The following is a 72,089-nucleotide window of genomic DNA, read 5'->3' on the forward strand; positions in this document are numbered from 1 at the left end:
TTATTTATGCTGTTCCGAATTTACACAAAAATTCCAAATAGCAAACTGCCTTTAAAGCCGGTATAAATGAAACATATGCATACAGGTTGAAATTCAAGAGCAGAAAGGAAAGGAAAGACAGAGATTCTACATAGTTCCCTGTTGAACTTCCAAGAGCTCAAGACTGAACTGAAACTGCTCAGCTCGACAGCTAAGCAGTGACCTTTCATTGTGTAGGTAACTTCTGAAAGAAGGACCACTTTGGACTGAAGTCTCATCTGGTAGCATATTTAAAAAATCCTCTCAAAATACTTTTCATCTCTGTAGAAAGCCAGACTGATCAGACCCCGGCCAGGTTTACTGGCCCTCTGGAAAAACATCAAGGGCAGAGTCTCCTTGAGGCAAGGAACAGCTTTTAGAAATAAAGAAGTACTAGCTTTGTTACAGAGGAGGCAAGACATATTTTGAGGGGTAATAGATGTAGGACAGATTACATAGTAAGTTGCTTTTAATAGAGAGCAGTGGGGCCGTGGAACGCACTGCCTGCATCAGTAGTAGACTCGCCAGATTTCAGGGTTTTTAGATTGCATTTGGATAGACATAGAGTCATAGAGTCACGGGGATATACAGCATAGAAACAGACTCTTCGGTCCAACCCGACCCTCCCGACCGGATATCCCAACCCAATCTAACCCACCTGCCAGCACCTGGCCCATATCTCTGCAAACCCTTCATATTCATATACCCATCCAAATGCCTTTTTAAATGATCCAATTGGACAAGCCTCCACCACATCCTCTGGAAGCTCATTCCGTACACGTACCACCCTCTGTGTGAGAAAGGTGCCCCCAGGTCTCTTTTATATCTTTCCTCTCTCACCCTAAACCTATGCCCTCTTGTCTGCACTCCGGACATCAGAGAAAAGACTTTTTCTATTTATCCTCTCCATACCCCTTATAAATTTGATTTGTAAACCTCTTTCAGGTCACTCCTTAGCCTCCGACTCTTCCAGGGAAAACAGACTTAGCCTGTTCAGCCTCTTCCTATAGCTCAAATCCTCCAACAGTGTCAACGTCATTGTAAATCTTTTCTGAACCCTTTCAAGATTCACAACATCTTTCTGATAGGAAGGAGACCATAATTGCGCGCAATATGCGAACAGTGGCCTAACCAATGTCATGTACAGCCACAACATGACGTTCCAACTCCTGTACTCAATATTCTGACCAATAAACAAAGAAAGCCGAGCAAACGCCTTTCTCACTGTCCTATCCACCTGCGACTCCACTTTTAAAGAGCTATGAAACTGCGCTTCAAAATTTCTTTATTCAGCAACACTCCCTCGGAACTTACCAGTTACTGTATACGTCCTGCTAAGATTTACATTCCCAAAATGCAGCCCCTCGCATTTATCTGAATTAGACATGATCTGCCACATCTCTGCACATTGGCCCATGTGGTCAAGCTCCTGTTGTAATCTGAGGGAACCCACTTCGCCGTCCACCACACCTTCCAATTTTGGTGTCATCTGCAAACTTACTCACTGTACCTCTGACGCTTGCATCCAAATCATTTACATAAATGATGAAACGTAGAGGACCCAGCACTGATCCTTGTCGCATTCCACTGGTCACAGACGTACAGACTCGAAAACAATCCTCCCCAAACACACTCTGTGTTCTACCTTTGAGCCAGTTCTGTATCCAAGTGGCAGGTTCTCCCCGTATTCCATGAGATCTAAACTTGCCTATCAGTCTCCCGTGCCGAATTTTGTCGAACGCCTTATTGAAGTCATTTTCGATCTCATCTACCGCTCTGACCTCATCAATCCTCTTTATTAGTTTCTCTCAACGAAAATTGAGTAGTTTAGTTTAGATGGGCTTCAGATTAATTTCACAGACCATTGCAACATCGAGAAAAGAAGGGCCTGTACTGCTCTGTAATGTTCTATGTTCTATCTGAGTTTTCCTACCTTTCCGAAACTATCCTACTTCACTCACCCTGGTTCCTCTAAGTTCGTAATTGCACCTTCCAGCCAATTTTCAAGCGCACATACTTCCTGCAGTCATAATAATCGGTTACGGGATTTTTTCCTACTATCCCACTTCCTACAGGAATAGCACAAAGCTCTACTGAGGCCATCTGTGCAAATTTAACAATCTACCAACCCTGAAAATAGAACACCCATATTGTTCTAAACAAACCTCTTCCGGGTTAATTGATAGCTGTTTTACATGTTCAAAAATAGAATGTAACGCGTAGACGAATCGCAAAGAGCATATTTAATACGAATACTCTACTCAGTAATTTAGATTTAGATTTGGAGGATAATTGGTATTAATAAACCACTTTCCGGTTCCCCTGCTGTGATAAGCTCCTTAATGACTTGCTTCAAGGTGAGCTGTGAACTTCACTGTTTATTTTTCTGAGACAGAACGCGGATGTCCAGATACTTGAAATTAACCGAAGAGGTAGACAGCTCTGAAACTTCGAAGCTTGGCCAGTCACTTGTGCAGGTTCTCAGTTACACTTGCAGAGATGGTGATGAGCTAGAATCACGACAGTATAAGTGCTGGAAATAAATGCAGAAAGTTCTCACGGAGTGTACTCCACGAATTTGACTCAGTGACACGAAGGGCATTTGTTTTTCATCTGTCACATTCTCCCTGCTCCCACTATTTCTTTAAGTATATTGTTTAATTCTTTTTCAGAGTTCTAGTTTTCTGAGGAAAGGTCAAGGATCCCGAAATGAAAACTCGGATTGCTGCCAGATCTGTGGAGATTTTCCAGCAACTTGTGTTTCTGTTTTGATCCCCTTGTGCCAATGTTCACAAACAAGCCAACACATTATAAATGAGTGAGTACTACTTCAAAAAAAGAAGCAATCAAATCTAACCCTGAAACAAAGCTCAATAAAGGAGCAGCTCTTAGAGCCACAATTTTATCCCGGCCTACACCTTTAATTACCCAGAAACCTCAGATGATACATTGGAAATTTTGGTTTCTGTATTCCATCTGATTTAACTTGTTGGCAACTTGGATTCAAATCCCAAATCGTAACAAGGCGATTTCAATTCAAATATTCATCAGTCTATTCTGAACCCATGAGGAATCAAAAGCCAGTCTCATTCATAGTCATCATAAATGCACCCTTTATTGTCATAAAGATGCATCTGCGAATGAAAGTAAACGGGCCGTTTCCCCTGTTATGGCTATAATTGACTTCAGGTTCAACGCAACAACTCTTTGTTGCCCTCTGAAAGCAAACAATCAGTCGGAGCTATTAGGGATAGACAACAAAGACGGGCATTGCCAGTGATGTCCATGGCATAGAAAGAGTTGAACTGTTTCGAACGTAATTTCTGCTTCAGTACAAATTAAGTCTGCGTTGGCCTCCCTCAGAAAGACAACACAGGGAGAGCTCATGCTTATCCAAATGTAAAGCATACAACATAAAATACAAGGGGGATTAGTTCGATACACACTGGTTTGGAAAAAGTGAACAAAAATATAGTTCCTTTGTTCATCACTTTAGTTTGAAAATTTATATGCGAAAACACAAGATAATTTTGAGAACTGAAATAGAAAGTGAGTGGCAAAGATTGGAAAATAGAATTCCAATTTGGTTTTATTGACATGCGTGCTCAAGTACGGAAGACCGGAGTAAACTGAACAGTTTGAAACGTCCACGTTTCACACTGACATTTTAGGTACAAGATACGAAAGTACAAACTTTTAGATAAAGAGTCATGAAGTTAACAAGATAAAAGTGCCAGCTGCATGGTTCTTGTCCCTAATAGAAATGAGAATCAACGAATAAAAAGCAAACAATCCAATTTTATTGTGAAATCTGTAAAACATCGCTTCGAGGATAAATGAAATAGGAATTACAAGTGTATAAGTTAGGATTTGAATCCATGTTTCCAACAGTTTAGATCAGGTGGAGTGCAGTCGCCACAATTTCCAATGCTTCAACTGAGGAGTTTTCTGGATAATCAAAGATGGAGGACGGAGGAAAACTTTGGCTGTAAGAGCTTTTCCTTTATTGAGGTTTATTTCATTGTTAGAGTTCATTTCTTCGTTTTTTGATGCAATAATCACTGATTTATAAGTTGCTGGCTGGAAGAAACTAATTATGAATGAAAGAAACTAATATTGTACATAGTTCACACGACTGGGTTTAGTGAAATACACCATCCTGATTAGTTGTCTGTTGCCGAATTTTATGTTGCATGCACTCAGAGATCTGTTGCTCTACCCGCCATCATACCTTCATCCATTAACATTTCCATTTCTCTCCCTTTCCCATCCTCATGCAACTCCCCTGCCCCCTGGTACCTCCAGGATACAACTCCAATGTGTAATTGTCCAGAATTGTAGTTGACAGATTGTTCGAATTTATGGCTCATTCGGAAGAAAATATTCTTTTAACTTGACACCTGTAATGTCAAGGCTTACACGACCGTGGGCCAAGTTTAAGCAAGTTGGGATCAGAATAGTTAGGTGGTTGTTTTCTCGACTGGCAATAATGGAACGGCAACAATTGGTTGTCTTGCCAACATTGCCCTCAAATTTGGAGTATATTTTGGAAATTTCGTCTAGCTATTTATGGTTCAGTATAAACCAGTTCGAACACACTTGTTATGCTAAGGACATGACCCCATCCATTAATTAAACTGAACATTTGGAAAAGCTTACCGCTCCTCGAAATCTGTAAAAATATGAGTGATAGATAACTTCCAATTTCCACTATTTAAAGAAAGCAAAGTCAATTTGTCAATAAATTACAACTATTTAAACCTTAATGCATCTTTTCCCTAAACTGCTTTTATCTACTTCCAACTCGATGACAATATATTGTTCCAATTTAAAAAAAACGCACCAACTTATTTTCAAACCCAAACAACGGTTGCTGTCAGGAGTAACTTTCTTCATTTGGCTGGAGGATCTTCCTGGGTCGTCTTCCTTCTTTTTTTACAGGGAAGATATTTCATGTCAAACAAATGCCTCTAATACTTAGTGCTTTTGATTGACAGTCTTCCGCGACAGCAGTTACTCTCTTGATGAAAGTTAATCTGTCTAACTTCGAACATTTCTTTTCGTTTTATGTAATCAAGAGTGTGGTGCTGGAAAAGTATAGCCGATCAGGCAGTATTCAAGAAGCAGGTGAATTGACGATTCGGGCATAGGCCCTTCATGAGAAATGAGGCTTGTGGGCTGGGTGACTTAGAGATAAATGGGAGGAGGTGGGGCTGGGACGAAGGTGGGACACTGCTAGAGGCACAGGGCAATTTCTGTCGAATGTGGATGGATACTTTGGAGCTTTGGACGAAGATGAGAGAGTAGTATGGGTGTAGATTTTGCAATTCCTGTGGGGGCAAGGGAATGTACCAGGAGTGGGGAGTGGGGTGTTTGGGGGCGTGGACATGACGAGGAAGTTGTGAAGGACATGGTCACTCCAGAACACTCACAGGGGTGGGGAGCGAAATATATCTCTGGTGCCGGGGTCCGTTTGGAGATGAAAGAAGTGGTGGAGAATGCTGCGATATATGGGACGTTGGTGGAGAGCAAGGAGAGGACCGGATGGTGTTCTGTCCTTGTTGCAATGGGAGGGGTGGGGTACAAGGGCGATGGGGTGGAAAATGGAGGACATGTGCAAGATGCAAAGCCAACCAGATGGGAAGGGGAATTGCGAACTTGGAAGAGGAAGGTCTTCTGGGATTTTCGAAAGTGGAATTGGTCACCCTGGACACAGATTTTGTCTAGGTAGCTGTGGAAGTTGGTTGGAATTTAGGAGATGTCCATGGTTAGTCAGTCTCTGAAGGCAATAATACAGAGGTCCAGGAAGGGGAGGAAGATGTTTGAGATGTGCCGGGTGAATTTGCAGTCTGCATAAAAGGTGTTAGTAATATTGATGAACTGTCGATCCTCCTCGTTCGAATGGGCGCTGCTACAGTCATCGATATAGCGGAGGAACAGGTGGTGGATGGTGGCGATGTAACTGCAGATGCTTCCAGCCCTGCTATGGTTTCCAGCAACACGCTCTTGACTCTGATCTCCAGCATCTGCAGTTCTCGCTTTCTCCTCATATCAAGTCTCAATCCCGTTGCTATTTCTTCATTACTCATTCACAGGATTTAGGTCGTATTTTTTTTGGCTGTTACGAGTTACACTTGAGGAGGTGGTGATGACCTTAAATCACTGAGGTCTCTGTGCAGTAGGAAAACGCACAGTGCTGTTCAGGTGTGTAACGCAGGTTTTGGAATCGGTGATACTGAAGGAACCACAATACATTTCCATGTCCGGATGCACAATGGTTTGAAGGGGAATGTGCAGGTGGTTGTGATCCTATGTATCTGATGTCCACTTGCTTCCAGTTGGAAGTGGTCACGGAGTTTGGAATGTATTGTCTCAGGAACTTTGGAGAATTGCTGCAGTGCATCATGTTGTGACAGAGCATTGGTGGCGGATGGCATACATATTGATGGATGTGAGGCCAAACAAGAGGCTGCTTTATCATAGATGGCATCAAATTGTCCATTATCCGAGCGTTCTGAGGAATTGTCACTGGACCCAAACACTACACACAGATGCTGCTAGACCCTCGTGTTTCCACCATTTTTTGATTTTATTTCTCGCGTGTCTTTGAAGCTGCACCGATGTAGGCAAATGTGGAACGGTCCATCATAGATGTTGGGCAGGTTTTTGGAAGGCTGGAGGTGGGTTATTCATTGGGAAATTAGCAGCTATGTACTGCTCTTGTAGTCATAGTGTTTATATGCTTTTTGTTGAATGTGGATTTGATAGAGAAAACAGTTCCCGATGGATTAGGAAAACCAACTGAATAAAACTTGTTAAATCAACAAATATTCCATCTGCAGATTAGGTATTCTGAATGGATGAAGTTATTTTATCTTGAAAGGGTTTCCACACTAACGATGATTACCTTTTCTTTTAAAAGCTTGTCCTTATATTTAATATCAAGAATGACATTGGCACTGTACAACTCAGATAATCACGCAGCGTCTGGTGACACTCAGTATACCAACTGGATAAATTAATATGTTTTCGGGTTGAATTAAAAAAAACTTGACTTTCGCAAGGTAAACTTGAGCGAATGTTTGCATTGGAGTCCCAGAGTGCAATGGTAAACCCAGAATAGAATCGTTCGCTTTCATTGCTGTGTGAGTAACTGTAGCATTGCACAGCAGATCAATCTTGGGCTTTGAAAAACCAAGATTATTTTTGAACGAATTTCCATTGAATGAGAAATGCAAAGGATGTTTCTCATTCTTCGTTTATATTTTTCTTGTCTGTTGTGAAAGGTATCTTTTACTTCAAATTTTATTTAACTCTGGTCTGGAACAAAAATAATAAGTCTTTTGCTCAATCCTGGTTCTGGTAGTTATTTCTCAAAATGAATCTTAGGCTTTTTTTTTACTCGAAGTGACTTTGATATCGAAAAAATAAATATAGAGTGCAGTGGGAAACGCAAACAGGAATTGCTGCAAACACTCAGGATGTCTGCCACCATTTTTGGAGAGTAAGCAGAGTTAGTTTTTTTGGGTCCAGTGACACTTCTTTTAACATTTGTGTTATGGGTAGTTTTGACATAAAAGACCTAAGAAGTTTCATGAATACAGTAACAGTTATAATAGTCTCAGATCCACCTCGGAGGGATACTATCATCAAGCCTTTTATTCTATTACACTACTTCATGAGGACTTTCTTGCATTGTTCATTTATACCGTAATCTTCGTTCTTTAGTTTGGTTTATTGGCTGGTTGACAGCTGCTGGTATCCCCACAGAGTGATGCAGATCTGCTGGCTTTCATGAATGAAACTTTGGTGTTTTGGAAAATCTCTGGTGACGGGGTCCTCTTATCTCCTTTTCTCCTGCTACTTGTGTGAAGTTGTTCGTGAAGGAAAATGAATTTTTAAATGGAAAACGTTATATAACAGGTCGAGCCAGAGTCATTGTGAGGAGATTTAATGTCGAAATATAATGTGAATATCTTAATTAGTTCGTTGTTACTCCGACGCAAATTTTGCATAGATTGAGCAAACAAACCAATGCAGGTTGGAATGACCTCATACATCTCTTTGCTGTCACGCAGTTGTAATTTGTAGTGCTCAGGTGCAGTTTTGTAGTATATCTGAAATAGTGTACAATCGAGAGATTTCGGTGAGTAAGGGATTTTAGACGCTAGATTCCTTTAATAATTTGTCACTGTACAGCTGAGCAGAAGTTGAAAGGAAATTGATGTGTGCAATTCTCCATCCTAAAAAAGAAGATGTAGATGAGATAAATAGCAGAGCATCTCAGAAAAATTGTGATATTTAAACTTTTTTCAATCTCAGATATCTTTTGGCAACTTTATGGCTTTGTATATATTGGTTAATTTTAAGAGATTTAATCATTCTCACTGATACTAGTAAGGTCTATTAGTTGTCAATTAAGTAACAAAATTAAAGGTGGATTCAAAGATAATGGCAGTGCAGTTAATGGGTGTGATTGTTGGGTGTGAGATGTCTTTAATACAGAGCAAAAGCATCTTGCAATATTCACCTTAAAGTTTATGAGCTCTTGGTCAATCGGAAGGCAGTGTGGTGCACCAATGTAATATTACTTGGATACGTTATTTGAATTGGCATTCAGAGAATTTAGAACAGGGTCTTCAGAACAGGGAGAGTGTAGCTGTGGTCGGTCTGTGAACGCAAGTGGTGGAGCAGACGCCGCTTTTGCTGGTGTCCAGCAGATCTTTGGTATTGCAGCATATTTAGATGAAGGCGAGGACTGCAGAATTGTTCAGCGAACTGCCCAGTGCGCCGTAATATAGGGAGGCTTTCACATCTGGTGCAGAATGAAGTGCAGTAGCATTCGGATATAACATGGTGAAGGTTATTGAGAATGTATTTTGAAGGAATTAACAAGAGTCCAGAACACACTCTTGCCTTCTCGTTGTGAGAAGTATGGCACGAAATTAAATAGCTGGACTTCACAGGTAACAGTTGTTTGCAAAATTGAAATCTGAAAAGACATGGAAGAAAAAATGGGTAATAGTACAAAATAAAGTTAAGAAAACTAATAAAAAAAAGGTAACAGACAACGGTGAAGACTTTGTGCGAGTTGTGGTGAACATTTATAATCAGTGAGATTAATTAGCAATTCAGTGCAGTCGAAAGGCCTCCCAACGCCGGATGGATAAAGAGAAAATAAAGGATTCTGGATGCTGGAAATCTGAAACAAAATCAGAAATCGTTGGAGGAACTTAGCAGGCATGGTTGTATCTGAGGAGAGGACAGAGATTAAAGTTTTTTGAGTTCAGAGATGCCAACAATGGTTTTCATCCACAGATGCCGACAGAACCTTTGATTTTCTCCAGGTATTTTATGATTTTGTTCGTTCGATTTTGTGCTTTCATTAAAACTTGAGAAAGAAAATATATAATTGCATTGTTCAGTGCGATCTAACGACCACCGAATAGTGGGAAGGATATAGACGAAGAATATGTCGGAGATGGTAGATATAATTTAATATTATCGGTTGGTAAAATGGAGCACTTCAATAACTCAAACATTTCCTTGGATAGTAATAGTTAATTTCCTTTGTGAGCTGCACAATCACCCTGAGCTTCCACACACAACGGACATTGTATTGACATAACAACCACCGGTCTCGGGAAGTGAACGCCATGCATGATTGTGAGGATCCACGCATCAAATAAAAGATTAGAGGGAGTATCAGTGACATAATCAAAGGAAATGCGGGTTTAATTTTCCAAGTATGTATTCAACAGAATTGCCTATCGTCGGTAAAGTAAGCTTTACAAAATGATTTGTGCTAAATGGATTAAATAGGAGAAAGTGAGGACTGCAGATGCTGAAGACCAGAGCTGAAAAATGTGTTGCTGGAAAAGCGCAGCAGGTCAGACAGCATCCAAGGAGCAGGAGAATCGACGTTTCTGGCATAAGACATTCTTCAGCCCTTTCCTGAAGGTGAACAGACATCATTGTCTCAAGAACGGTATTGTGATGGTTAGAATGGAATGTGTAGTTAGCAGAAAATAAAACAACAGTTTAGCAAAGGGCTCCCTTCAAAGTTGAGATGAATTTGTTACCTTCACGGTATAATCTCTCAAAAGGGAAAAATAATGAAAAGGAATCCACACACCAGATGATGAAGAAGCTACAAATCAATTTAGAGAAGGAAAGGTTATAATCACGACCAATGAAGACTACATTTCATCTGTTAGACTTTGTCTCCAATATTCAATTAATTTTCCAGATGTGTTTGGATTGGGTTGTGCAATGACAATGTCAATGCGAACATACTTTGCATGCAAACCTCAGAAACACTGAATGGAGACAAATACTCTATTCTGGCTTATTTCTACCAGTTCTGGACAGTGGTCATCCTGACCCAGTGACTGCCATTTTTTTATACCCACCCTCACTTCATCATGCCCTATTTTGGAAGAAATTATGTGGAAAATATAAACGCACTTCCGGTGACTTTGTCTTCCAATGATCAGCAAAATCAAGCAATAGACATCCTGATACCTGTAATTACGAGATCCGATCAATTTCTTTTTAATTTGGTAACGGCAATGTTAACGTCATTGCACCTTTCGGGATCCTACTTTTGGCTTTCTGCTCAATTAAGTTACCCATCCTTGATTAGAGATTATGATAATTTCCCTTCAAAGATGTTAAGTGAACTCGTCTGTAATTCCACGATTTTCATCTTTTAGCCTCCTTTAAAAGCAGAGTGATATTTGCAATTTTCCATTCCAGAAAGACAACTCATGCCTCTCGGCAATTGGAGTGTCGAGTTACCTCCTCTTCCTGTTTATTTTTTATTTAGAAACTCAACGTACCATTTCATGGATATGCAGCTTCCATCGTGGTTTCCTTGTCCGAAAATATAACCACCCGAACATTCACAACCATGAGTTTATAGTGCTCCTCACTGACCAGAAGATGGACTGGAGAACCGAGACTAACTCAATGATTGTCGACACAGGACAGAAGCTGGGGATCTGAGACAATTGTCACAACTCGTGACTTTTCAGAAACTGCGCAAAATCAAAAATCGTCATGTCAGCACCATGGTGGAATAAACCACACCCGTGCTGATGTCGAAGCCACAACAACATAACAACGTCCAACACAGAGCAGTTCACTTGATTGAGGTTCCCGCTCCGCGATTATGTTCCTCCTGCAATATCTCCTACCCTGCAGCTGCAGCATGTACTGTCTACAGGATGATTTGCAGTGAGTCACCGAGCTTGCTCCTTCCATTACAAACTCCATCACTGAGGAGGCGAGAGCAGCACTGACTTATGTACAATCCCACATTCATATTTCCCTCCATTCTCTACACCATCCTGGAAATATATTGCTGCCCTTCTGTCAGTGTCATTGTCTCCAGAAGCCGTAAGACCATTGTGGGAGCACTGTCCCCATCAGTAAAGCAGCAATTTGCATTGATGATTCGAGACCAATTTCTCAAGCTAGTATGTGGTGGCTGATGTACATTGAAAATACAGCATCTTCGACATCTAATGGCAAATAGTAAAACAAACAGGAAAAAAGAGCTCATTTAGCTGGAGATGTACAATAAGTTTTATCATTTCTCGAAAATGCTGACACTGAAGATTTTATGCCCTGTTAAGTCTGAACATGCCACAGCGAATGAGTATTGATCTGTCCCTTGCCTTCCAACTAATCAATGAAGACTGGAAGGTGAGTGAGCGAGTGAATGAGTGAGTGCGTGAGTGAGTGAGTGAGTGAGTGCAGCTCCAGCAAATAAAATTTGGACTCCCACATTATGTGGACACAGTCTTCCAGGAGGGTCCACATATTCAGACCTGTAATTGGCAATGTAATACACGTGCCAAGAGCGTTTACTTTAGTTTACGTCTGACATATCCAATTTCTCCGAAAACCAAGCATGACCAGCAGAACTTTTTGTAATGTTAAAGATTATTACATTCGCTTCCTTTTAGTTTCTGAATTATATGTCATCTCAGTTAAGGGCAAGGCACAATTTCACAGGAACACAGATCTAACATGCAATTGTTACATTAGGTACTTGCTTTCGTCACGATTTTGATTCGTTTCCATATCTGTAGAGATAGTATCAGCACTCGGAAGATTGTGTAGAGAGGTTACACTTGAGTGTCAGCATTCAACAAGTCCATCATAGTCCTACTGTTGAGTAACGATCCACTGGCCTGTTGCAACATTCGCAAACAACTCCGTTTAGTAACACAGGTGTAGAAGGAGGCCGTTCACCACATCTCGACTGTTCTAACGTTGCTGAGATTAATTCTTATTGGTTAGTGTAGTTTGCAAGAGACGTCAGAAAGATAATCAAATGTCATTGGTCACACTTTCAACCTGAAATTTGAAACACAAAAGGAACTTACCATTCCATTCTGATACAGAATTTATCTTATTTTCATAACATGATCACCAAGCTGCAACATCCTCTGCGTTGCATGCTCGCATCTGCGCATATCATGGGGTTCCGAACAGGTTTGACCCTTTCACTGATGTTTATAGATTTGGTTGACTAAGTTTTTCCCTAAAAACAATGCTCATGGAAAAGGATCTGACTTCATCATTCACAACATTAACGAAGTTTCAGAGAGTCATACAACAAGGAAACAGACTCTTCAGTACAACTCTGCTGATTGTAATCGCAAACTAAATTAGTCTCATTTGGCTGGCCCATACCCCTCCAAAAAGTTGTATTCATGTTCTTATCAATGGAACAACTGGATAGAATCCAGAAGTTACCCTGAACTTAAACCTGGATATCACAGTATACTGCAGAATCCAGACTACTCTCAGTTTATCATTTTAGCTTGTCAAGTGCATCCTGTCTTGGGCAGAAAAAAACATCTTTTCCAAAAATTAGAACTCTGTTTTATCAATAAAAGGTCAAAAGGGATGAATTTGATTATGTATGCGGTGTAGTCACCACGGACTCGATCAGACCCATGCTGTTTCCTCTCTCTCATATATTGTGCCGAATTGCTCACAGAAACCAGAAGTTTACAGATCCTGATATAATGGGGATGAAGCAACCGAAAGCAATGTCGCTGAATTTATAGATGGCACAAAGATAGGTGGAAGGATATGTCGTCTTCAGGAGGCGGGAAGTCTGCAAGTAGACTCGGACAACCGAGGAGAGTGTGCAAAAAGTGGCAGATACAAATTAATGTGGGAACTCGTGAGGCTGTGGACTTCGGTAGGAAGAGTAGATGTGTAGGATACGAGTGAATACTCTCGTCAGCTTAACATTCACGTTGACGTCACAATTCGGAAAGCAAATGCAACGTGAGCATTCATTTGGAGATGGCTGGAATAGAACATAGAACATCGAACTGAAGAGGCTTTTTGGCCTTCATTGCGCAGAACTGTTGAGCGAACCTGAAGCTGATCTGTCGTATACTATTTCATTTTCATCCACAAGTCAATCCATTGTCAGTTAAATGACCGTTAAGTTGGCGAGTCGACTGTTGTCACAGGCAGTGCTTTCAGTGCCGAACTTCACTCTGAGGAAAGAAACCACCTCTGACATTTGTCCTATATCTGTCACCCATCAATTTAAAGCTATGTCCAATCTTGCGAGCCATCAGAAACAGAGGGAAAAGGCTCTCACTGTCTACCCTAACTAAATCTCTGATTATCTTGTATATCCCTAATAAGTGACCTCTCAATCTTCTTCCCTCTAGCAGTGCCACATCCCTCACACGATCTTCCCTCCATACCAGGCAACATCCAAGTAAATCTCCTCTGAATCCTTCCTAAATTGTCAACATCCTCTGCATAATGCGACGACCAGAACTGGACTCAATACTCCATGTGGGGCGATACCAGAGTATTGTACGGTTGAAGCATAAACTCTTGGCACCGAAACGGTATCCCTCTCCCACCAAAAGCTAACTCATCAACCCTATCCATCTGGATGGTAACTTTCGGGGATCTATGTACAGGCACACTGACATCTCTCTGCTTATCTCCACCACAAAGACTCTTACATTTAGCCCAGTATTCTTTATTCGACTTGCTCCTTTCAGTGTGAATCACCTCACACATTTCCGTGCTCACCTCCATTTTCCAAAAGTCGGAACAGCTCTGCAGCTTATTTATGTGCCTGTGAAATCTATAACATCCTTCAATACTATTCACAACTCCACCGACCATAGTGTATTATCAAAATTACTAACCCTTTCCTTTATGCCCTCATTCGGAATCATTCATAAAAATAAAAACAACATTGGGCTCAAAACTGATCCTTGAGGCAAGGTCCAAGACTTGTAACTGAACTTTCGGATGATCAATTTTCATCAACTACCACCCACTGTCTTCTTTTAGCGAGACAAACCCAACCTCATAATCAACGGCAATCCCTTGCCTTCATATAGTGTACAATAGCCTACCGTAGAGAAACATATTAAGCATTTTGATGAAATCCATATACACCTTAACAATCGCTTTACTGTCATTCGCCTGTTTTGTCCCCATCTCAAAGAACTCAATAAGGTTTGTGTGGCACGAACTAACCTTCATGAAATCGTTTTGACTCACGCTAATCAACTTATTCAGCTGTAGTTGATTAGAAATACAACCTTTCAATTTCGAATTTTTTTTCCTAACACTTTACCCAGAACCGCAGTAGGGCTCACTCATCTATAATTACCTAGCTTGTCTCTACTCTCCTTCTTAAACAAGGGGACAACATCTGCCGTCCTCCAATATTCTGGCACTATTCCTCCAGGCAATAATAAATATAAGAGCAGGGGTTCATTTCTGAGGCTCTTTGAGCCAAGGTCTGACTTCATTGGAAATGTCGTGAGTAATTTTAATTCTCTATCTAAGGAAAGATATGTTGAGCTTGTAGGGCGTTCCCAGGGGATTCACAGGAATAATCAAAAGAATGAAGGGCTTGTCATTTAAGAAGGGATTAGAGTCTCTGAGACTGTGCACAATTGCTTTTATCAGGATGATAGAGAATCTCATTGTAAGTTACAGAAAACCGAGAGACAGAGATACAGTTGGCATGGTGAATAATTTTCGGCGCGTTGGCGAGATGAACATTCGAACGCACAGCCTCAGCATGAAGGGATGTCATTTTAGAACAGAGAGTAGGATTTTCTGCTGGAAGAGTGTGGTGAATCTATGGAACCTATTTCCACCGAAGTCTGTTGAGGTAACGCCATTGAGTGGAGTGAAGACAAAAGTAGATTGGTCTGTGAATCGCAAGGCCATCAAGGGTAAAGGGATGGAGTCAGGACATCAGGGTCGAGACTCTCTCAGCAATGACTGAATGGTGCAGCAGACTTGATGGGCTGAATGACCTACTTATGTTCCTACAGCGAACGGACTTGTGGTCTAATGCGATAATGAGGCAATACACACGTGCCCAATTGCAAATATAATTTAAGAAGTCACCCTACTGGGAAACTTTCTTTAAGATATAACCTTGGCCCTTACAGTTCGGGCGAATCATTGTTCCAATTCCAGCATTGGACGAAGGACTTCCTTTTTTAAAAAAAAACTACTCAATAGTTTACAAGCAAACAGAGAATGATGAGAGAAAATAACCACTTCGCAGTTTCCGTTCTGCGAGGAACTCCCCATCACGAATTTTCTGAAGGCCAACTGTTAATTTGATTTTATATCCATCTTCGACTGAAATGGGCTGTCCTGTGATACATGGAACTAATAGCAGAGGTAGGCAGCTCTGAAAATTCACTGCCTGGTTCATCAGATGTGCACGGTCCTAGTTACACTAGAGGAGTTGGCAATGAGCTTAAATCACGGCAGTCCATGTAATGTTGGGAAGCCCGTCATGTTGTTCGGCAGTGTACTCCATGATCTTGACTGAGCAACACGAAATGATCCTTTATTTTTCACCTCTCATATGGCCCCTGCTCCCTCTTTTGCTTTAAAGTAAATTGCTTTGATCTTCTTTGGAGGTTTGGAATTCTGAGGAATGATCACCCGTTTTGAAAAATTAACTCTGATGCTGTGATATTTGCTGAAAGTTTTAAGCAATGTCTGTTTATCTAATGATATTCTTTTGCCAACCTAATAGAGCATGCAAAAAAATATAAAACAGTGATTACTCTTCCGAAGAAAACCGAGGAAATCAAATCTAACATTGAAAAACGTCTCAAAGCTGCAGCACTGACAATCACAAATTCTCTCGCCCTCCATCTTTGATTACCCAAAAACCTCAGGAGGTACCTTGAAAATCGTGACCACTGCAATCCATCTCTTTCAGTTTGGAATATGGATTCAAAACCCACTTCTTTCACCGATGGATTTTCAATTCAATCAGTTCTAAGAATACGTATGAAATTATTTCTCCAATGCGAGTCTCATTCGTGGTGATCATAAAAGGAATTAATTCCTCTCGTGTAAGTTTCCAGAAATGTACTCTGAATGTTGGTCAGTTTCAGGGGAAGTTTCAGGGCTCAGTTGAATGCCAACCTTATTTCCACTTGGAAATTATCATATCAAGGCTGTCAAGACTATGGATGAAATGTTAGAAAATGGAATCAGAATAGCTAGGTGGTTGTTGTTGTTTTTTACTGACAGTTTGGAAACAGCAACAATTGGTTGTCTTGCCGATAGTGCCGCTAGAATTTGAAGATTATTTTGCAAAACATGGCAAGTTCTTTACTGTTCATTATGAACTTGGTCTGTCCTTATAATAGCGGCATGGCGATGTCACGCTGCCCCTGGTAACACCATCCTTATCCACAGGGGGATCTAATTGAAGGTTGATGCTGGGTAGAAGGAGATTTAGTCCACTTTTGGATAAATAAAATAACATGTTTGATGCTGACAGTTAGGTGACACTTCGATCAATCTCCCCTTTGCAATGCTGACGATCCTCCCTCATCAGCAGTGGTTTTTGAGATGGCCTGGTGGCTCAGTGGTTAGCAAGGTGTCTCCAAGCGTCAGTGATCCTTATTCGATTACAGCCAGGGGAGTTTTCACGTTCTGCCCGCATTGGTCTGGTTTCTCCCGCGTGCTTCAGTTTCCTTCCACATTCCAAAAATTTGCAGGTCCATTAAATCGGCTATGCTAAATTGGCAATAGAGTTTAGCGATGTGTCAGTTAATTGCATTCGTAAGGGACAAAATTATGTGTGGTCGGGGAATTGGTTTGGGTGAGCTCCTCTTTATATCGTCGTTGTGGATTTCCTGGGCCAAACGGCCTGTTTCCACAATCTGGGAGTTAAACCATTTGTGGAAATTAAAGATGTTAATAAAAAAAGTGGATGTATCATATGATCACATTGGGACACAGTGTTCTTTGAAAGCTTGCAATGTTGGAAAATTCTTACGTACCTCTCCCAATGACTTGCACTAACTGATTTGAGCATACTTAGAAAGCACATAACGCCAGTTTATAGAAATCTAATCTGTCAGACGTTAACCTGATGTGTAATTTTTAACTTGGTCCACCCCAGTTCAATATCAACTGCTCCACATCATCATTTGAGTTCATTAATAAGAGAATTGGTCCTATTTGTCAATCAGAGAATTGAAGGATGGATTAATATTGGAAGCTGGGTCGATATAAAGTCGCACCACTGACACAAGTTCACAACTCAACTAGATTGAGGGACAGCTGTACTTAGATGGACAAGATCACTCAAAGATGAGTTTACTCATGCAAGGTATTATTTTCCTTTTGGACTTCAGTGATGGGTAGACAGATGGAACAGGACAGACAGGAATAGAATATGGTGTTTCAAATGAAACATGTGATGGTGCCTTTGAGATTTGTGATTTGAAGTGTATCCAGCCACGATAGAGAGGAGTTGTGAGGCTTCCTCACCCGAACTAACCCCGATTCGTTGAGGGGTTTTTCTGATTTTTGCCTCGGTCTGCTCTGTCATTTCCCCTGATCTGGGAGGTGATGGAGTTCCAAATCCTGCATTCCTGCTCTGTACTAACTGACAGTAGCTAACCGGTCGCAAAACTGCGCAGATTCATACTGCACAGATTTAACCTGGAAGTTTCAATCTGGATCCTACAACATACGTAGCCTCATGATTACATGTCGATATTTTCCATGAAAGTTGTCTACTTTTAACAATAGTAATTATTATCTTGTTTTTGACACTTTTCCTGTTTTGAATCTTTGTTTTCAAGAACGATTTGTTTGGATCAGGGTGGATATTTATGTCTAAGGGATGTTACGTCTCTGGTTGAATCACCTTCAGCTGTGTTCAACTGCAGCATTATGAGATGTTCTGGGATACGGTGATCATTCAGTGAGGGAGTACAGGAGGAAAGAGTTCTGTTTAATGTCACGGTAAGCAACATTTGCAGGTCCTGTGAATATCGGGTCTCAGTCCAGTTGTTATTTCCTTAATACTCATTCACAGGATTGAGCGCTTATTGATTTGGTTGATGTTTATTGTCCTCTCCTCTTTTAAACATGAGGAGGTGGTGATGACCTTGTTAATCGCACAATGCTATGAGGAAGTGTAATGCAGGTTTTGAACTCAGTGACCCTGAAGGAGCAATGATTATTTCCAAGTCAGGTTGTTGTGTGCTTTGGACGTGAATTGCAATTGGTTGTATCCATCTACATCTCCTGCCCATTCCTTCTATGTGGAAGTGGTTGTCCATTTTGGAATATGTTGTGCCAGGATCTCAGGCAAATTTCTGCAGTGCATTTTGCAGACAGTACATGTTGCTGCTGCAGACTATCGGTGGTGGAAGGCATGCATATTTGTGGAAATGTTGCCAACTGAGTAGGCTGCTTTTGCATGAATGGTTGCAAATTGTCAAATATCCGTGGATTCTAAAAATGTGTTACGGCGCACAAAAAACATAACATGGATTTCACTGTACAGATGCAGCCAGATCTACGTTTTTCATGCAACTTCTGCTTCTTTTTTTGTTTACAGATTAGATGTTACGCAGTGTGGAAACAGGCCCTACGGCCAAACAAGCCAACACCAACCCTCCAAAGAGCAACCCTAAAGTTATCCCTTCACCCAACACTTTCGGTCATTTTGCATGGCCAATTCAGCTAACCTGCACATCGGAGGACTGTGGGAGGAAACCGGAGAACCCGTAGGAAACCCACGGAGACACGGGAAAAATGCGCAAACTCCACACGGGCCCTTTCCCGAGGCAGGAATGTGAAGCCGGGCCCCTAGCGCTGTGAGGTAGCAGTGCTAACCATTGTTCCATCGTGCTGCTGAGTGGATTTGGAACTGCTCCTGTCTGGACAAGTGGGGAATCATACGTCATTAAGGCTCACTTGTCCCTATTATATCGTGGACAGGTTTTGGGGACACAGGGGGTGCATTCATAGTTTTAACATTACCAATCTCTGTTCTGCTCTTACAGCGACAGTATTTATGCGCGTTTTTTGAATGATGATTTGTAAATTGAAATTGAAATTTGTAAGTAAGAAATGACTTTGATTAAACCTAGAAAACAAAACAACAATTATTCATTCAGCAGTGTACGCATTTTGAATAAATGAAGACATTGTATAATGACAGTGCCTCCGCACAAATAATGATCACTGTCCTTTTTCAAACTTATTCACATTCATAATCTCGGCGGTGACATCCGCACGCTGCAACCCATGCGATTATACAGCTTCTAGTGGCATTCATTTGCCCTGAGTGGATGTATTGATAAGTTTTCGGGTTGTAATAAAAAAAGTTGACTTTCTTAAGGTGAGCTTGAATGAACTCGAGACGCACAGCGCAATGACAGACTCAGAATAGAAACTTTCGGACTCTGCTCTATGTGTAAGTGTAGCACTGCACAACAGATCAGTCTTTGGCGTTTAATGTCCTAAGCGTGTTCACGTTTTTGTCTGTATCAAAATTATCTTTTGTGATCGGCAATTTTTGCTGAAAAGTTTATTTTACGCTGTCTGAATCAGAAATATCAAGTCAGCTCAAAGTCAACCTTACACTTTTCAAAGGCCTGTGGCATTACACGAAGAGATTCTGTTAAAGGGGAAAGTGAACACAGTTTTCAGTGGAAACACAAACAGAAATTTCTGGAAAACATCAGGAAGTCTGAGAGAATCTATGGAGAGAAACGCGAGATAATATTTTGGGGTCGGTGACCCTTCTTCCGAACATGTGGTTCTTGGTTGGCTTTATTCACAAATTGAAAAGATCTCACAAGTAATATTGATTAAATCGAAGATACAATATTTTCACATTCACGCCAGAGGAATACTGTCATCAAATCACTTTTATCGCTCTGTTTACTTCATGTGGAATATTTGCATTGTTGAGTTTTTCATTAATCTTAGTTAATTGACTCAGTTGCTTTGTCACACTGCCAGCTTGTCAGGCCAGACAGAGAACATTCCTTTCACCTTTTAATTTAGAAACCATTCATCTGGCCACACTGAGTATTGGAGAGCTGCTGGCTTTCAAGGATGGCACTTTGGTCTGTGGAAAAAAATCCCTGGTGACACAGTCATCTTATGTTCTAAAATGCTGCTATCTCTCTGCAGTTGTCTGTGCAGGATGTGGAATTTAAAAAATGCTGCTTATCGGCTACAGTCAGTGACTTTTGTGGGCATATGTACTGTAAAAACTTAATGTGAATATATTAACTAGTTACTTATCACTTCTGCTCAACCATGGTGTCAATTCAGCAAACATACCAATGGAATTTGGAATGAACTCATAGATCTCTTTTTATCTCCCTACATATGTAATCTGTAGTCCTCCAAAGAAGTTGTGTAGTACATCTGAAACCGAGTGCACATTGGAGACTTCGGTGAGTGAGGGATTTTTGACAATCCTTTCTTTTATTAATTTGTCACTCTGCAGCTGAACAGGAGCTGAAAGTTGACTTTCAGAAAGCCATCAAAAAGTCAGCTCTGTGAACACTTCCAAACCCCAAAAGCATGAAGTTATGAAAAAATAACATGGAATCTCAGAGAAATGGGTTAGTGATTGAATGGCGATTGTTCACTTGCTTTTTCTTTCAAAAATCCAGGATATATTTTCATACTTTTCCCCTTATGTTTTCTTATGATTCAGAGCATTAATAATTTTGAGTGAGAGTACATAGTTTTTTCGTTATCAATTACTTTAAAAAATTGAAGTTTCATGAAATGGGAATGGCAGAACAGGTGATGTGTTGTGACTGTCGGGTGTGGGATTTATGCGGGCTATTGGATAAAGGATACGTTAATCTTGAAGATATTCTCCTTAGGGTTCATAAGTTACTGACCAAGATGAAGACAATGCGGTGCACCAGTGAGGTTTCAATGTACATTTGATACTTTCTTTGAGGTGGCAGCAACAGTGTTAAGGTTATGGTCTTCCAATTTGATCAATAATGATGTAAGGTAGGGTGCAGGTGGCATAGCTCTGGGGACCGAAGAGGTGGAGGAGACAACGCCTTCCTGTTATTCAGCGGATGTTTGGTTCTTCCACATTCTTTGGAGGAGTTTGATGATTGAGGGATGGATGACCTCACGGACCACTGCACCATAATTGAGAAAGACATTACCTTCTGGAGAAGAATAATGAAACATAGGATGAGGAAACAGTATAGTGAAGGGTATTGAATGTTGTTTTTTTCTGCAGTATTGAGCAAGAGTCCAGACTCTTGTCCAGCCATTGAAAGGATTAGGAAAGCTGTTCAGGTAAGAAAAGGAACATAGAATGGAAGGGGGGAGGGGTCATTATTTTGAAGTTGACATTTCAATACCAAACATGACAAAGTGAGGACTGTAGATGCTGGCTTCCAGAGTCGAGAGTGTGGTGCTGAACATTTCCTGATTGGGGATTTGTGTCCGACACGACGATTCTCCTGCTCCTCGACAGCAGTCTGCGCGGCTGTACTTTTTCAGCAGTACACTCTCGTTGTACGTACCAATGACTCATTCAGAACGAGGAATTGGTCCTCTACATATAATTGTGAGGAACGTCGTGCAAAACTAAGAAACCAAATTTCAAATGTAACAGTTGTCCACGAAAGTGGAAAACTGAAAATGCATGGGGTACCAAAAGCAGCCAACGTAAAGCTAAGCAGATGAAAAACATTGAAAATACAAGTGCGAAGACTTTGTGTTTATTGTGATGAGCATTTGCAGTAAAGTAAATTAAGCAGTTGTGTAAATACATATACACGGTTATGGTGTAGTTATGCTTACATAGATATGACTGCAGAGTGACCAAATATAGGAGCTGACTATCTCATGAGTCGTCAAACAAAAGTGGAAAGGAGGTAGGGTGGCACAGTTCGGAAAAGATTCATATAAATCCAACACTGAAGAAGGATATTGGTCAGGGAAATCATGATACTGAGTTGACATAGATGAAGATAACAAAGATATGAAATTTTAATGGACAGAAATTATTTTGTGGGAGGGTTGTTAAACGACTGTAAGAGAGTATTGCGTATGTGAGAGAAGGCATGAACACAAATACCAGTGGTAGAGTTTGGTGCAATGAGAATACTTAGAAGATATCTGGATGGGTGTGTTAATAGGAAGGGTTTAGAAGGATATGCATCAGTGCTGGCAAATGGGACTAGATTAATTGACGCTCCCTGCTCAGCATGGACATGTTGACCGACGGGCCAGTTTCCATGCTGTACATGTTGGTGATTCATTGACCATGCTGTCTGCTTGTGACTCCTCTTTCAAGGAACTCTGCATCTGCACCCATAGGTCTCTTGGTTCAACAACGCTCCCCAGGGTATATTATTTAGTGTGTAAGCCTTGCCCTCGATTGCCTGAATAAAATGCAACACTTCACATTTACCGAAATTAAAATCCATCTGTCATTTTCGGCTCATTGATTCATCTGATCAACGTCCCATTTACTGTGGGATAGTCTTCACTCTCCACTGCACTCCTAAATTTGTGTCATCTACCAAATTGGAAAACCACCCATCCAAAAGAACTATCCTTCCCGCATCTTATCACAGCACCACCCGCCCCATCTCTCACACTGACACAACGCTCTGACTCGCTGTGAAACAAATGATCCCCTGAAGTCAGAATCCTAAACACTCAATTACCATCAAATGTTGCAGTTCGCAGCATTCCTCGTCATTTTCAGTCTGACTTACGGACCCTTAACACTGTATACTCTTCGCCATCACCCACCAATCTTTAACCCATCAACGAGCCAATCCCTCAAACCCAGCTTCCAACTGACGTGCCTCTCTCGCCACGCGTCATATGTGAACTGAAGACTTCACGCCCACATTATATATTCCCCTGCTGTCTATATCTCTGACAATACGAGAAATCAGAAACAGTGAGGCAGAATTGGGCATGAATAAGACTTCCACCACAGTCTTGTACTCTGATTGAAAATATATTCTACAGAATGATTGATTCAGAGATCTCTGCGTGAAATGAAGATCTCATCGAACATAGAACATAGAGCAATACACCGCAGTGGAGGACCTTTGGCCCTCGATGTTGCGCCGATCCAAGTCCACCTAATCTACACTAGTCTTCAGGTCATGCGAATTAAAGAATAGGATGATGGCCATTTTACTCAAGTTTTGGTTGAACAGATTGTTGCTGAAAAATATATTGCTGGAAAAGCGCAGCAGGTCAGTCAGCATCCAAGGAGAATCTCCTGCTCTTGACTGCTGCCTGACCTGCATCGCATTTCCAGCAACACATTTTTCAGCTCTGATCTCCAGCATCTACAGTCCTCACTTTCTCCTAGTTGATTTTAATAGATTGTTCTTTGTAATTAAAAGCACAATTTCTAAATTTGAGGAAAATTTCGAAGTAGGCAACAGTAAATTATGGGAACTGTTCAAATAAAATGGACAAAATGGACTAACAATTGTCAAATTAATTTCGATACACATAATTTTGTGACTACATGTTTTGTTGCACGGCATGGAGACCTAGCCCTTTTCAATTCTGAAAATGTCAAACTAGACTTAAAACATTCACTCTGTTTCTCACTCCATAGATTTTGTAGACTTTCTGAGTTTCCCCAGAATTTATTTGAGGCTGTCCTGCATCCCTGAGTCGAACTACATTCTACTCTCCATTTAATAACATTCTGCTTTCCTGCTTACTCAACGAAATGGAGAATCGACCACTTTGCGATATTTTATTCCATCTCCCAAATATCTGTCTCCCGAGAAATTCTCTCCGTGACTTTGCACGCAGTTTGTGTCCTCTTCCCAATTTACATTGCAGATTTCTTAAGATTTGGCTGTTAAAGACTATGTTCATTCATTATGTTACCATTATAGCTAATAGACAGATGATGTTCCATATTCAATTGCTGCGGCATTCCACGCATTGCAACTTGTCAAATTAGAAGTTATCTGTTCATCCCAACTTTCTGTCTGCTATTTGTTCGCTAACTCTCTATTTCCGCTGATATACAACTCTATCAGTGTGAGCTCTTGCGTCTTTCATCTCTAACAATTTTGAACATTTTAAGCTACTGAAACACAATACTATCCTGCGTCCTATGATTTCCAACCTGCAGTTATATCCTCAAAATCGTTTGAACAAATGGAATTTCCTTTCAGAAAACGACGTTGATTGACCTTGCTGAAAGTGTGATATTTAAAGGTGCTGTTATTCTTTACTTTCCATATCGCATACGGTTACCTTGAAAGTCCCACATTCTTGAGCTAAGCCCTTTCCTGAGATATGGTGACCCCTATGTTTAACTATGACATGCCATCTGCGTCCACTGAGAGAGTGGAAACCCATGGTCCTTATCCATGTTGTGACTTTACTTAATATTTATGTTGTCATGCATTCCACCAGGGGAAGCCACAGGTGAGAATCCAATGGAGTTGAGAGTAGCCATTGTTATCCCACTGTTTAAGGAAGGTCATAGTGATATGTATGGAAATTACAGACCTGTGAGCCTCACATTGTTTGCAGAGAAACGATGGGAAAAGATTCTCAGAGGTAGGATCTGTAGGCATTTAGAAGCAAATGGACTTATGAAGGATAGACTCAATATATTTATGTTGGGAAGGTCACACTTCACGAACGTGGTCGATTTTTTTTAGGGTTTGAGAAAGTTAATTGATGAGGGAATAATAGTTGATGCTGTCGACAAAAACTTTTGTAAAAGTTTTGATAAGGTCCCTCATGGCAGATTGGTATAAAAGGTGAAGTCACATTGTCTCAGGGGTGAGCTGGCAAGATATAAACAGACCTTGCTTACCCGAACAAGGAAGAGTATAGCTGTGGAATTAATCAGAATTCATTTCAAAATTGTGGCTTCTGACAAGTGAAATTCCACAGTATTCAGTGGTTTGACACCTGTCGTTTGTGATCTACATAAATGATTTGGAGGAAAACATGGCTGGCCAAATTAGTTAGTTTATGGACGACAAGGATTGGTGGTTTTGTGGACAGTGAGGATGACCTTCGGAGTAGACAGCAGGATATAAATCAGTCAGTGCATGGGCAGAAAAATGGCAGGTGGAGTTGAGTTCGAAAAAGGTCAGTTGATGCATTAGGGAAGGTCAAGTACAGATGAAAAATATATAGTGAATGGAAGAATCATTAGGAGAGTTAGTATGGAGAGAGATCTGGGTTTCTCGGTCCGCAGATCATGGAAGGCAGCAGCGTATATCGATAGGTATTTAGAGAAATGCATATCGCATGCTTGGCTTCATTGAAAGGGCAGTAAATGTAAGGGTGGAGAGATTATGCTTCAGCTTTACAGAACTTTACTTCAGGCCGCACTCAGCATAATGTTCACACTTCTGTACACCACACTACCAGAAGGATGTCAATGCTATGGAGCGTGTACAGAAAATGTTTACTAACATGTTGCCTGGTATGGGGGACATTTTGGCTATGGCGAAAGGCTGTCGAGAATACGGAAATGCAAGTTAAGAGACTAGATAGGACTGAGGTTCACAAGTAGGTGGTGTCGCAATTCTGGAAGTGTGAAAATAAATACGTCCCCTGGATTGGATAGGATTTATCCTCGGATCCTGGGAAACAAGGAGGAGGTTTCATTGGCGACGGGAATAGTGCCAGAAGACTGGAGGATGGCAAATGTTCTCCCCTTGGTCAAGAAGGCTAGTAGAGACGACTCTTATAATTATAGACGAGTGAGCCTTTCATTTCCTGTGAGTGAAATGTTAGGACAGTTTATAAACGACAGGATTTATAATCATCTGGAGACGAATCCGTTGATTGGGGATAGTCAACATGGTTTTGTGCAGGGGAGATCCATTCCGCACAAAACTTATTGAGTTCTATAAGATGGTGACCAACGAGTTGGATGAGGGTAAAGAGATGATGTGGTGTAAATGGAATTCAGTAAGTCTTTTGATAAGGTTCCCCACGCCTGGCTATTCCAGAAAGTACTGAGGCATGGGATTCAGCGTGATTTCGTGGTTTCGATCAGAGATTGGCTCGTTAAGAGAAGATAGAGGGAGGCGGTTGTTGGGAAATGTGCTTACTGGGATTCCGTTAGTAGTGGTGTAATTCAAGGATCTGTTTTGGGGACACTGCTGTTTGTTATTTTTGGACATAATCTGGATGAGGGCGGACAAGCATATGATAGTAAATTTGCGAGTGACATTAAGGTCGCTGGAGTTGTGGATAGTGCTCATGTATATTACAAGGTACGGAGGGAGAAAGATAATCTGCAGAGATGGGCTGCGGAGCCAAATGTTAGTCAACGCACAAAAGTATGAGGGGTAACAGGAATAAATTTACTCGGCGAATGATAAGATTCCTGCAAGTGTAGATGAGCAGAGAGATCTCGGTGTCCATGTACAGAGATCCGTTAAAATAGCTATGCAGGTTAAGAAATTTGTTGATAAGGCATACGGGCTGTGTTCAAATTTATTGGCAGAGGAATTGAGTTTCGTAGCCACGAGGAAATGTTGCAGCTGTACAAAATTGTGGTGTGTCCTCATTTCGAATATTGCGTACAGTTCTTCTCACTGAATTTTAGGAAAAGTGTTTAAGCTTTGGAGAGGCTTTCGACGAGATTTACGTGAGTGTTGCCTGGTCTGGATGGAAGGTCTTATGATGAAAGGTTGAGGCAACTGAGGCTGTTTTGTCAGAAAAAAGAATGTTGAGAGGTGACTTAATTGAGACATAAGAGATAGTCAGAGAGGTAGGCAGAGTGGAGACTGACAGCCTTTATTCCTCAAATGGCTAGCACGACGGGACATCTTTAAATTGTGGGGCTGTACCTTAGAGAGAGGACGAATGAGAGAGGTAGTTTCTTTTCTGAGACAGTAGGAAAGGTGGGGAATGTACTGCTTGCGACAGCAGCTGACCCGCCAGCGTTAAGGGCATTTGAATGGTCATTTGAAAAACGCACGGATGAATGCATTATTGTGTAGGGTAGATGTGTTTTACTTTTATTCCACAGTTCGCTGCAACGAGGGCCGAAGGGTCCGTGCTGTGCTGTAATTTTCTATGTGTTATGTCCATTATCACGGAGACTGGGTTTGCTTTTTGGGGTGACCTGTCAGATAATAGGACATGGATGGCATGGATCGAATGGTGAGTCGGAGACCTTTTTCCCAGGGGGGAGGGGTCAGTTACTCAGGGAAACATGCGGAGCGGGCGTGCATTTTAAAAGAGGCAAGTATTTCACACAAAGTGATGAGTGCTGAGAGCGCATTCCGAAAGAGTTGCTGGAAGCAGACACAATGGCAGTACCTGGTAGAAAACAAGAATAGGAACGGAGGTTGTCTGTCATGGGTCCTCTAAGTGAAGACAGTTCATTGGTGACGGGCAATATGTGTCAACATAAGCTTGTAGGGCCGATAGGCCTGTTGGTGTGCTGTAACAGTCGTTACTTTTTGTTCGATTTTAGCCTATGACATCATATTTCCTAACTTGCATAAATCTTCCAATTTGCTATTCTCTTCCTTTTTGTGGGTTGCCCTATTTGCAGATTTCCCGTAGCGAAAACAATTCCTGAACCGCAGTAATATTGCCACTATCGTAGCCATTATCACTGCAATAACTATATTTATAACGTTTAGGTCTAAATCATTCAGATCCAAGTGAATGTCAGACTTTAATCTCATTTGCTTTCTGACTAATTGTTCCTTCAGCGATCAAGGTAGTTCCCTCCCTTTACCTCTTGATTCTGAATCTTTTTGTTTCGGTCTTTTTAACATGAAACTGCATATTTGTTCAAACTCTCTTGCAACTTTCTCCTTTCCCGTTATCCATACGCAAATCTCACCATGGAAATAATCAATATTTCAGCTAGCTTCTTCATTTGAATAAGGATAAAAGTCCTTGCTTTCAGTTTCTTTTCTCTATTTGTATTAACATTCATATTCGTGTTCTCTTCATCTCTGTTTGTCATCTGTCAGTTTCTACTTTTTTTAATGTCCTAATCGATGATGATCAATATCTTTAGACTCGCCTTGAACTTGGTAGTTATCCATAAATGGTACATTCTTCTCTTACATTCTGCATTATCGAATAGTTCCTTGATAAGAACACCGAAATATTACCTTAACTGTATCCCGCTGTTAATCCAGTCTTTTCCCTCTCAACATTTTTTCCGTTTCCCACTCAGGTAAACGCTGTCATCATCTCCTTGTGCTTGATCTTCCTTCAGTTTAAGGCACTACCTTGATATCCAAGATTTTCAATTTTACATTACATATGAAATTCTGGAAAGCTGTGTCCACTTTTGTTGAACGAATCATTTACGATATTATTATTGATGATCCTGTCGCGTTTCATACAAACAAGGACGAAAATAGCTTGTTCTCCAGTTGATTCTAGAACGTATTCTTCGAAAAAACTCTTATAGTTACACCCCATGAATTCAACCGCAAGGCTGTATTTTTCAATTTGATTCATCCAATCAACGTGAAATTTATTATTGTAATGACTAATTCGGTACCTTTCTTACAAAGTCCCACTGTTCCTTGGTGTGTGTGCTCTCCATCTACACTCTTAAAAAACACATGAATGAGACCCAACAGAGACTTATTTTCCTTTCTCATCACCTCACATAAACATCCACAAAACCATTTCTCACTATTTCACTAATATCCGATGTTTTAAACTTGAAACAGTACAGCAAATAAACTGGCCTTTCAGACCACCATGCATGCGCCTACCATGATGATTTTCTAATTTAACCTCATCTGATTTCACATGTTATGTGACCCTCCATATCCTGCCTGTTCATGTGTCTGTCAAAATGTCTCTTAACTTCGACATTGCATCTACTTCTAGCACATCAACTGACAGCATTTTCCAGGCATGTACCAGACTCTGTGTAAAAAACAAACAAACGCTTGCCTCTCGTTTCAATTTCCCCTTTTCACATTGAAGATTATCAAACTAGCTGGCAAAATTCCCTCCGCTATGTTCGTTGACTTCATAAAGATGAAGGATTCTTGAATACTCAATTGAATGTTCCCTGCCGTGATCATTTTGGAACCACATCTCTGAAACAACTTTCATGTCATATCAATTTCTTTGTGACTTTTTACATCAACATTTTAAAAATGCTGCACACATTCAATTTGGGAACTATTAATTCTATCTTTTTACTGAGGACATACGAGCTTTTTCGGTTTGATTTGTTTTACCTGTATCTTTCATTTTGATTGAATTTGTTTCAATTTCTTCCTTCGCTTTCAACTCGCGGTTTACATGTAGTCTTCGGATGCTTTTTGCATTGTCTAAAGTGACAGTAGATACTGATACATTTACATCTTTTCCTGTTGCTAATCCCACAGTCAAACCTTCTAAGAACTTATTGCAATATAATTATCACGACATGAACTGTGGACCGTGACTCAAATAACGTTCATCACACGGAGGCAGTTTATGGAAAAGTACAATTTCATCATACTGTGTTGTTTCCAATATTTGGTTTTCAATTTGGTACGTCATTAATTTGATCAATCTAGTGCTGGAAGATTCCAGTCCACAGACGATGTCTCGTGAAGGTGAATTACATTAAACTTTCAGCATTGGATGAAATGTTTTTTGATTGTTTGTATTATTTGTACAATGTGTATTGTTTCTTCTCAGAATAAGGAAACAGCTAACTTGATAGTTGCCCACTCCCTATCTAAAACCTACTGGTCCTGCGTATGAGGTTGTGCATCATGAACGTCTGGCTGTTGCTGTGCAGTGTGGAGGTATCTATTCTGGCTGCAGCCTCAACAGACACATTTGATTCAAAATTGGACGAAGACTGGAAAAACTGGAAATCACAACGTGGGAACCAGTACACCAAGGTAAAAGGAGAGTCTGTACTGTTCAGCTCATTCAGAATAAGAATGGACTGCACACAATTGACAGAGATTGAGAATATGTAGTTGCAGTCAATGAGAGGCATCTGCTGAGTGAAGTGACATTGAGAAAATATTGATCTTGAAATTCAATGGTATTCTACAAGTTTCTATCTTCATTAATGAACTGACCAAATACAAAGTGAATCAGCAGCGACTTGGTTTATCTTAATTTACTAGGATCCCGCTGCAGTCCTGTTGGATTTACGACAAAAAACACAAATCTGACTCTAGAAGATTAAGATCCATTCTTGGTGTTGAAGAGGCATTTGTAAGTGGGCATCTTGGAGACTGAGGGATGGGGGAGCCGTCTGATCATTCCAAGCGGCCCATTCAATGAAGCATCTCTTTGCCGAAACCCAGTTTACTATGCTGGCAGCTTAACGCAGTTCTCTCACACAACAGGTTAAGAAGATACATACATGGACAGTAATTGCCCATGTAGTGGCCACAGTTGTTTTGCAAGGAATTCCATGCTTGCCACTGGCCTAATCTTGCTTCAGGCATGGACTCTTGTTCAGCTATTTAATTTTAATTCACTTTCAGCATGAATCTCTCAGACTGGCAGCTCGACAGGTTTTGCTGTGGGTGCGTTATGTTGAGTTGGGTCTGGGGAACCTGAGTAATCATTTTCACATCTGGGTGGGACGATGAATCCTGACAGGAAAATGTTATTTCAGATTTCACAAACCGTTTTCTAATGCTTCTGTATTATTTTATGAATGAAAGAAGCTGGAGTCTAATTATATTAACCTGTTTATTCAGGATGAGGAGAGCTACAGGAGAATGATATGGGAGGACAATATGAGATACATCGAACAACACAACCTCGAGCACTCATTGGGGAAACGCACATCTAAATTGGGAATGAACAACTTTGGAGATCTGGTGTGTACAGGATATATCGTCTACGATCAATTTGATGCCGGTCATTGTGAAATTGTGAAGCTGGTACAAGGTTATATTCAGCTACAGGAGCAGCACTTGGTCATTTCGTCCCCCAAGCTGACTCACTCATTCAGTACACTCAATGACTGATCTCACTTTACTCCAATTTGTTGATTCCTTCCTTCTCATTCCAGGCTTCCATTACCCGTTACTCATCTGGAAATCAAAATAATCTCGCTCAAGTTTGAATATATTCAATGACTCAAGTCTCCATTTCTCTTTTGGAAGACAACTCTAATGACTGGCCATCCCCTGAATTTGACAATTTCTGCTCACTTGCATGATCATATTTTGTACAACTAATTTGCATTATACAGCACCGGCTGGCTTGAGCACACTCTATGGACGGCAGTCACACCATGGATACACCTCTGTGTTGTTGAGCCTTTATCGATGCTGTCTATTATGAAGTCTGGACGCCTGAGTTGCATTCTGTACTGTGGAGGCTGCTCCCTTCGGCTATAATATTCTTCTTGAGACTGCTGGATCTCTGCCTCTGTCCTACCTATTGCTGACTAAACTTTATCCACAGCAGATAAACTAACTTGCTTTCCAAACATATTAAAGAATAATCCTGCTCTCTGTATTATTGCTCCTCAGGACAGTTGGTCATTTCCCCTGTTCTCGGCACTTCAAACAAAATGTGACTAATGACATCAGCATTACACCAGCATCCCATGAATCGAAAAGAAATGATTTGAATTGAATTGGCTTGAATTGAATTGAATTAGATTGAATTAAGCTGAATTGAAATTAATTGAATTATTTTGAGTCGAATTGAATTTAATGTGATGTGTACCAAGGCACAGTGAAAGGCTTTGTCTTGCGAACAATACAGGCAGATCACAGAGTTCAGTCACATAGATAAGTAAATAGTAGCGTCAATGTCTATGCCAGGACATTGTTCTGTACTCACCTTTACCATCAAGAAAAGCATCCTCTCACCATTAGCCCTGTCAAGCGCCTTCGAATCTTATTTGTTTCAGTAAGTTCAGCACTCCACCTTCTCATCCTTCATGAGGAGTGGGCACAGTCTGTCAAACTGTTTCTTTCGTGATAACTCTCTTCTTCGTAGGAATATTTTTGATTAACCTGCTTCAACTTTCCTTCCAAATATTCCTCCGCAAAGAGTGAAATCAATGCTAATCACAGTGCCCTCTGTGCTGTCTGACTGACTTTGTCCAATCACAACAAGACTTCCCCACTTTGATGCTGTCTTTGCTCTGCATTAATGGCAACTATATATTTTGCCTCTTTAATAACTTGCTGGACCTATGTGCACACAAATGTTAATAAGTGAACAAACAGGCAACACTTTTTTTTAACCACAGGAAAGCCAATAGATTGTGTTCACTTGCAATTTTAAAAGACATTTCATGCAGGGCCACACCAGCTGTTGCTAAACAAAATAAAAGATTATGGTGAAATGCGTAACATATTGGCATTGGTTGAGGATTTATTCGCTAAACAGAAAGCAGAGAATGGGATTATTGAAAGTGAAGACAGAAATAATCCTATTTTCCTTCTGGGATGAAGGGGAACAACTGCACCAAAGATTGTCCTGTGAGTAAAGACCAACCAGGTTGGGACTTTAGTGAATGGGGTTTAGAAGATTGACAGGTGATCCCTTTGAAATTTACATGTTCTTACTGGGTTTGACAGGGTGAGTGCACAGATGATGTTGACGCGAATGAGAGAGGCTAGGACTTGACATCATCGAATTACAATAAATGGACAGCGTTTTGAAATCGAGATGAAGAGGAATTCCTTCTCTCTGAGGCCTGAATGTCTTTGCAGGAAGATAGTTCAGTGAAGAAAGCGTTTGTTATTCTGCCCTATATTTGTCATGTTATTGAATAGAGCTGTTGGGAGGTCATGTTTCTGTTGTGGAGGACATTGGTTAGGCCACTGTTGGTATATTGCGTGCAAGTCTGGTCTCATTCCACTCGCAAAGATGTTGTGAAACTTGAAAGGGGTCAGAAAAGATTTACAAGTATTTTGGCAGGACTGCAGGATTTGAGCGATAGGGAGAGGCTGAATGTAATGATGAAGCAAGGTGGAGGGGCCAATAGTCTACTCATGTTGCTATTTGTTATGTTCTTATGGGGGAGGAAACAATTGCGCAAATTGAGTAAGACAGCTGAAATGCCTGTCAACGGCATTGAGAGGAGTCCTTAGGTTAGGAAAAGCGAAGATGTGACAAACACCCCAGTGGGTGGTGACACCGATGAACAGGTGGAGAACCTGGGAAATGGAATGGAATCTTTGCAGTTCGCAGGGTGTGAGGAGACGTAGTTCAACGTAACTGTGGGAGACAGTAGATGGTCTAGCCCTTAAATGGAAACACTAAACTCAAGAAAGGAAAGGAAGATTTTCAGAGATTCCAGGTGAAGTTGGGGGAAGGGTGGAAATTCGGAGTAAAATTGATTACTATTTCTAATTCTGGGTGAGAGTTGGAAGCAACAATCAATGGATCAGACACAGAACTTTGACAGGGGTCAGAGTAGGACTGGAACAAGGCATGCTCCATATAGCCATCAAAAAGGCAGGCGCAACTCTGACTTTTGCATGTCCCGAGGGCCACGCTTATTACTCAGAGGATGGGACATGTTCATTCCCCTTTCAAACCGACATGTATCCCTTCCTACCCATCAAAAAGAGACACCAGATGACTCACTACCAGTTTGCAAGCTGAGTTTGGTATGGAGATATCCAAAGTTCCTGATGATACGATATTTGATGATAGATAGCACCAAATTTGGTCCTTTTCTAACCATTCCAATCCAGTATCTTCTTGAAAAAGAGCAATTTCATTTTCGTACCTAAACCTAATAGTCCATGGGCAATGAGGCCAACTCAAGACCAACGTGTTATCCGGAATTCAGATCAGGCCAGTGATGGAATGTGAAATCCTCCTGATTGGGAAGGTTCATCTCAAACACCAATAAACCCCACCAATCTGAGGTGAGTTAACCTATCCTTCCATGATGAAATTGACCTGTCAGGTTTTAATGATCATAGACCATTATCGAACTGATTCTTGCAAAATGAAACACATGTACAAAGCAATTGCCATTTTGGTAATTGAACGATCGAGCAGAGATATTTGAGCTGCTCGAGCCTTCTCACACAGCTTTTTATTGGATTGGGACGAAATGGATGGCCACTTATTTGCCTGCTGCTCACTTATTCAGTTAAAGATTAAACACGAGTAATGAATGCCCTCATTGCTTTCCCCGCACTTCATGCTAAAGTCAGCGATTATGTAGAATGTAGCTCTCTTACGTTATTGACACTCTCCGACATAATCACCACTAAAAGTCAATCATTTCACCAATGTGTTTGAATTTTCAGACCAATGAAGAGTTCAATAAGCTCATGAATGGACATCGCCGAATCGAAGCTGTTAACATGACTGAAATTGAAGCTGATGAAACAGATGAAAGTAGTGCATCTAAAGAAAGTTACTTTAAACTAAGAACTGCAACTGTTGACTGGCGAAGAGAAGGTTTAGTTACTCCAGTGAAAAACCAGGTAAACAAATCATGAAAAGCTCTCAAGATTATTAAGTGCAGACATTAATTTCTCAACAGAATTGGACGTTTTGATCAGCTTGTCGGAATTGTTAGGAAAGGCTCCGTTTCAGTTGATAATTTTTAACACAAATTGCTTCTCCTGTTTTCTTGTTGCATTTGTTTCCTGGTATTCAAGGGAGCATGGTATATGTATCAATGATAATGTTCGTGCTTTTACTCATAATATCTAGAGAAATCATACTGCAAAAACAAATTCAATGGTTAGATTTAATTGTAAAATTGAAGTCTACCAGTACAATTCCGATGTAATAAATATAAGTTCAGATATAAATTGGCACAACTCAATAATGGTAATGTTGCGAGCTGCAGTGCCAAGCTTCCTTGTGATACCATGTCCAGTCTTATTCAAAGAATATTCGATCATATGCTCGACACCCCAAATTTGAAAACCACATTCACTTCTGTTGGGCCTTGTACCTCTCTCAATCATTCTCTCCAACTGGACAAGGCTGATCGACAGGAGGGCAGAGCCTGCTGGTAATTATATGAAATATTGTGTACAAATGGGAGTTGTAAACGATCGGACTATACTGTAATTCACTAAGTGTCAGTTGCATTGAATGTTTGGGTGAGAGAACACCATGAGGCTCAGTGAGATTTCTCACTATCGTTATCAAAAGCATCTCGGTAGCCACGTCAATGCAGCTATAACATCCCACATATCCACTCCGTGTCTAATCTTCCCACACATTCTTCCCGGAGCTATTCAATAGATTCATGAATAGTGCCCGATATCCTGGGAGCTCACCCATCATGAAAAAGCTGCTGTGAACCCACATGAGCACGAGCATGGTCACCTTGCCCTGCTCAGATAGGAATGTTTTTGAACAGGCCAGAGAATGGTACAGAAAAACAACCAACATTGCCATCAGAATGCTATGTGTCAGAAGCGCTGTGGCCACCCACCTTCCCCCTCCGTCTATATCCCAGCCTCAGCACCCCCTCCTACCCAGATTCATGATGTCACTGACGTCTTCCTCATCTTCAAAACCAACATCGCATTGGCATTGCCACTTCACGACCTCGGAATAACTCCCGTCATGTACCAACACCAAGGGCCATGCCAAATTTAAATCTCTCACTCAATCCTTCCTGCCCTGTCATTCCAGGAGATGAGAGAACACTGGAGGACAGAAAGCTCTTGGATTGGTGGAGAGATGTCTGACACCAGATTCCTCAGCCTGTGAGGAGTGACTCCTGTTTCTCACCAGAAAACATGATACACCCACATTCCACTGAGCGAGTAAATACCACTCATCACTGCTTTGTTAGCATTCTGTCACTCTCATTAATTCTCAGTGTGTCTTTGCATTGACCCCAGAAACTTCTGTCTCTCGTGTTCTGTCGGTTCCATCAGCATCTATTCTAGCTCCACAGGGAAAGAAGACACCTCCTCATTCTCTGAGCATGAAAGTATTGAGGCCTCAGTGGAAATATCAGTAAGGCTGCGTCCCGCACACACCACTAGCTCCCTGGGAATGTGAGCTATTGAGGGTATGGGAGCACTTTCTGGTAAGCACCTCACTGTGTCATTTCCTACAGCACTCAGAGGGCTGCCAGCGACCCGGAACGGGCAAAGGAGACCGTGGTGTCGACAAAAATCTACATGTACCATGGCGCAGCAGATGCAGCAGACAGGGATGTACACTTGAAAGATGACAGATACTCTGCGGGGACCCAGATACCCCAATCAATGAATCATCTAAAGTCCAAGGACAGTGTGCCAGTTGCCATGGAGAAGCAGGCCCAGCACCCTCAGCGTCTGCTGGCCATGGGCACAAAGCTGTACCCCATCGCCAACTGCTCCACAGGCCTGTAGTCGAGTTGCCACTTTCTAATCACAAGTAAAAGGGACAGTGCCCTGCTGGAGGAGGAGGCACACACAGGTCACTCCGAAGACCCAGACTCCAGATATCATAGAAGTGGCTGAGCCTCCACCTCCAAACTGCTGCCCAGTTCTGCTCAGCATTGTCAGTGCTCCCTCACGCCCGACAGACAAAATTGCTGCGAGACTGACTGAACAAACCATTGCAGGGCTAACAGGCTGCAACAATGTGTCCGATCCTTCCTGCCCAACCCAGAAACTGGTATTCATTAAATCTGAGACAATGAAGGAATATAAGACCATAAGACCATAAGACATAGGAGTGGAAGTAAGGCTATTCGGCCCATCGAGTCCACTCCGCCATTCAATCATGGCTGATGCGCATTTCAGCTCCACTTGCCAGCGTTCTCCCCGTAGCCCTTAATTCCTCTAGACAACAAGAACCTATCAATCTCGGCCTTGAAGACATTTAGCGTCCCGGCTTCCACTGCACTCCGTGGCAATGAATTCCACAGGCCCACCACTCTCTGGCTGAAGAAATGTCTCCGCACTTCCGTTCTGAAATGACCCCCTCTAATTCTAAGGCTGTGTCCACGGGTCCTAGTCTCCTCGCCTAACAGAAACAATTTTCTAGCATCCACCTTTTCAAAGCCATGTATTATTTTGTACGTCTCTATTAGATCTCCCCTTAATCTTCTAAACTCCAACGAATACAACCCCAGTATCCTCAGCCGTTCCTCATATGCTAGACCTGTCATTCCAGGGATCATCCGTGTGAATCTCCGCTGGACACGTTCCAGTGCCAGTATGTCCTTCCTGAGGTGTGGGGACCAAAACTGGACACAGTACTCCAAATGGGGCCTAACCAGAGCTTTATAAAGTCTTAGTAGTACATCTCTGCTTTTATATTCCAACCCTCTTGAGATAAGAGACAACATTGCATTCGCTTTCTTAATCACAGACTCAACCTGCATGTTTACCTTTAGAGAATCCTCGACTAGCACTCCCAGATCCCTTTGTGCTTTGGCTTTATTAAGTTTCTCAGCATTTAGAAAGTAGTCCATTCCTATATTCTTTTTGCCAAAGTGCAAGACCTCGCACTTGCTCACGTTAAATTCCATCAGCCATTTCCTGGACCACTCTCCCAACCTGTCTAGATCCTTCTGTAGCCTCCCCACTTCCTCAGTACTACCTGCCTGTCTACCTAACTTTGTATCATCGGCAAACTTCGCTAGAATGCCCCCGGTTCCCTCATCCAAATCATTAATATATAATGCGAACAGCTGTGGCCCCAGCACCGAACCCTGCGGGACACCGCTCGTCACCGGCTGCCATTCTGAAAAAGAACCTTTTATCCCAACTCTCTGCCTTCTGTTAGATAGCCAATCCTCAATCCATCCCAGCAGCTCACCTCGAACACCATGGGCCCTCACCTTGCTCAGCAGTCTCCCGTGTGGCACCTTATCAAAGGCCTTTTGAAAGTCCAGATAGACCACATCCACTGGGTTCCCCTGGTCTAACCTACTTGTTACCTCTTCAAAAAATTCCAACAGGTTTGTCAGGCATGACCTCCCTTTACTAAATCCATGTTGACTTGTTCTAATCAGACTCTGCTCTTCCAAGAATTTAGAAACCTCATCCTTAATGATGGATTCTAGAATTTTACCAACAACCGAGGTTAAGCTGATTGGCCTATAATTTTCCATCTTTTGCCTTGATCCTTTCTTGAACAAGGGGGTTACTACAGCCATCTTCCAATCGTCCGGGACCTTTCCTGACTCCAGTGACTCTTGAAAGATCTCAACCAATGCCTCTGCTATTTCCTCAGCAACCTCTCTCAGAACTCTAGGGTGTATCCCATCGGGGCCAGGAGATTTATCAATTTTAAGACTTTTTAACTTTTCTAGCACTATCTCTTTCGTAATGGCAACCATACTCAACTCAGCCCGGTGACACCCTTTAATTTTTGGGATATTACTCCTGTCTTCCACTGTGAAAACTGACGCAAAGTACTTGTTAAGTTCTCCTGCTATTTCCTTATCTCCCATCACTAGGCTCCCTGCATCAGTTTGAAGTGGCCCAATGTCTACTTTTGCCTGTCGTTTGTTTCTTATGTACTGAAAGAAACTTTTACTATTATTTCTAATATTACTGGCTAGCCTACCTTCATATTTGATCCTCTCATTTCTTATTACACTCTTTGTTATCCTCTGTTTGCTTTTGTATCCTTCCCAATCTTCTGATTTCCCACTGTTCTTAGCCACTTTATAGGATCTCTCTTTTTCTTTAATACATTTCCTGACTTCCTTTGTCAGCCAAGGTTGTCTAATCCCTCCCCGGTTAATCTTTCTTTTCTTGGGAATGAACCTCTGTACAGTGTCCTCAATTATACCTACAAACTCCTGCCATTTTTGCTCTAGTGTCTTCCCGGTTAGCCTCTGCTTCCAGTCTATTTTAGTCAGTTCCTCTCTCATGCCCTCATAATTACCTTTATTCAACTGTAACACCATTACATCAGATTTCGCCTTCTCCCTTTCAAACTCCAGACTGAACTCTACCATATTATGGTCGCTACTTCCTAAGGGTTCCCTTACTTTAAGATCTTTTATAGAGTCTGGTTCATTGCAAAGCACTAGGTCCAGAATAGCCTGCTCTCTTGTGGGCTCCATGACTAGCTGTTCCAAAAAGCCATCCTGTAAGCATTCCATGAATTCCCTTTCTTTAGATCCACTAGCAACATTATTTACCCAGTCCACCTGCATATTGAAGTCACCCATGATCAATGTAACCTTGCCTTTCTGACATGCCTTCTCTATTTCCCGGTACATGTTGCGTCCCTGGTCCTGACCACTGTTAGGAGGTCTGTACACAACTCCAATTATGGTTTTTTTGCCTTTGTGGTTCCTCAATTCCACCCACACAGACTCAACATCATCCGACGCTATGTCATTCAATACCATAGATTTAATTTTGTTCTTAACTAACAAGGCAACTCCACCCCCTCTGCCCACCTCTCTGTCTTTTCGATAAGTCGAAAAACCATGGAGGTTTAACTGCCAGTCCTGACCCCCCTGTAACCAAGTCTCTGTGATGCCTACTACATCATAATCATTCACTATTATCTGTGCCATTAATTCATCGGCTTTATTATGAATGCTACGAGCATTCAGGTAAAGTGCCTTAATGCTAACTTCCTTATTAGAGATGTTGTAAGTCATATGTCCTAAGTTATCCTTGCTTTTTTCTGCATTCTCAGTCTGCCTCAATTTTAAATCCGCCTGGAAACATGCTATCCTGCTGCTTATCTTTCCATTTACCTCCATACTCCCTGTTGCTTTCACTTTCCCTTCCCCCCAACTCAGAAGTTTAAAGTCCTACTGACCACCCTATTTATCCTCTTCGCCAGAACATTGGTACCTGATCGGTTCAGGTGGAGACCCTCCCAACGGTACAGATCCCCCCTGTTCCAAAACTGATGCCAGTGCCCCATGAAGTGGAATCCCTCTTTCCCACACCAATCCCTTAGCCACTAAAATATGAAGTTTAGTGGCAAGCGTGACAAACCTCGTACGTTATTTGATCCTTTTCGATATGTGGTATCAGCTTGACCTTCCACTTGGCTGTTTTTCTCTCGGTGGAGAGAAGCCTTAATAAAACTGCACCACCATGATGCCCAATGACATGGTCACATCGGACCAACGTGTGTACTGTGAGCTTGGTGTCGCATGTGGAAGGAAGAGGAGCAAGCTTTGCAGAGGTAAGGCTGTGCTGCTAACACCATCACACTTCATCCAACAACTTTATGGAATCCCTTCCCATCCAAGATTCATTTTAATCATCATTGCATATCGTGTTATCACCCAACCTCGCTCATAACTGCAATCTCCCAGACCTCTCAACGCACAGCCCTCAGAGGTGAAGAATTGCAAACTCTTCTCCCAGTGACAACAGTTCCCAATCCCCGAACTAGTCACTTTGTAGCCAAAGGACTGTTGAAACCAAGTCTCTGGATTGCAGACGCAAGGACAACTCCCCGCCCCGGCACCAGACTATGGTCGATCCCTGGACTGGGGACGAGCAAATGCCAGATGCTAAAGTTCATGGGCAAGGCCCATACAACTGGAGCCTGTGCATCTTGCCCTGAGATGATATTTGGTCTGATCGAACACCATGGTCGTTTGTAACCAATCGGAAACAGCGTTCATCCTGTCCCTCTCTGAGAGCCAATGCCATGTTCCCTTGATAGCCAATGCATTTTGCGAATTTGTCAAGAGTGGAAATTGAATAATGAGACAAGTTTTGGTATTAAGAAGACTTTTCATAATCAAATAATCCTGTTACATTTCAATGCTTCAAGTTGTTGGTCACTGCTGTAGAAATCAGATCAGTCCTCCTGGGAATAACGCTAAGGACGCTGCTTGGCCCAAACACTGTCCCCGCCAGGCGACACAGCTCCAGTGCGGAAAATTCTCCGACATCTTCAAACTCTCTCTTCTACAAGCTGAAGTCCCAACCTGCTTCAAGAAGACCACCATCATCTTCGTAAGTAAGGAAACAAAACTCATGCATTGTTCCTTAATGAGTACAGACCAGTGACCTGAGCACAATAATCATGAAGTGCTTCGAAAAGCTGGTGAGGGCCCACATCAACTCCATTCTCCCAGCCTCCCTCTGACAATTAAAATGTGCCGATTGAAGTAACAGGGACACGGTGGGTGAAATATCTCTCGCCCTGCAAGCCTTGAACATTGGGAATAGGACACTTTCGTCAGACTTCTACTCATTGACTGTGCCTCTGCCTTCAACACTCTTATCACACCTTTGCCACATTGAACTCAAAGCCCTGTGACATTGTTCATGATTCTATCGTCTGCAACTGTATCCGCAGCTGTCTGACCCACAGATACCAATCATTGAAGATCGGCAACTGTACCTTCTCCCGAATAACCTTCACCACTTGCGTCCCCCAATAATGAATGCTCATCCAGTTACTGTACTACCTTTACACACACGAATTCTGAACGAACACCATCTATATATTCACTGACGACAGCACTGCAACAGGAGGGAAATTTGTTAACGATGAATGAAAAGACACAATGGAGATAGAGGGATCATTGACGTGGTGAAATGGGAATAGCTTCTCTCTCTCTCAATTCCGGTAAAATTAAAGAACACATAATTAACTTCAGAATGAAAGGAGAACAACACGCTCCATCTACATCAATGGGAATGAGGTTGAGAGAATGGAAATGTCAAATTTCCTAGACTGAACATAATGGACAAACTTTCCAGAAAATACCATGTGTTTGTGCCGTTGGAAAATATACAACAACGCCTCTTCTTTTTCAGAGAGCTCAGGAATATTGGCATGTGAACAAGGACCATCACTAACTTCGACAGTTGCACCTTTGAGCGCATACTGTCTGGGTCCGGAAGGCCAGGTCTAGCAACTGCGAAGCTCAGGATCATAACAAACTCATGAAGGTTGTATGCGAGTCCCAGACGATCATTGAATCGAATACTCTATCTATGAACTCTACTTACACATTTCGCTGCCATGAAACGGCAGGCAACATAAATCAAGGACCTACCTCACCCCGGTAATGTACTACTTACATGTATTCCGTCAGGTAGAAGATACTAAAGCTGGAACACATCCACCAGCAGGTGCAGGAACAGCTTTTCCCCAGCTGTTTTTAGTCGGCTTTGAAACTCTCTAGCTCAAATCCTTCTGATCTTGCTGAAATTGAATTTGCCTTGTGCCCACTCTCTGCGATGTACCATTTGTCCAACTCTTTTTTGATCTCTTCATCCTCGCATACTATCATGTGCCTCTATTGGTCATAAACAAATGGTTTCACTGTTGTTCGGGACACGTGACAATACATAAATCAAATCACATCTGAACCCATGCACACCGATATTCACAGGTTCCATGTAATTCTGAGAAACCTGAACAAACCTTTAGATGAAGTTCTAAAAGTTCGTGTGAGACGGTGTTCCAAATGTATGTTGATGCAAACTGGCTATCATTTGTCGATCAATATGAGTTAATGTGGTTATATTTCTGTCAACACTAGGGTCAATGTCATTCTTCCTGGGCTTTCAGTGCAACTGGTGCCATAGAAGGACAGTGGGCAAAAAGGCATGGAAACCTGGTTTCTCTCAGTGAACAAAATCTGATTGATTGTAGTATACCAATTGATGGATGCTCTACTGGATTCGCATGGCACGGCTTTCTTCAAGTGATTGAATTTCAAGGCATCAACTCTGAGGAAACTTACCCTTACACAGGAAAGGTAAATCCACAAGACTTCTAGTAAGATGGTGGTGGAGTCGGGATTCTCATTTCGTTTTATTTCATTTCTTCGGTCCTGTCTGTGTTCACATGCAAGTTATATTGGAGTTTATTTTAATTACCTCTTGGTGAAGAGCAACGAAACCTGTGAGTGTGTCGAGCAGCATGGACTCACAACGGAAATAGCCAAGAGAGTTTGGGTTGCTTATGGCTCCTGTCCTGACGCTAATTCATGGCTGCTCAGGCGGTGATGAGTCTAGGTACCTGGCAGTGTCCGTATTGAGTACAGTTTCGTGCAGGCAGCAGATGAGCTCTGCTTTCGTTCATGGCAATGTCTGCGTCTATCAGAGATTCACAAAATTAGCTGTGCAGGTGAGTCTGGGATTTTGGCAGCATCTGCACCCTGCACAGACTCATTGAGGTAGCGTGCAAGTGGGTTAGTTTTCTGTCAGTGCCTGTATCCAGCAGGGGTTGACGGAGGCAGAGCGGAGGTGAGATTTGTTTCCTGTCAGTATCTGTATCCAGCTCAGATTCATGGAGGCAGAAAAGGTGAGTTTGGTTTCCTGTCATTACTGCATCCATCATAGATTAGTGCAGATTGGTTTTGTTTCTGTCAGTGTCGCTATCCAGCACAGATTCATGGAGGGACGGGAAAGGTGTTTTCGGGTTCCTGTCATGATCTGTATCCAGCACAGATTCATGGAGATGGGGGGAAGGTGAGTTCGGGTTCCTGTCAGTGCAGGTCGCCATCACAGATTCATGGAGGCAGCAATGGAGCTTAGGCCCAGTACAAGATCCGGCAGCAACTGCAGTGACTGCATTAGACAGCGATATCTAAAGCAGCCTCGTGGTAACAACAGAATCGTGTTTGGACCAATGTCATGCCTAGCAGCATCAGTGCCAACTACTTTGCTGAGGTCCATCAAGGCCTCCTTTTGACCAAGGCATCAGCGGAGTCAAGATGCTGCCAAAGATTTGGCGACTTTCATTCCGACGGTGATAGAGAAGGGGACACATGCCTGACCAGCATGTCCATGATGGAGCACTTAGCAATGACTATGAAGTTGGACGTTCTCTTTATATCTCCATATGTTTCTCTTTTATATTGTATGTTGTGATTTTAAATGTGTTTTGAGATGGTGCTGCAGCGTGGCAACACGAGACAACACATTTCCCGATATGTGCAAAGAATATGCACGTGACACTAAATAACTCAAATGAAAATTCTTCGGTGCTTTTCAGAAGCACGGACTTTTTCCAACATCCATGGTGTTAGACCCTGAAACGCAATGCTTTTCAAATGGGAGCTGCCATCCTGGATCTCTGTCAGTCCTTCCGTAAGAGTCTGCCCTCAGGTTTCTGAAAGTGTCACTGTATTAGCACCATTAAGGAGGCTGAGAGAATAAAATCTTTCAGCACTCCCACTCATCTCAACCTTATCTTGGAAAGCTCTCCTACATCTTGACACAACACCTCGTACCCTCAGACAATATGTCTGAGGAGTTAAGAATACTTCACTTTCTGTGAATTAATGCTCACCATTCCCACAGTTCAAAGATATGGAGGTTAGGGGGATTGTCTATGTTACCTAACCAGAGTGCGAAGGGAATTATAGGTTAGGTGTTTAAGCCATGGGAGACGCAGGGTTACAGGGATAAGGTAGGGCCGAATGGGCATTTTCTACACTCTGGGAATTCTATCATACTGTGATTTAGCATCTGGATGTGAGGTTCGGCTGAATCAACGGAACATTCAGCATATTCTGTCCTTCAGAGTGGGACGTGCGCCATCCACTATAACAGTTAACATCCTAACACAGCGATGGACAGATCTGAAGAGTCAGGAATGTCTGTCTGCTTCTCCCACATGCCCCAACGGGCTGGTCAGTCACTCTCATATAATCTGGAATTTTACATGAAAAGGAATGTAAATATGTTGATTTATTAAGAGAGGCGTTTACTCTTTAGGAATGTCATTTACCATGCGACTTGCTGGGTTGACATTTGGCATATTGTGGTGTAATTAAGAAACTTGGCTTGAATCGATACTCAGGAGACGTTTTTGCGTAAGTTGCTTTACGGTTGATGTTGTTCCTCCAGACGCCGTTGTTGTCTGTCAACACGTCACAATTGCCCCGAGTCTTGGATTTGTTTGGGATCAGCCTCTTGCGTGCAAATCCCAGCTCTTTGTCTCAGTGTTACACAGTTTCACGTTGTTCTTCGGTTCATTCTTCAAGTCCTTACCCCAGCTCTTCCACACTCTCATGTCTGGACTCATTGTAGAAGACTTGCGCGTTATTATCCAGGACAGCAATTGCTTTTGTTTTAGGTTTGTGTCAACACTGTTTAATTGTTCCTGTGGTAATCTGAGACCACAAGCAACGCAAAATTTAAGTTCATTGTCTGCCCACGCTCCCCGCTTTCCAAAATCCAGCGTTTCATTGGCCAAAGAAACAACTGAATGAAAGAAACACTCTCGTCATATGACAGGCATACATGATCTGGTGACTGGGCATCACTCTACACTAAACCTATTCTCTGGCTATGTTTTATGGAAGTGATGGCCTCTCACCCACTGGCTGGCGAGTCAACATTAAGAGAGTCTCCTCTTTTCATGAAGCTCCAGTGTAGGAATTGTCACTCAGGCACTGAGCTGGACAAGAGAAGGGCTTTGCACAAAGGACAGCGCCAAGGAGTGGTCATTACCAGCCAAAGGCCAGTGGCGCTGCTCATCAGGAAGGCAGTAACATTCAGTACAACAACCTGAGGGCTGGTATTGATCTTGGGTAACAGACCAACAGTAAGTGACTGAGTGAGAGGAGTGGAGGTGACGATCACAACACAGCTTTGAGTCGGGGTGTGTTTGGCTGGGGTGGGGTGTGGTGCAGTGAGGTCAGATAACAGCAGGGGTACCCTTCCTCAACTGGTACTTGATATTTTCCCGACCCCTAAATCTACAAATCAATGCTGAACACATTTGCATGTCGTTGTCGTCTCATGTTGATCACCTCACTCACCACTGAATGAATTATATTGGCATTGGGATCAGAACTGCTCAGTATGATAAATTGCCAATTTGGCAGCCTCAGTTTGGACTCCAGCACGAATACTCGGCTTGTGATTCATTACAACTTTAGTCCCGAATTTACACTCCATAGTTGGGGAAACGACCTGATATCAAGCGTTAAAGTGAGAATGACACCCCTTTCCATTCAGGCGTGACGTGACATCAAGGAGCCCAAGAAAATCTGGAGTGAATGGAAATTGGAAGAAAAAAATCTTTTGGTTGTAATTATATCGAACACACTGGAAGGTGTTTGCAGTTATTTGATGGCTTTCTGCTCGGGACATGTCGATCGGAGTTCCTCAGTGTAGCCTTCTTGGTACAGCCACCTTCAGCTGCTTCGTCAGTGGCCTTCTATCCAAAAGGTAAGCAGGGGGATTATCTACACGATTGTCAGCACCATTTGAATTTATCACATTTTGAAGAAATCTGTGTCCAATGCGGCAAGGTGTGGACAATATCTCCACTTGCGAAGATAAATAACAAATGACATTCTCACCAGACAAGTGCCAGGCAATGACATAATCCAACAAGTGACGTAATGTAATCATCACTGAGTCTCACATGATCAACATCTTTGAAGCCTTTCCATCAACTAAACAAAAGGCAAGGATATGGTGGAATACTTCATCATCCCTGGATGACTACAGCTCCGACAACAAAGAAAGAAACAGTTATATTATTGGTTGTCTACTATAGACATTGGACAGATTGGACAGTAGATCTTGGAAACGTGCAGATATAAGAGAATAGCTGATAAGGGTGATTTGAAATTCCCCAATATTAATTGGAACATCCGCGGTGAAGATTATCAGGATGGAGATGATTTTGTTGGGTGTTACCAGGAAGTATTCCTGATGCACTAAATAGATAGGCCGACTGAGAGAGGCCACATTGGATTTGGTTCGAGACAATTCGCCAGGCCAGGTGTTAGATATCTCGATGGAAGAGCATTTCGGTGACAGAAAGCATAAATGCCACAAATGTGCAGTCGCCGTGGGTAGGAATAGAAACGGACTGTATGAGAGGGAAGCCGAAAATGTGTTGCTGGAAAAGCGCAGCAGGTCAGGCAGCATCCAAGGAGCAGGAGAGTCGATGTTTCGTGCATGAGCCCGTCTTCAGGAAGAAGGGCTCATGCCTGAAACGTCGATTCTCCTGCTCCCTGGATGCTGCCTGACCTGCTGTGCTTTTCCAGCAACATATTTTCTGCTCTGATCTCCAGTATCTGCAGTACTCACTTTCTCCTTTATGAGAGGGAATTTAATCTGGGGACGGGATGTTTTACTACTCTTCGACAGGTCCTGTGGAGTGTAAATTAGGAATAATTGTTCTACGGGAATGCACAACAGAAATGTGGAGCATTTTTTTACTGTGTTGAATAACTTTGTCCCAATGAGACCGGTGCGGAATTGTAAAGGAAATCAGCCCTGGATGACAAGAGCAGAAGAAAGGGATCTGGCGAAATTTTTTTCGATTACAGCGTCGAAAGGAAAGAACTCAAAAATGGACGAAGGAAAACTGGTTGGGGGCATGAGAAAGCCTTGGCGAGAAGGATTTGAAAATATCCGAATGTTTTGCACACTTACATTAGGAATAAGAGAATGATCTGCGAGAGTCTAAGCTGGATCCAAGCCAATGGAGGGAACTTAAGCATCGAGCGTGGCGAGATAGAGAAGGATCAAAATGAGTTTTATTTTGCTGTAGTAGTCGTGCGAGAGAGGGAGATTGATGATAGCGAGAATACTGGGGAAGAGCTTACTAGGCTTGAACTGATTGATATTTAGAATGTGGATATGGTATAAATTGTGAAAAGCGTGAGTATGATTCAATCTCGAGGGCAGGATTAGATATATCCACATTTCCTACGAGAAGTGAGAAATGAGATTGCTGCACATCTGGCAATGATCTTTGAATCCAACCTCTTCACAGGAGTAGTTCGTTATGTTTGGAGGGAGGAATATATTGTAATTCTCTTCAAGGAATTAAATAGAGAAACAAAAATGGAAATTATTGTCTCGGTAGGTTTACGTCTGTGGTCAGCAAGGTACTGGAAAAAGTTCGCAGATATAGGATTTTGGATTGTTTAGATAATGATTTTTGATTAAGGAAAATCAATGTGGCTTTTTGAGGAGCATGTCATGCATCACAATTCGTATGCGTTCTTTGAGGATGTGTTGAGACAGGTTGATGAAGGTCGAGCAGTGGATAGGATGTATATGGATTGCAGTAAGGTATTTGATGGGTTCCCCACGGCAGGCTCATTCAGCAAGTTAGGAGGTTATAGGATCTACTGAAATTTGGCTGACTATATACGGAATTGGCTTGCCAAGAGAAGATAGGAAATGGTCGTGGATGGGATGTCATTCATTTGAAGGTCGGAGACCAGTGATCTCCTACAGGGATCTGTTCTTGGGCCTTTGCTCTTTGTTTTTTTTTATATAAATGGCTTGGATAAAGAAATGGAAGGTAACCAGAGACGTTTATCCAGGAAAAGGGCTGTCATGAGAGGTCATACAGTTATGGTCACTGGAGAAAGTAAAGGGAAGATACCAGAGGTAGGTTGTTTCCGCAGATGTTTTGATGCGTGGACTCCACTGCCAGCTTTGGAAGTAAAGTTAGAGACATTCACAGCATTTAAGCGACTGCTGGTCAAGCACATGCACGGCAGCAATTGGAGAGGTGTGTATTTAGGTTGATCTTAGATGAAGATAAATATTTGGCACAACATTGGGGTCCGAAGGGCCTGCACTGTGCTGCACTGTTCAGTGTTCTATGTTTTGACACTGAGTGGGTTTGACACCATCCAGGACATTCACTCCATTTGTCTGGCATCAAATCCACAAATATTAATTCCCTCCAATATCATCACAAAGTGACAGCAGTATATACAATTCACGAGCTACAGCTGTGAAGTTGACTGATGGACTGTCGACAGAATCTTCTAAACCGAAGGCCACTTCCGCCAAGGAGGGCTGGAGATACAATGAACACCACTCCCTGCAACATCCCCTCAAATCAGTCACCATCCGGGCTCAGAAATTTATTGTCATTCCGTCACCGACTTTGGGTCAAAAGACTTGAACTCCCTCTCGAACAGAATAGTACCAATCAAAAATTCTGGAAATGTTGTGGAAGGCAGCTCATCACAACTTCTCCAAGCCAAGTTTGAATGAACGCTGACACAGTCTGCCACAACTACATTTTAAGCCACCTTGGAATTAAACCTGGGTGAATGTGGCAATCCCTCCTGCTACACACAGACACCCATTCCAATATCACTCCCAGTATCAATCTCACCCCAGAATTGGCATCATGTTCTTCCCTGTGTCCTGAAGCTGAAGTAACTGCAACATTGATGAGAAGTAATTGAAAATTATTGACCAGAATCTTCACTCCATCAGACAGTAGCAACACTCTGAAAAGTCAACACATTTATAATTTTCCAATTTTCGTTAAAACACGGGCATAGTGGCCATACTTTAGACAATCAATATACTCCATCCTTTCCCACATGCAGGAATTTATGGAGAGGCCAAGTGTGCAGGTGCATAATTCCTTGGAAGTGGAGCCGAGGATAGATAGGATGGTGAAGGAGGCACTTGGCACAGTTACCTTCATTGTTCAAATCATTGGTACAGGTATTGCGACGTCATATTGCAGCTGTACAGGACATCGACGAGGCCACTTTTGTAAAACTCTACACAAGTTTTGTTGCTCTGTTAAAGGGACGATGTTTTTAACTTTCACAGGGTGCAGAAAATATTGATGAGGATGTTGCTGGGTTTGGGTTTCAGTTATCGGGAGAGACTGAATAGGCGGGGCTTTTCTCCCAGCGGAAGAACAGAGGCTGAGGGGTGATATTATTGATGTTTAAAAAATCATGAAGTACATGGATCGGGTGAAGAGCCGAATGTTTTAGCCATGGGATCGGCGTTCAAACCTAGAGAGCAGAGCCTTAAGGTGAAAGGGGAAATATTTGAATAAGCACTGAGACTAATACTAATTAGTTGTAATCCAATGACTCTAATGTTGCAAGTATTGACGGTTTGGGAAACATTTATTTGCATGTGAAGATTTGAGTTTACTAAAGGACGATCACAATTTTCAGATGAGTCGACCGAAAACACTGAAGAGGCTTAACTCTTTCTAGTCTAGTTTCGCTATGAGCTAACGAGGGGGTGAGCTTGATTGGGATACTGAATTGTCAAGACAAATAACAATGTTCTTCATGTACTCACATTTCAATTCATTTGCAATACCATTGCTTGGTCTCAGTGTAGAATATTTCGAATACATTGAGCAATAAATATTAAATTTGACACAAGAAAACCCTAAAAATGATCTGATTTGTAATTGTTTCGCGCCGAGGCTCATGTATGTATGGAATGACCTGCCTGAACAAGTGGTGGAGGCTGGGGCAATTATAAAATTTAAAAGGTACCCAGATGGGTATATGGATTGGAAGTGTTCAGGGCCAAATGGTCGCGAATAGGACGACAATACGTCAGGATATATGATCGGCGTGGACGAGTTGGAACAAACGGCTTGTTTTCATGCTTAGTCACTATAAATGTATTTTTTTCTAAAAAAAAGTGAACAAATATCACACAGATTTGGGAAAACAAATTGGCTGCCAAAGTAGGAATGCAGAAAAGTATCAAGAAAATAAAAAAATAGCTTTATCATGAACTTAATGAGCATTCCTTTTCAACATTTTATTTAAATTATAGGATGGAGGCTTCTGCAGATTTCAACGAGATAAAATTGCTGCTAAAATCACTGACTACAAATGGGTTTGGGGAGGCGAGGCAGCATTGGAACAAGCAGTGAGAGAGATAGGACCGATGTCTGTTGTGATTAATGCAAGTCTGAAATCCTTTCAACATTATAAAGGAGGTAAGTTGCAGAGTACTGGATGATGTCTTTGAATCCGATTATCGAGTGTTCAAGAAAAGGTATTAGAAATCATAAATCTATAGACACATTTACTGTCACTATTTTGGTATTAATATTACTGCAAAGTTCACCATGGACCATGACCCTTATCCTTGTTCCTCCCTACACTCCTCTCGTGTGACATGCCGTCCAGTTCTGTCAGATATCATCGAGTTAAAGCTAGACTATGCTACAAGGTGAGCTCATGAATGGTAATGAGAAATGGACCTGCTCCCATTCGGAGTGATGCAAATAGCTCAAAACGTTGTGCGATAGCTAAGAGAACTGATAGTGAGGTGTAACTGTCCTGATGTGCTGCTGAGTGCCTGCACATGTCAGTGTTTTATTAATTGTAAACTGAAGACGCTACAGTCACTGTATCTGGATTAAGAGGAAGGGCGAGACCTTCGACTTGAAATCTCTTGGCCTCCTGCTGAGAGTCTTTCACTCTCTGCTCCACCTCTTCTCTCAGCAGCTGTTTCTATTCTGTTCTTGATCTCCTCTCGTGTGGCGACTCGAGATGACTTGCAAAGACGGTGGTCTGAACAGGGAGGTGGACGCCTGCACAGCTTCCTTGTGATGATGACACAGGTCGTCTCCATGTGCAGGACCATTCCCTATTGACTCCATCAGCATTTCAAATCACAAAGCACTTCTACTGTACAACCCACAATTGGAGACAAACCCGAAAAATACTGAATGCAGATTGGCGCTCCTTCATCACCCCAGGTGTCGGATATTGTAAGTTAACAGAGTGTGTTAACACACATGGCACCAAACTGAAGTTTCACACAGTCAGATACCATGGTCAGTGTGTTCTGCAAGTGTCTGGTAAATTATCCCTACACCGAAAATAATCTCAGCAAGATACTATATCAATCATTGATACAAAACACAACAGCAAAATTTGTCAAAAATGGAAGAATGTAATCAAGTTCGGACCCATCAATTCGAAAACAGATAGTCTGTGATTGGGTCGAACAAGGAGATTAAATAAGAAAAGGGATGATGGAGCAGTGCCAGCAGGAATGGAAAGAAGACAATTAAAGAAAGTAAAGAAATGTATAGCAGTAGGTTTCAGGGCCTGAGGGAGTGTTATTTAAAAAAAGAGACCTCGGGGCCCGCGTGCACAATTCCATGATCTTGGAGTCACACGTAAACAGGGTAGTGGAAGCAGCATTCGTAAGCTTTGGGATGTCATGTTCCAGCTGCACAGGACATTGGTAAGGACAGCTTTAAATTATATGCTAAAGTCTGTACTTTCTGCTAGAAGAAATTTTTTTAGTAAATCTGAAAGGATCCAGAAAATATTTACAAGGACTTAGCAAGGGTTCAAGTATTTGAGGGGGAGAGTGAGGCTGAATTGTGCCCAGCTTAGAGGTTTGGTGGAGAAGCACAGCAGGTCTGGCAGCATTTTAGGAGGAGGAAAATTGAGTTTCGGGCAAACGCCCTTCCTGATGAAGTATCTGTGCTCGAAAAGTCGATTTTCCTGCTCCTCAGATGCTGCCTGACCTGCTGTTCATTTCCAGCATAAGTCTAATCTGGACTATGATCTCCAGCATCTGTACTCCTCACTTTCACCCGAGGCTGAGAATGCTGCAGCCTTGTTCGCTGGTACGACAGAGACTGAAGGGTGAGCTTGTGGAATTTCATAAACAATAATGGGTATGGGACGAATAAAGAGGACAGGAGTCCAAAACTAGAGACCATAAGTTTAAGGTGAGATGGGAAGGATTTAAAAGTTACCTGAGGTGCAATGTTTTCACACCGAGCATGATACGTGTCTGGAATGAAATACCAGAGGAAGTGGTGGAGAGTGATACAAATACAACATTAGAAAAGGCATCTGGATGGGTAGATGTATAGGAATGGTTTACAGGGATATTGGCCAAGTGCAGGAAAATAGGACTAGATTGGTTGAGGATATGGACGATTTCCATCGAAGGATCGAAGCATTTCTACACTAAAAAAGTCTATGACTCTGAAGGATGTGCCGAGAGGAAGTGAGAATGGCAGAGGCGATGTCATTGGGAAACATTGATTAAAGTCAACAGACGTCATGGTGAGGAGTGAGGACCATCAATTTGAAGACAATTAGTAAAAAGAGACATGTCAATCCTCATTAATCAAAGCTAAATTAACACTAATTAAATATTTCACCGATAAACCATTTAATATGTGTCTCCTAACAGGCGTTTACTATGATGAAAATTGCTATGGATATGTAACCCATGAAGTGCTGGTGGTTGGTTTTGGAATTGAGGATGGAATGAGCTATTGGCTGGTTAAAAACAGGTCCGTACTCTATGAAATAACAAACATCTGATCACAGACGGAGAATGATAGCGACATGGCGTGAATTTCCTGTCTCTGTGCTGCAACCTGTGTATCTGTTCAACGAGCACGTGACACTGTGTTTATCTGTCAGTGAATGCTTAATGGTTGTGCTGTCTGGGATGATATCTGAAAAAACGTTAGAGGCAGGTAACCAATCACCAAGTAACGCTGCACTTACAAGTGTACGGTTCTTGCCTGAAGTATTGCTTCGTACAGAGGAAGGCATCAGAGTGTCATTATCCCTTAAACACAACCTTTTTTAAAAATTACCAGTACAAATTACAAACATATGGTTAAAATTAACAGCTATACACAACAAAAAGAAATTTACTGGTGCAATGGGCGGGAAAGCCAGACCCCAAACCCAACTGTACAACCTATTCACAGGGAAACAAAGACAAAGCTCGAATCAATCAACCGTCTCACCTGTCACCAGGGCACTGATGGGACCAGATTAACAGCCCCAATTCTGGAACGTAGAAAATAGAACTGTACAGCCCAGTAAAGTTGCGCCGACCTGTGGAACCAATTTGAAGCCCATGTAACAAACACTATTCCATTCTCGTCCATATGCCTGACCATTGACCATTTAAATGCTCTGAAATGTGACAATGCCTCTACTGTTGCAGGCAGAGTCCCAAGCTCCGACAACAATCTGAGGAAAGAAACTAACTCTGACATCTGTCCAATATCTATCACTCTAGATTTTAAAGCCCCCCTGCCAGCCATCGCCATTCAAGAAAAAAATGCCTCTCACTATCCAACCTATCAAATATTTTCATTAACTTATGTATCTCAATTAATTCACCTCTCAAACCTTGTTCTAACGAAAACAGCATTAACTCCCTCAGTATTTCCTTTTAATATTTCCCTCCATTACTGGCGATTTCCCAGTCAATCTCATCTGAACACGTTCCAAAGCATGCACATTCTTCCTGTAATATCGTGACCAGAACTGCACATATTTCCCAGAATGTGTTTGCAACAGAGATTTGCACGGCTTGAAGAATGATCTCCTGGTTCCGAAACTGAATCCTCCTTTAACAATTAAAGCTAACACACCATATGGCATCTCAATAACCCTATCAACCTGGGAGGCAACATTCAAACATCGATGTACCTCGACACCGAGATCTCTGTGCTCATCTACAGAAGCACGAATCTGACCATTCGCCCATTACATTTGATTCCTTCCAAACTGAATCATCTCACACTTTTCCGCGTTAAACTGCATTTGTCACTTTTCGTCATAGCTCTGCAGCTTATCTACTTATCTCTGCAATCCATACATCCTTAGTAACTGTCCACAATTCTAACGACCTTAATGTCATCGGCATATTAATCCACCATCCTTCTGTGCTCTCATTCAGTTCATTTATATAAAAATCGACTTACAAAAGTGGATGCAAAACTGATCTTTGCAGTACTTCATTAGTAACTGAAATCTAGAATGAATATTTTCCATCAACGACCGTCTGTCTCCTTTAAGAGATTTATTCTATGAGGCGTCGCTGGATGCCGTTATTACAATCACGTCAGTCAGGTTTGGAAGAAGCAGTCACATCTTCACGGCCAGACTGGATACATGTTTGATTAAATAAATCCTGTGGTTCGGGTGAATACACACACACACACACACACACACACACACACACACACACACACACACACACACACATTGACACATACACATATTTCGACATGATCCCAGAGGAAACAGTATGTGGGTAGCTTACGACACCATCCACATCCACATTGTTGGTTAATAAGTTAGCTATTATTACAATGTAATGGGTGCAGCAATAGTTTGGTAAAGCTGGAAATGTGATTTGGGCAGGGAAACCGTATATGGAACAAATTTTAAGGCAGTTTAGGAGACACTGGGTAACCTGTGCCCAAATCAACGCATACTCTGCACAGACTCTATCCTGTGGCAGGCAATCTCAGAACGATGATGGTTAAAAAAATCTCTGAGAAAATCTCCTTCTCCATAAGGCAAGAAGGAAATCTCCAGGAGGCCACATATACTGCTCTCACTCGTCCCTATTCACTTTTCCCTTCATATCTACTCCAGCTGCAGAACTATCCCTGATAATGATCTCACCTCATGCCATTTTAAATGTTGTAGTGAGTCCATACATAATGTACAGATCAGCAATTGATGCAAAAAAAACCAATTCACTCTTTCCAGCCTGATGCAAGTTATTCATTACAAATCGTTATCGAGCTCAGTAATTCCAGTATTCAGTCCCGAAAATAATTCCAATTATATACAAGAGTGAAAACAGCTGCTTCTCCAAACATGTCTCTTTTATCAGCGTTTTGATTCCAGCATCAATTGATTTTCTTATTTTCCAGCTGGGGAACAGACTGGGGTGAAGAAGGGTACATAAAAATTGCTAAGGATAGAGGGAATCACTGTGGAATTGCCAGTTTTGTGTGGTACCCTGTCGTGTAACGAGCCAACTGATAAGACAGAGCTTCATCAATCCCAGCTGAATAAAAAACCGGACCATTTCTGTTCATGCTGACTCATTCAAGGACATTGCTTTAATTGTCTTCTGCAAATTTAAAAAGTGAAATAATAACGATTTTTGCACATTTCTATCGCTTCATATAAAACCAATGGCATTGTCTCATTGATACATATAGCCACTGTAAATGATAGAATAAATAAATTCTCCAGCTTGTAGAAGACAATAATCTACATGTACTGCTGATGTCCAACAACATAATAAAGGCTGCCAGCAATCATTTTCAGAGCATGTTTGTTCCAAACGAACGTATTTGCCTTTGTGCCTAATGAATTGTCTTGTCTGCTATGAAATATATTGTCCAAACATGTTGGAGACAAATGTATAGAAAATTTAACGTGTCTGTGTTTTATGACACCAGCACCGTTACTGAATAAATGCAATGGGGTTGTTGAGGACAATCAAGCTTAATTGAACAGAGTCTAACCAGAAACCCTCCTGGAAACAGGTTGAGCTGGCTAGGCTGTAGACTGGGAGTGTCCCGATGGAGATTCAGTTCAGCCAAATGCGAAGATGGAATGTCATCTATGATTGGCACTGAATAGAAAAAACTGGAAATCTGAGTACTTTAAGTGTGGCAAAGCAATACTGGTGGAGAATCGTCAATGACATAAAGAGGTCACACACATATCTTGTTAAATAGACGAATACTGGTTTATTTCTGACGATATCATGGGCAAGAGAAATTGCTAGGAGTGGTACAGCATGGACACACTGCACAGATAATTCCAGGATTCTCTACCCCGTGCTGCAGATACAAATAGTGTGTATAGTGTTACATCCGTGTTCCAGTCATGCATTGTTAATTCCAAGACAATATGAATAAAATTATATGGAATGGGAAAAAAAATGTAATTGAAACAGGGGTGCCCGTTCCTCGTCTAGTGCAGGTGCTCATCTCCAGTATCCTCGTTTCAATGCTTATGCAGGGTGGTGTGCAATCTTCCGTCGTATCAGGTGTCACTCAGTCTCGGTAGGCTTTGTGGGGTTATGTACTTGAGGAGACTGGGGATGTCCTCTCATCACTTCGATCGAGATGATGCTATTGTGAGCTAGGAATACTGTGGTCAGATCATCTCAGGAGTGTATTCATTGAGTCTGGAAGCTGTTTAGAAAATGGCTTGTTTTGCTGTTTTGTTACTGAGCTCGTTGTAGTCAAGTTGAGGTATTTTTCGTATGTTGTGTTTAGTTAATAACCGACATGGCTTCTGCAATCAAGTAGTGGGCACGCAGAGTAGTTCATTTTCTTTTCTCCGACAATTCCTCCTTTTTTTGTTTTTGTCTGAGAACTGGGTTTGAGATGAAGAGGGTGTGTCGCGAGAACCAGAAGTTTATCTGACGCCGTCGGGGCAGCATCAGTTGGGTTGTATTTGAAGTCCGGGTCCAAAGCTGCATATTCCGTGTCGGTTGCAAAGTTATTGTTCGAATGGGCCTTCATTGATGCATGGTAAGGCGGCGGGGGTAGCACCTTGGAAGACAAACGCTGGCGATTTAAACACATTTTAATAGCCATGCAAGAAGTGCGATATCGACAATGATAGTAATGATGAATATGAATCCCTGTCGCAAGGCTGTGCTCCAGGATAACTGTCACAGTTCTTGCCCAGTTCCATCGGTCCCATTTGGTTTTTGGTTGAGCAGTACAGCTGTAGTGCATTGGATATGCCAGGCTGGGTTACTGATGTCCTCACTGGGGTTGGGTAAGTAAGTGTAGCAATTGGAAACGATGAGGGTGCATGCGCCCACTTTCTCGAACAGCAGATAGTCCTGAATCATCCAGTTTTGCAGGGTGCCATTGGGGATGCCAACAGTTTTGACATTCAGCTGGTCGTTGGCTACCTCCTACAAGGTGGGGGCCAGCTGGTGAGTTTTTATTTTGAATCGAGTGGTTGCATATTTGGTCGAAGATCTTCTGGTGTTGCATTGGCTTCGAATATTCACCTGTCATAATTAGAATTGATATAGGTTTGCCCTGGTTCTCTCCTATCCCTGCTGAGAATGTGTTGCTGGAAAAGCGCAGCATGGCAAGCAGCATCCAAGGAACCGCTGCCTGACCTGCAGCGCTTTTCCAGCAACACATTCTCAGCTCTGGTCTCCAGCATCTTCAGTCCTCACTTTCTCCTCTCTCCTTTCCCTCTATGCCTTGAGGCATTCACTGACAACTAATTCTATTTTGCACTGTTTTCAGTACCGAAAGTCTCTGCTGAGAGTGAAGGATATAATTTATGTGCTTCACCTGTTAACCTACTTTGCATCCGGTTAATTTTGCATTCATTAGGTTTCAAATAACGTTGACATACTTTTTTTTCTCTCAAATTGCAGTGATTTCCCACAAGGCGCTCACTGTTCTGGGAATTAACATACAAACTAAACATTTTTTCAATTTGTGCGAAAGTCCCTTCAACTAATAAACCTAGAAGTAAAGGTTGAGGGTAGAGATTTGAAGACTCTGCTGACAGGACACATGGCCCGAACAGCCACGATAGTCCACAATTATCAGTAAAGTACTGTAGGGTTACCTGTCAGAGGGAGCAACGTTGAAAATGGAAGTCCCGTTATTCCAGAAAATTGTCATTGAATTGCACATTAAGTGCACGAATTGTCTCAATTTACTGATCAATTGGACTTCATTCGAAACAGAGAGCAGACCAGATGCCTGGAACAACAAAGAATTATTTAAAGACCTGTAGCTGCAACTAAGTCTTCATGAACTGTCAAAATATAAGCATTAAAATGAAAACACGAACTCCTGGATTACGACCAGCGTATGTATGCGAGGCAGGAATTGCTCATGTGCGTCAGTGAGTGTATTTGGGAGAGACTGAGCGGGTCTTTCTGCATGTCTGATAGAGCACGCATGTGACTACATTTGTGTGTGAGAGAGAGAGACAGAACGAGAGAGACTTTCGTTAGTGTATATGATACAATGAGAATGTTTGAAAAAGTTTGTGTGAGAGTATGTGTGAAAACACGTGTGCATGTGTATTCGTGTGTGTTTGTGAAACATTGGTTCTGAGAAAGAGGGTTTGCATACTTGTGCGTCTGAAATTAGATTATCTTCTTCAAATGCAAAATAACTATCTAACACAAGTGCATAAGGTGGTAAAGAAGGCAAACGCTATGCTTTTTGACATCGGTATGATCCTTCACTGCGATAGTTGGCCAGTCATTTTGTAAGCATGTAAGATTTGAGCCACATTGGAGCATTGCGTGCAGTTCTATTTGAAATTTAGAAAGGAAATGAAGTCTTGGTTTCGTTTGCAAAAGTGGTTTACAAGGATTTTCATGGATCGGAATCCATTAGTTATCAGTAGAAGAGGGATGTGCTTGGATTAATGACCTCAAGAGGTTTCAGAGGCAAAGGGAAAACCTGATAGAATTACAAAATGTTGGGATGAATTAATAGGGTCGATAGTCAGAGCCTTTATCACAGGGTGGAAATATCACATAATGGTCTGCATAGTTTGAAGTTAGTGGAGTAGGGGGGGTGGAAGAGTTTAAGGGGGATTTGCAACAAAAAATCTTTTTACACAGCACGTGAACAGGGCCTGGAATATGCTGTCCGGACAAATGTTAGAAATGGATACGATAGGAACACCAAAGAATCATTCAGATAGTTGCATGAAAAGCCAACAAATTGGCAAATAGACCATGTGCAGACAAACGGTGTATGTTTAAAACGACGACGTGGACAGCACGCACTCAATGGGCTGAAGGGCCTTCATGTGTTTTTGTACATTAGATTCAGTGTAGTGTGAAAACAGGCCATTTGGCCCAACCCTCCAAAGAGAAACCAACCCAGACACATTTCCCTTCATTTAATCCTGACGAATGCACCTAACACTACGGGAAACTTAGCATGGACAATTCACCTGGTCTGCCCATCTTTTGGATTTCGGGAGGAAACCCTTGCAGGCTCAGGAAGAATGTGTGAACTCCACACAAACAGTCTCCCGAGATGGGAATTGAACCCAGCTGCCTGGCACTGTGACATAGCAATGCTAACCCCTGACCCATCATGCCAGCCCAAGTTCTAAGTTTTATATTCTCCTGTGGAATAGGCTATGAATCTGTTGTTGTTTTTCAGAACTTAGAAATTTTTTGGGAAGAATGAAATGACGAAAACTTTGATGAAACGGAGCTCTATGTTGACCAAGGAGGAAGTATTGCCAAGTGACTACATGGTATCTGTAGAAAACCAAAGGTTATGAAAAGCGTGTTTTTGAAACTGGATTTTTTGGATTGTCAAGTCTCAAAAGGCACACTGTATGCATACTTCAATTCTGATGTGCATTAATGATACAGATGTAATGATGTATACAATGCCATTTTCTCGATAAGAAGAATTTTATGAGACAAGTTCCCCTGTGACACAGATGATCACTGGACGTATCAAATTTCAACTCTACCTTTAGTAGTTCCAGGAAAGAATCCTGCAAATTTGCTCTATTCCAGAGAATATTACTTTGTCCAGATATTTTTTGTTGTGTTTTCATCCCGCACCACACATAATCACCAGCAACATTCTTCCTACCAGAGCCTTGTGCCCTTTTCTTGCCTTTGTTCTACTAGTTTCTTCCTGTCGCCATTGCCACATTTTTAAAAAAGTGACATCTCAAACATTTTCCAATTCTAATGGGGATTCATCAAGCTGAAATGCAACTTGATATATTTTATTCACAACGTCACTGAAACGTAGTGTGCTGTTCCGAGATGCTGGCCAGTGTGCTGGACACCTTTGCAAGATGTTGTAATGTAAACTGTGTGATATGTATTACATGTTGAATAAATTAAGTGCGATATTGAATATGAAGAATGATACATAACTTTCATGTGAGCTTGGGTTTCTGTGATTTCAGCGAGTAATATTTTAGTTTTCCACATTCATGAAAAAATTATTGACTTGTAACGATTTTTATTCTTTTGCAATCATTAATGACGTAAGGGGGGCTGTACCTTGAAGACAGTTGAAAGAAGGACTTAGAGATGCACAGAGCCCAGAACAAGATAACAATGTAACGCTTGGTCAGAACAACTAGCACTGGCTGAGCTGCTATGAGGCAAAAGCAAATGCAAATTCAACCAGTCAGTTTGCATTATGCCCCAAGACAACAAATTCTAATCAAATTTGAATTTGGTATTTGGACAATATTAAAACCATGGAGTGTTCCGATGTTTTGGGGTATAAGAAAAGAAAAAGAAACTTGATCAGTTGAGAGAGAATTGCCAAAATACTGGCAAATGTAGACTGCTCATCAGAACTCTCTCAGAGTTACCTGTCTGGAGAAGGAGTTTGCACAGTAAAAAAAGATCGACACCGACCCGGAGAGCAAACCTACAGAGGAAGATGCCAAGAGAAGATTCAACAGCTGGCTGTTTTTTGAAAATTGAATTTTTCAGCAAAGCTTAATCAGGTGTTTTATCAGACCAGTATTGTAGAGGGAAAGGTAATCGATAGGGTGAGATAAATGAGTTGTAATCAGATGTTAGTTCATATTCCCTGATAGACCTTAAACAAAGATGCTGATTTTTCCTTTAAATAGTCACTTTTGGGATAGTTCTTTGCATCTCAAATGTTCATATTACCGCATGGGGTAAATCTTATCTGTCTTGCTCGTTTAAGTTAGCGAGCCGGAGGGGTGGGGGGGGGGGGGGGGGTTACCTCGTGTCATAAGACAGAATCATCGAATCGCCCACTAAATAATAAGGCCTTAGGACCATCGAGGATACTCTGCCAAAACTATGGTCTATCAACTCTTCCCACTTTTGAGTATGTGATCCATAGACTTGAATGTTATAGTTTATCTGATGCTCATTCAAGAATCCTTTTTCTAAGGATTGTACAGTTGGTCGGCTGCTCTACTAGGATGAATATTTCCCCGACCATTCTCATTAACCCTCCTCTGATCTCTCAAGTCCTTTGAATTTCTTTGTACCACTCATGGATTTTATTTATATTTGTGTTAAATTGTTTTGCAATCCATGAAAGTACATCATAGGTCTTTCTCGATAAGAATAAATCTTACTTTTGTTTTTAGTCTGCATGAAATTTCTCTTGATGATTTTGCTTTCTTGGACTTTGTGACAATTGTTGGTCAGGTAGGAGCAAAGCCATACTAGTTGTACCTTAAGCAGAATGAGAACTGAATCCCTCCGGTAATGATTGCTCATTCTGTTGGGGCAATATTAAAGTAATATGGTTGGGGGAGGTATCCCGAGGGATGAGTCATCAGGGGAAGATACAGAGTAAGATCGAGAAAAGACAGTCCGGAAATAAATTAGGAGGTACTAATAAGCAGAAAGCCAGTCACGGTGAAGCAAAATTGAAATTGTTAAGATTGAATGATACATATTTTCTAGCCAGCGTTCTCAAGATCAAAGACGGAGGATTTGATATCATAAGTTAAGAGACAGGTTTGAAGTCATTAATGTCAGTGAAGGCAAGCAGAGAGATATGTCGGTCAATTTTCCAGAATGTCCAGGCTTCAAGCAATACAGAGAAGCAGTGAAAATTGGAGGGCAAGTCATAATATTGATCAGTGATCAATTTCCACGAGTACAGAATAATAAAGTATGAAGAATTTCCTCAAGTGAATTTATCCAATTAAAAGTAAATACAGCAAACCAAACCGGAGCAATTACATCACCAAGGAATGTACTATATGCCCTCTATTACTTCGGGAAAAAGAAACAAAAGAGTTTATATGTCTGTAAATTTCCAGGAATGTCAAATTCATATGGAGCTGGTTTGGCGATTTCAAATTTCCGATTATTAATTGGAATAATGATAACGTGAATGGCTTAGAGGCAGGAGAATTCTTAAAGTACATCTATTGGTCACGAATCCACTATAATCAAGGCGAAAGTGAGAACTGCAAATGCTGGAGATTAGAGACTCCGTTTTAATCAAGATTTGTATGGAAAACAAAAGACGAGAATCGGCCTGGAAACGAAGTTCTAAATGAGGGGAAGACCGCTTTACATAAAGTCATGTGAGGTTTGGCCAGAGAGGACAGGAAGAAGACTTTTTCTCGACAAGTCTGAAAGTGTCAGAAAGTTTGCACATTCAAGAATAAAGTGAGGAGAGTACATGCCAGGATGTTCAATTAAATAAAAATCGTGAAACCCTCAAAATCAGTATTTTCTACACATCCTTATCGTCAATACTGTGCGCTGAAGACAGCAGAACTTAAAAAGGAGTATAGAATGATCAAGGAAAAACTTAACAATAAGATAATCGAAAATAAAGGAAAATCAATGAACTGTATTAGAACTTTCAGGATACAACCAAAACCAGAGAAAAACAGATTGCATTCAGGACCACAGTGATAATTCGTATCTGAAACCAGATGATGGCGGTAGTGGTCCCAATGGATGCTTTGTATCAATATCATGAGTGAGAGGAGCGATATGGGAGAGAAATCAGAGAGAAAAAAGAGGGCAGAGAAAGCCAAGTGAGATTTGTAGGGGATTTTTAATTGGGCGATAGATAGAATAAATTGTAAGGAGGATCACAGGTCTCATCCGGTCTGTTGCCTTCCCTAGTTCGGCAGAGGGACATCGCTGACCGGCCTGAAAGGAGATTGAGAGGGAGAAGGATGATCCAGTTGCTGTGGTCCACTTTGGGACCAACAACGTAGGCATGCCTCAGCGAGATGATCTCTTTGGGGATTATCAAGCCTAAAAAAGTAATTAAGAAACAGGTATTCAAGGTTTATAATCTTTGGGTTACTACCTGAACCACTTGCAACTTTGCTTAGTAAGAAGAAAATTAGTCAGTAAACACATGGCTCTTGGAGTAGTGTGGGAAGAGGGGTTCCATTTCATGAGGTATTGTCATCAATTTTAGAACGAGGGAATCCGACCGAATGGGATGGTCAACGTCTGAACCGATACAGAACCAGTGTTGCATCGAAAAGGACAAATAGCGTGTTCACTTGGAATTCACACGAGTGCATTGGTGGGGAGGATGGGAGGGGCAAACGACAGCGAAGCAGCAGGTTTGCTTGTTTGCAGAGTTTAACTACGCAGCGTTTAACTACGCACAGTTTAACTATGAAAGAAGTTGAAAGGAAGGACAACTCAAGAGACATTATTAATAGAGATGTTACAATTCAAAAAGAGGGTATAAAAACTACCAGAAAGGCACTTTGCATGAATGCTGTTAGCATTTGAAACAATGTTAATGGCACAAATCATTGAGAAGGAATATGATTTAGTAGCCATTACAGAGACATGGTTGCCGATGATCACAACTGGGAGTTTAATATCCAGGTGATTCAGACGCTTCAGAATGACAGAAAAGAAGGTAAGGAAGGTAATGTAGCTTTCATATTTAAGGATCAGGGCGATGGTGAGAGATGATGTAAGTTCTGTAGAGATTAAGATTGAATTCATTTGGGTGGAGATTAGAAATTCTAAAAAGTCAGTGAAAGGCATAGTTTGTCGGCCATGAAATTATAGCATCACAGTGATGTACACAACGAACAATGATGTACCATTTGCCTGTAAAAATAGTATGGTAAGTGTTATGGGATTTTTAATCTACATGTCGATTGATTGAACCAGGTCAATCAAGGTAGCCTTGAGGAGGAGTTCATTGAATGTATCCACAATAGTTTTATTCAACAGTCTATAACGGAACCAACAATGGAACAAGCTTCCCGAGGTCTGGTCCTGTGCAATGAGACAGGAATAATTCATGATCTCCTAGTAAGAGATCCTGTTGGTAGGTAAGATTGCAGTATGGTTGAGTTTAGAATACAGATGGAAACTCAGAAAAGAAAATCCCACTTCAAGGTCACGTACTAAAACAAAGGAGACGACAATAGGTTGAGGGAGGAGATGGCTGAAGTAGACTGGAAGCAAAGACTTTAATGTAGATCAGTTGACGAACAGTGGAGGACTTTCCAACACAATTCTTCAACGTGCTCATGAAAAGTATATACCAGCGAAAAGGAAGGACTGTAGGAAAAGTGGAAATCTGCCATATAGATGCCAAAGGAAACAAGGGAGGCTATCAAATTGAAAGAGAAGGCATACAAAATGGCAGAGACCTGCCCGAATCTAGAAGATTGGGAAAACATCAAAGGACAACAAAAAGCCACAAAAAAGTTATAACCGAAAGTAGGATAAATTATGATAGTAAACTAACTTAGAATGAGAAGGCTGATAGCAAAGGTTTCAAAATTTAAAATGAAATGTTGTGGCACAGGTAAACATTGGTCCTTAAGAAGACAAGAAGTGTGATTTAATAATGGGATATGAGGAAATGTGTGATACATGGAAAAGCTTTTTTTTTGTCAGTCATCACCGTGGAGGACACGAATAACATTTCAGTAATTGTCAGGGAGGGTAATGTAGGTTAGGACTTACAAATGATCATTATCACAAAAGAAGTAGTGTTGTTGAAGCTAATGAAGCTAAACATAACACAACTCTACTGCTCCTAATGAAATGCGTCTTAGGGTATGAAAAGCGATAGGGACAGAAATACCAAGTGCACTTTTGGTAATTTTCCAAAATTCAATGGACTCAAGGGCAGTTCTGGAAGATAGGAGAACAGCAAATATGACAACGATTTTGTTTTTTAAAAGGACGTAGACAAAAGATGGGGAATTATAGGGAGGTGATATTAACTTCAACAGTGGGAAAAATACTTGAATCTATTATCAAAGAAGAATTAGCAAAACACCAAGAAAGAAATTACTCCATTGGACAGATGCAGCATGGGTTCATGAAAGGCAGGTCATCCTTAACTAATTCACTGAAATCCGATGAAGACATTTCAAGCACTGTGGACAATGGGGCAACAGTACATGTAGTTTCTCAAGATTTCAAAAAGCCATTCGACAAGATGCCTCACAAAAGGCTGTTGGATAAGGTAAGGTTGTGTGGCGTTATGGGCAATCTGTTAGCATGAACAGAGGATTGGTTAACTAACAGGAATCAGAGTGGGGATAAATGAGCATTGTTGGTTTGTGATCAGTGACGAGTTTTGCATCTCAGGAATCCGTGTTGCGACCACAATTATTCACACTTTGTATAGATGGTTTGGAATTGGGGACCATGTGTAGTGTGTCAAAGTTTGCAGAGGACATTCGTATGAGTGGTAGAGCAACGTGTGCAGAAGACTGTGAAAGCTTGCAGAGGAACAAAGATGGTTTTAATGAGTGGACAAACATCTGACAGAAAGAATGCATGTTAATAAACGTGATGTCATCCAAATTAGTAGGAATAACATTTAAAAAGATTATTATTTGAATGGGAAAAATTGCAACAAGTTGCTGCGGACAGGGACCTCAGTAGAATTGCACAAGATACACAGAAGGTTGGTATACAAGTACAGTAGGTAATTTAGAATTTTGTCCTTCATTGCAAATGGGCGTGTATGCTACAGGGTGCTGTTGAGACCACTGTGTGCACTTTTGGTCTCCTTAATTGAGAAAGGATGTACTAGCTCTGGAGAGGGAGCAGAGGAGATGCATTTGTTTGATGCTGAAGTTGAAGGGATTGACCGATGACGTGAGGCAGAGGTTTCTGGGAATATATAAATTGCAGCTTAGAAGAATAGTGGGGGATCTAAAAGAAACATATCAAACTATGAGGTGAATAGATAGTATCAAATTAGAGAGAATGTTTCCACTGGCAAGTGAAACTGGAACAAGAAGGCAGATACCTCAACGTTAGCGGGAGCAAATTTGGGACTAAATTGAGGAGGAACTTCTTCATCCAGAGGGCAGTGAATCTATAGAATTTCTTGCCCAATTAAATGGTTGAAGCTTCCTCATTGAATGTCCTAAAGCGAAGATAAATAACTTTTTGGACAGTAAAGGAATTAAGGGCGATGTTGAGAAGGTGGGAAGTGGGGCTGAGCCCATGAAAAGATTAGACATGATGTAATTGAATGGCTGAGCAGGCTCAATGGGCCAATTGGACTATGTGTGCTTCTTGTTCTTACTTTGTTATTGTGGTTTACACTGGATCTGAAAATGGGAATGGGGCATGTTTAGGGGAGGACCTCTGAGTGAAAGATCCTCTCGGATGCTGCAATTATAACATGATAGAATATAATATTCAGTTTGGGAGTGAGTAATTTGCATCAACAGCAATTGCAATGAAATGACTGTCAGAACAGCGAAGGAAAACTGGGCAGATAAATTAAGAGGAAAGGTAGCAAATGACTTCAATCGTGAAGGAGTGCTGCACTATTGGAGGGTCATAACTAAGGAATCACCGTACTGTTGGATGATCAGTACTTAGGGAGTGCTGTATTGTTGGAAGGATCACTACTAAGGGAGTGCTGTACTATCTAATCCTTAGTACAGTCCTGTCTCAGGACAGTAGAGATGCAATGCCGCACTGTCAGGGGTTAGTATTGAAGAAGTGCCGCAGTATTGTAGTGTCGCTTTCCATTTTTGACGAACTCTGCTCCACAGGTTCCAGATTGAATTTGCTCGCACTGCTTTTTCAGGGAGAATGTTCGAGACCCCAACCCCTTCATCAACCCTGCCTCCCTCACACACCAAGGCAGCACGTTTCAGGCCTGAACACCTCGACTGACCCTGTCTTATCAACACTCTCAGGCAGCATGTTCAGACCCTAAATCCTCGATCGAATCTGCTTTCCCCACATTGTCAGGCAGCATGTCCAGACGCTAAACCCTCGATTGAACCTGCCTTACTCTCAGGCAGTGTTTTGTGGACCCTAAATCTATTATTCCCTCAGGCAGCATGTTCATACCTTAAATCCTTGAGAAGCACTCTCAGTCAATGTGTTCAATATCTTAACCCTTCAATTGACAACATTAAAAAAAAACATTTGAACAAATACATGGATCGGAAAAGTTTACAAGGATCCGGGCCAGGTATAGGGAAATAGGGTAACCATGGATGGACAATTTGGTCGGCACGGGCCAGTTTGGGCTGAAGGACCTGTCTCCGTGCTGCACAACTCTATGAACCTGCCTCGCCCACATTGTCAGGCACTATGTTCCTGATCCTAACCCCTCAATTGACCTTGCCTACACCACACTCTTAGGCACATTGTTCCTGTCCCTAAATCCTCAATTCACCCTGCCTCCTCACACACTCAGGTGAAACGTTTCAGGCCCCAACACAACGATTGATCCTGCCTGGCCCACACAAAATGAAGCTATCTTACTGAGACTTGGTGGGTGGCACTAGACTGGATTGATTTGTTTCTAACGCCTTTACTGCCATTCGTTTTAAGTCTGTTGCTCAGTGCTCTGACAGTCAGACACATTTTAGTGATCAGTCAAGTTTGGAAGAGGCTGACGGTAGAGAACAAGGAGAGAATCAGAGACCCAGAGATGGAAGGCAGGAGGAATTCTGTGATTTTGCTTTTTTGAATATCTCGGAGCTTCAACTACCTGTGTTCAGTCGATCATTTACATTTCTCATATTATGTCTTTCAAGGATTTAATCTTGTCGATTACCTGCTGATTCCATATGACTTTATTGTAGTTGGTTTCATGTCATAAAGCGTACGTTGCTGCACAAAGACATGATTGTTTAGGTGCACACCGAAGAACGGTCATGCAATAAAATAACTGCTAACATGAATTCCTTGAATTATGACTAAACAAACTCCTCAGTGTAGTCCACAGGAGGGTCCCACTGTTTCCAGATTATGAATTAATCGTTTTTATTCACTAGTGGGATGAGGGTATCACTGGTTGGGTCCAGAACATGTTACCCTTCCCTCGTTGCTTTTATTTTTGACAACGTTGCAGTGAGCTGCCTTCTTGAACTGCTGTAGTCCACGTGCTGTAGATAGACCCACAAGATTGTGAGGGAGGGAATTCCAGGATTTTGATGCAGTATCACAAAAGAACATGTGATATATTTCTTAATCAAGAAGGGAACTTGCAGAAGGTTGGTGTTCCAATGTGTTTACTGCCCTTGTCCTTCTTTAGAGGCTGCAACACATTTTGGATGGAAATGCACGCGTGGTTGGAAGGTACTCTCTGAGGATCTTGCATGTATGTCTGCAGCGCATCTTGTAGATGGGACACACTTCTGCTAATGACGGTCGGTGATGTGGGAACAGATGTTTGTGGATTCAATCATGGAGGGAGAGGAGGAAGGCAGCAGCTCACAACATCATCTAAACTAACAACACTGTTAATGCAAACACACATACACACACACTCGGAGACACAAATACAAGACAGCTGTGGAAAGGGTTGCAACTGGACGTCGACGTCTCAGTGTTGAACATCGTCATTGGTGGAAATGTTGTGCTCCCTCTCCAATTGGTAAATGATTATTGTTTGTGCAGTGTTCATGACATTATATACATTATATAGAATGCTTCCACTGCACCGACGCAAAAGAGAATTCTGAGTTTTCTTCACAGATGCTACCAGACTGCTCTGCTTTTCCAGCATTTTCTATGCGTGTTTCTGATTTATGGCATCCACAATGTATGATTTTTATTTTGCAATGTGAGATACACACAGACTCTGATATTACCGCCTCAGAAATCAGCTTCTTATGCAGTGACTTGGCTGTCCAGTACAAGGTGGTATTTTATCACTCCAAGCACAAGCTGGACAGAGACAGAACATGAGAGAGGCAGACAGGATTCAGTCCAAATATAATAGAGATCCCATTCACAGAGACACTGCCACGGAGAAACACACACAGATCTGAAAGAGGGAGAAAGGGAGGATAGATATAAAAGATGGATAGAAGGACAGAGAGAAAGGATGGAGAGAAGGACAGAGAAGGCGGGAGAGAGAACAAAGAGAAACAAGGACGGCGGAATGAAGGATGTTTCTCGCTATCCCAGTTACTCCGAGCACTTTTGATATTTTCTGACACTCCTCCTCTCCTGGGGTTTACCTCTGCCTGGAAATGTATCAGCGTGTCTCTACGTTTGTCACAGAGTCATAGTTGTAGAGCACAGAAAACCTATGGTCCAATTTGTCCATGCCGATCTGATAACAGAAATTACTCTCATCCCATTTGCCAGCACTTGGCCCATATCCATCCAAATCCTTCCCGCTCACATTCCTATCCAGATGCCTTTTAAATGTTATCATTGTACCAACCTCCACCACTTCCTCTGATAGCTCGTTCCATAGACACACCAAACTTTGCATCAAAATGTTGCCCCTTAGATCCCTTATACGTTTTCCTCATCTCACCTCGAAACATGTCCTCGAGTTTTGGATTCACCCACCCAAGGGAAACGACTTTGGCTAATCATCCCATCAGTGCACCTCATGATTTTCTAAACCTTTATATGACCACTCCTCAGCTTCCAGTGCACCGGGGAAAATAGGCCCAGTCTATTCAACCACTCAATGCAGCTCAAGCCCTCCAAAGCTGACAATATCCTTGTAAATCTTTTATAAACCTTTCAGGTTTCACAACATCCTTCTTTAAGCAGGGAGACGAGAATTGCAAACAGTGGCCTTACCATTGTCCCCAAATATTATGCCAAGCCCACTCTCTGAGGTAGACATAAGTGAGTCTGTGTGGACTGACTTATAAATATCAGATGGCTTTAACGCTAAGCAAGACCCCAGTGCCAAAATTACAGAAGCTTCAAGTCACAATGGCTGTCCTCTTAGGCTCCTCATTCAATCATCCTGGTCCTGTGCGATTGCTCAGGACTTTCCGCGAATGGCCTCATTGACTAATCTTTCTGTGGAGACCACTCCTTCATCCTGTCCTACATACTGCATCTCGTGCTAACTCCTCTATCTCTCTCATACAACAGACCCTTCCTTCCTCCCTCCCAAACCCCCATAAAACACTCCACCCTCGCTCAATACGATCTAGCCGTTTCACTGACCACATGAATTCAATGCAAGGTTCCAGTCTTCAGCCATCCTGGGCACACTGTCATCAGGAGGTCACTGCATGCCCCTTCCACTCCCCCATCCTCTGTTGAGAAAAATAGTGGTGGTATAACGTGGGACAGAGGCGGTGTAAGGAGGATCCCACTGCATTAACTGCACAGCTCTCTGTGTCACTGAGTCCATGTCTTCCCAATGCTGCCTGTACAGTCAATAGGATAGAGCAGAGGAGTCAAAGGATAAAAGCGTGAGAAAATGCAAGGAGAAAAATGAGAGGAGGACCAACAGATAGAAGGAGGGAGTGCGAGAATGAGAGAAGGGCAGGCAGAGAACGTGAGGGAGAGATCGACAGTGAAAGCTGGGGGGGGGGATTTGGGGAACGCAGCAGAATGTCCGACAGGTATAGGATGGAAGAGGGGATGGAGGGAGGGAAAAGAAAGGAAGAGAAAGAAAGAAGGTAACACAGAGAAGAGGAGAGAAATCCCAAGGAGAAATGTAGGGCAGTAAAAGAGATTTGCAAACACTTAGAGGTAGAGCTAAGAGAGTGAGTGTGCCACTGCAGTGCATACAAAATGGTCTACAGACACAAACAACAAAGTCCCATAGAGCTGAGAGACAGATGCAGAGAGAAATGAGCAAAGATGTTAGTTTTGAAGGGTTTGAATGAAGAAGCATTCCTGGAAAAAAAAAGATGGCGAGGTGACAGGGAGGCCATAAGTTGTAGGAAAGGGATCTGAAAGGAATTTGAACAAGGGTAGAGAAATAAAGACGGTGGGATAGGATGGGGATTGAAGAAAAGATGCAGGAGAGACTTCTGGGAAAGTGGAAATTGAGATGAGAGCTGTAGTGACAGAGGGAGTCAGTGATAGCTGTTGGATTTGACTATGCAGCAGCCCCTGCGCGATCTTTTATTGCTATTTAACTCGACCCAACCTAGAGCTCACCCTTGGGGGTAAAATCCCAGAGACAGCCTAAACCCCTCATTTCTCTTCGCTGTGTGTTTATGAACGACAATGAAAGAGGAAGTGTTCAACTATTCTCTCTGTTCCATCTCTTGTCTGATGATTCTCACTTTCGCTGTATTGTCAGAGTTTCAACTCCAATATCTGGCCTCTTCTGTTTCAATTTGGAATGGTCTTATGTTCTTAATGCAATCTTCCAACTCTTGGCCCAAAGATTGCTGCACTCTTCTTAGAGTTTAGGAGTGAACCAACTTTTTCGGATTTGAGTTCAAGATTTTGAGTGAGAAGTGAAATCTCTTCGAAGCTGCCCTTAGTCTCTCAGTACAAGGTGGAGAAGGCCAGTCACGAGGAAAAAAATAGCAGGCCCGATGTGCTCTCTTCTCCAGCGCAGTTTGTGAAAGACACATGGGAGGGACGGATTTACCTCACTGGCTTCCCCTGCTCTCCCTTCTGGCTCAGGAGGGGCGCTAATGG

The 72,089-nt window shown here is 41.9% G+C and overlaps 1 protein-coding gene across 1 annotated transcript; it reads left to right on the forward strand.

The window, feature by feature from the left end:
* Positions 1-20,922: 20,922 nt before the first annotated feature.
* Positions 20,923-53,278, forward strand: LOC140466536 (cathepsin J-like). The gene is made up of 7 exons (XM_072562009.1): positions 20,923-20,957; positions 30,089-30,230; positions 31,050-31,172; positions 34,587-34,766; positions 42,737-42,955; positions 50,748-50,913; positions 53,145-53,278. The coding sequence occupies exons 1-7, from the start codon at positions 20,938-20,940 to the stop codon at positions 53,276-53,278; spliced, it is 984 nt and encodes a 327-aa protein (XP_072418110.1). The 5' UTR covers positions 20,923-20,937.
* Positions 53,279-72,089: the final 18,811 nt, after the last annotated feature.

Source organism: Chiloscyllium punctatum, chromosome 43 (genome assembly GCF_047496795.1).
Source record: "Chiloscyllium punctatum isolate Juve2018m chromosome 43, sChiPun1.3, whole genome shotgun sequence".
NCBI lineage: Eukaryota > Metazoa > Chordata > Chondrichthyes > Orectolobiformes > Hemiscylliidae > Chiloscyllium > Chiloscyllium punctatum.

Coding starts and splice junctions, on each gene's coding strand:
- LOC140466536 (XM_072562009.1), top strand. CDS start 20,938: ATGGAATCTCAGAGAAATGG. Junction 34,767..42,736: donor TTACTCCAGTGAAAAACCAG/GTAAACAAATCA, acceptor TGTCAACACTAG/GGTCAATGTCATTCTTCCTG. Junction 42,956..50,747: donor CTTACCCTTACACAGGAAAG/GTAAATCCACAA, acceptor TTTAAATTATAG/GATGGAGGCTTCTGCAGATT.